The 72,089-nt window shown below is 41.9% G+C and overlaps 1 protein-coding gene across 1 annotated transcript; it reads right to left on the reverse strand.

Moving 5' to 3' along the window:
• Nucleotides 1-21,174: 21,174 nt before the first annotated feature.
• Nucleotides 21,175-36,763, reverse strand: TSPAN8 (tetraspanin 8). Its single transcript, XM_075154818.1, has 8 exons — nucleotides 36,524-36,763; nucleotides 31,696-31,758; nucleotides 28,908-29,036; nucleotides 28,219-28,293; nucleotides 28,026-28,133; nucleotides 26,196-26,333; nucleotides 24,041-24,124; nucleotides 21,175-21,465 (listed from the first exon to the last, which is right to left on the reverse strand). The coding sequence occupies exons 1-8, from the start codon at nucleotides 36,581-36,583 to the stop codon at nucleotides 21,412-21,414; spliced, it is 711 nt and encodes a 236-aa protein (XP_075010919.1). The 5' UTR covers nucleotides 36,584-36,763; the 3' UTR covers nucleotides 21,175-21,411.
• Between the last annotated feature and the right edge of the window lie 35,326 nt (nucleotides 36,764-72,089).

A 72,089-nucleotide genomic window follows, 5' to 3' on the forward strand; every position in this document is an offset into this window, starting at 1 on the left:
CCCTAATCCTCTGAATCGACATGAGTGTGAAAGTTCACCTCCAGTGTTATTGAGTTCACGCTCGGCAAAGGATCAGCTGTGAAATAGATTGCAAAGCCAGGAGTGAGAGAACAATTCAGCTGAGAAATGAAGAGGTGAAAGGGGAAAAATGAGCAGAAGGAACAAAAAGGGGGAGTGGGAAGGGTAGCTGAGTGAGAGAAGCCAGAGAAATAGAGAGGAAAAGCCAAATGGAAAAATAAACAAATAGTTTCTTTTTTGGTTAAGGCTTAGGAATTCCTGCTCCACAGAAAAATTACCATTTCCAGATTTATTTATTTTTTATTTCAAATTGGAAGGAAAATTCAGAAAGACAAAAGAAATCTATAATGGAATTTTGTTAAAAAATTGCTTTTTGTGGTTCTGGCCACCCACCTGCTTACCAGACTGGCTCCCAGCGCAAATTCTGACAGAATCAACACATTCCACCAAAATGTCACTGTCCAGTGGAAAGTAGCTCCACTGGAAATACTCTGTCCAGCTGTATATCCTGTCACTGCTTTTTTAAGCTGTATAGATACCCGAGGGGAGCTTGGCTTCAAGAATAAGAACACAATATGGTCTGCTAGTGCACATAATTTTTCAGTTTAGATTTCAAAAAGGAGGTTACTAATGTGCAGCCCAGCTTTCCAAGAGCAAAAAAAGCAAATCTGTTTTATTGTTGCACCTCTACTGGTGGAGGAAGAGGGGGGAAATGTGGGAGGAAGAGGACAAGACAGACATATGTTCATTTAAATAACGTGTCTGTGTATGTGAGAGGAAATTCACAGAAATGAATTTATTCTGCAGCCCCTCGAAGGACTCATAGCTCCATATTTGGTTCTCCCAACTCCAAGTGTCCTAGGCTTTGTTGTATTTATCTTAAGTTTGGTGAACCACTACTAGCTCTTTGCTGGTGGGTTGGTTAAGTCTCAAGTACTGAACACCCTTGCAACCGGCTCCTACCTCCTGTTCTCCCCCCATGAAACTGGTACCTTGCATATTGGGAGAACACCCAGTTTGTGATCCCAGGCAAAACGCTCTCTCTTTCCCACAGTTTGCACCCTCACGGTGCAGCTCTGGAAGGCTTTTCACAGTTGCAGCCTGTGCCCAGGTTCTTAAAACCTCACTGTTTCTTTAGGGACAATCAGGGCCGGGAGCTGACATGGCCAGGATGGGACAGCAGTGATGGACGGAAGTGGACAGCAGTGGGGATGAAGCCTGGGGGGAGGGGTGGGACATCATCAGCATCATCCTGAAAACAAGCCGAGCTTTAGCAAGGGGACATGCATGGGCAGTGGGAGACCAGGCACAAGGAGGTCTGGAAATACGGATCAGGAGCATTTCCAGATGGAGAGGTGTGGAGGGGCTTGGAGCAAGAAGGAGTCTGGGAGACCTGCAGATTGAAAAATGTTGAAGAAGTGGGGTTGAAAAGGTGAGCAGAAGAGCCTTGGGTGGGAAGAGGATGGGGGCTTGTGTTGAGTAGGACTGAGAGATAACACAGAGCAGTTTACCATCACCTACCATCTCACCACGTAAGACTCTTCATTCCTTTTACTGTGCTTAATTTTCTTGTAATTAAATGGCAATCCAGCTGGTCTGCTTCATCTTAAATCTGCCAAACTGGCTGATCAGGCCTGAGGTGTCCTAGAGAAGGGCAGAAGCTGTGGCCCAATACTGTAACCTGGACCCCGTATTCAGAAACTGCGCTTCGAGGCTGGCATCGTGCCCCCTACCATGTGGCTTGTCAAGACAGATGTGCCTCATCACATAACTCCATGCAGCTGTGGCTGGTCTTGGGGAAATTTGCACCAGTGTATATGAAACTACAGGGAAAAAAAGCATCCAGCTACAAAGAGGGTCACATTACTTTGACTTGAGAGCTTAGATGTCTACATCCCTGCCTCTGAAAGCAATCCAGGATCTGTGAATTCACTTGCACGTATAGATGTTTGGCAGATGCATCAGAGAAAAATATGTGACTCCGCTATACATCATTAATAGGTTAGTTTATCTAAGGTAAGGGACATAATACTGGCTAAGAAGGTCTTTTTCTGCTGTATCAGGTCTTTGAAACTGATTTGGAAGAAGTTCAGTTTTTCATTCAGATTCAATGTTCATTTCCAACAAATTTATTTTCAGTACCCCTTATATTTATGCGTCTTTCAGCCTGTTTTCCTTCCATTTGGCAATCTGCATGTGCAACTTTAGCTGTTAGCTGTTGGGCCTGGTTGCTGCAATGGGAACTGGCTGAGGTCTTAAATTATGTTTGAGAGCTTGATCCCACTTGAATAAAATCAAAGAGAGCTTTCCATTAACTTTAACATGAACAGCAGAGAAATCAGAAACGAGGAATATTTTACTGCTTAAAAATATCCAGGAAGTTCCACAGCCCTAAACTTCAGTAGATGTATACCGCCAGGATGCAAAGATGGGATATAAGGCTGATTTATCAGAATTCAGGCTTTAAAATTAAATTAGTAGATATATTTACCATCAGAAGGACAAATTCTACCCTTACACACATATTCCTCCTTGCAAGTCTACTGCACTCAAATTCTGCACTATCTATATGAACAAGCTACAGTTTGTTTTAGTTTGCCTTCTTATAATATGCTTTCTCACAGTTCCAGAACTTCTTGGGTGCCACCTCCAAAAGCAGCTTTTTTGCACAGATAATAGAGGTGTTTGGGGAAAATACCCTCTTTGTACTAACAGAACAAGTCAGAGACATCCTAAAAGACAGGCTAGTGCAATGCTGTTATGTAGCATCCTGCTGATTTGCACAAAAAACCCCTTGTTGATTCCCCTTGGGATTTTTTGACCTTCAGCTGTGAACTCCCTGGAGGCAGAGACCCTCTCCTTTTAATTGTATGGAAACTCCTTAGCCCAGGAGGAATGCTACTATGAGCAAAGGACAATTTTGAAACTTTGTGAAGCTGCAAATGTTAGGTGGCGAGACCTTTCCCTGTGGTGATGTGGGCTTTCTCACACACATGGTCCCCCCAAAAGTTGGCTGGACTCCTGCTGAGAATAAATGCTTACCATTGCAAATAAAAGCTGCGATCGAGACCTTAAAGCTTTACTCTTAGCCAGCCAGACAATAATTCATTTGTACTTGATTTTTCATTAACTCCTTTTTTGCTGTTTAAGGGAATCTTCCCAGGGCTTTTTCTAGTTGCATTAACCCTAAGATCTTTATCTTGCATGTGCTTTTCTTCTATATGAAGGGAAAAAGTGAAACCACATGAAACTGGGCAATGCACCAGAAAACATTTATGAAATTTCTGGTGAAGTGTTTTGGCATAACTACATAACAATAACATACTATATTCATTAACTTGAACAAACAAACCCAATAGATTATTAAAAAACAAAACAAAGAAGAAAGTACAGATGCGGTGTAACTTTACACTTTGACAATGCAGAGGACAGATTTACCAGCTTGTTTACTGCTTCTCTGGACGAAGGAGAAGAGCTAACCCAAAAGCCATAGGCAGGATCTACAGCAAAGAACATGGGGGAAATTCCAGTCGATCTAGGTCTCACTGGTGCCAGTAAACCGGCGAGATCCACAGCACTGTTAAGGATACAGCATTTGCCATTGTTTAACTGACATCTCGTTAAACTTGATGATGGTAAAGGTAAGGGATGCTCAGCAGAGCACTGAGGTGACAGGAACATATTCCTCATTTATTCTCCTGCAAGCATAGACTAATAATTGGTCTACAAGTATTTGCCTTTTTTTTCTTTCAGAAAATGCATGGTTGCTTAATCAAGAATTATTTTGGTGTCATACAGCACACAAGAGTGTGTGCTCTGTGCAATAGTTGGAGGGAGAAACTCACCTGAGTGACTGATCAGTCCCAGCATTCTCCACTGCTGAGCTGAACTCAAGTTACGCAGACAAACCACTGCCGTACAAACAATCTGCCTCCACCATAAGCAAGCTAGCTTGGACAGTAGAAGCTGTAAAGCTCAATTCATGCGGCAATCCAGGGAGACTATTGTATTGTACTTCTGAGGATAAATTATCTTCGGGTAAAACTGCAGGCTGATTTATTTTGCAAACATCTCTGCTACGTTGCCTGTGCTTGTTAACATGCAGCTTGCTCAGGCCACCTCTTTGCAGGACCACACTGTGGGACATAGACATATTCCAAATGTGCGTGTAAGACCAGTTTCTTTCCTGGAGAAGGGACACAGCAAACAGGAGGTGGGAGGAAGAAGAAACATCAGCTCCACACAGCTCTGGCCCAAAATCACAAAAGAAGAGGAACCAGGAAGAAGGAGAAGGAGCTCAAAACCGTTTAGATGCAGGTTAACGTGCCAAATAAATGAATATCAGACTGTTCAGAGATGGATGCCACAGGTTGTGGATAAGGGGAGGAAAGGACCGCTCAGGGTCACAGCTCCTCTGCTGTTATATAAGGGGGAATGTACCCACCTCAGTCCTCCCAGTAAATCCATCTCGGAGCTTTTGAAGGCATTTATTTATGCTTGCTCAGAATACTGGGTCTCATGAGACAATTAAAAAAGACTGACGGAGCATTTCTAAAAGTCCAACAGCTATTTCAAATATGAAAGAACAAAGAGCAGGCTGGGATTCAGAGATCTCACAGAGCAAGAAAGCATTCGCAGTGAAGGAAGCGCAAGTGGGCTATGTTTCCTACATTAAAGCAGATTAGTTGTGAAAGAGTGATGGGTTTTGTGCATTTTTTATTCCTTCTCATGTGAACTTGTACATCTGTTAGACGTTTGTGTACTAGTTTATAAGTAGTGGAGCTATTTAAGCTGGTAAGACATACAAATACCCCAAAGGGAACAAGTATGTTAACACGTACAGCTGTTATGAAACTGGCATTTTCTGTGCTAGGCCAAAAAATTATTGTTGTGGCATTTCCACTAATTCAGAATGAATATAAATGTTGAAAATATTATTTGATTTCTCATACAATGAAGATCAAATCTGTAAAGTTTCTATTTTTTCCTTTTAAATAGAGATGGTGTTAAGCTTTCCACTGCACTTCATTCCAGCGGTTCCTCCTGAGTTGAATCTCTCATCTTGTGGAATACCCTGATTTGATCTAATTGCAAGGAATAATTTCCCATTCTTATATATGGAGGTATTTTGGAAGAGGGTTTTGTTTTTGTTTTAAATGCAGTCCTGCTGTTCCAGCTCATGTTTGTTTTCACTAAGAGAAACAAAAGATAACTAGAAAATGGTTAAGAATTGCATTATTCCCATCCCTACGCTTTCTTTCTGCCCTTTAATTAATTATCGTGTTGCAGAGTTTGGTGACGCTTCACAAGGAGCTGAAGTGAACTGACCGTTGTGAAGGAAAAAAGGCTGACAACAGGAAAGAGTGGCAAATGGTAAGGCATGAGGGTGAGAGGCAGAAAAAAGCCATAAGCAAATTTAATCACCGAAGTTCAGCATGGTGAGTCCTCTGCCCTCTCCTGTCTAAGCCAAAGTGTATGTACTTTGCTCAATGAACTTTAAGAAAGCCTTGCAATACTGTAAGAGAGTAAAATTTGTCCCTTATAACAGAGGAGTGACTTAGGCTCCTGAGAAGAGCTCTTGGGCTGTGAATCCTATGCAGAAGCGAGGTGGATGCTGCACCCACCCCTGTCCTGGCAGGGTGCCCACCTGCCTGCCCACGGGACATGGGCTGTGGCCATCCGTGTCCTTCTGGCCCCCACGCTCCACTCGGAGGACAGCTTACCTGGACCCCTCCCTTGGGTTTATGAATTCCTCTTCACCCCAGTCCCTAATATGGCAGCGCTGGGCATCACGATGCTCAGCCCCTTGGCATACTTGTCTTAAATCAAATGAAAATAGAAATCAAATGCAGGAAGACCTGCCCAGTGCTTACAAGCTTTATCAGGACATGTGCTGGCTGCGGTGGCCTCCCATCCCAAGGGAGAGCCTGTCAGCTGGTTATAGAGATGTGCAGACATCCCATCCTGCTGAGGATTTTCATGTCTCAGCATTCGTTTTGTCACCAACTCAAAGGAAAGCCCTGAACTCCACAGCAGCCCAGCTGCCTGGCTTTGCTCAGTGCCTGCGTCTGTCCAGGCTGCCTTCCTCATTAATGGGAAAAGACACACACTTCTGCAGAGGGATTTGTCTCACGTGAGGCTGAGATGGATCCGGACCGAGCTGCTGCCAAGGCTCCCAGAGCCCCAGTTTTCCTTCAGCCTCTGCTCCCCACAGCTGGGAGAGGATGGGGAGCAGGGACCCCAGGCCACAGGGTAATTGGCCTCTGCTGAGAAAGTTGAAAGCAAGCTAGACATTTTGTGATGGAAATTTTTCTGCTTCCCATCCATCCCCCAGCAAAGTCAGGCCATCCATGTGGAAAGTTTTGATTGTGATAGTCAACGAAGAAATATGCCATTGAGTAATTTCTGATCTGGCTTTATTTGCAGTTGTTGTCCTGAAACGTAGCGTTTTGAACATTAATGAGAATATAGACTTATGAGTCAGAAGTGGCTAGTGGGAGAGGAGAACTTAACTGTCTGAGCTTACCTTTATTTCTTGTACTTGTAATTCAAGTAAGATATCATGAGCCCCATTTCTTAGTATCCGTCTGCTTATACCATCCCCCATTTCCAGCTGTGGACCAACAGATTGCTGGAAATGGGTGGATGCTCATCTTAACCAAAAAAGAGACATCAGAAAGAAACCGGATTAATGCTGAGAAGGGGAGGTTCGTTTTTGAAAAGATGCTTGTGCTTGTCACAGTGGAATTAAGCAATCTTATTCCTCTCAATTGATATATGGCGCATTCCTACTCCCGTACATCTGTCCGGATACATGCCTAAGCAGCGCACTTTCAAAGTGTCCTTGAGAGTGGCTCATCTTTTGTGCACGAGTTACAGGATGATAAAGTCTCTGTAATAATCATTTATTGTTTCCAATTTCCATCTGTATCCGGGTGTAATGTTCACAGATTCAAAAAGCTGGAACAGGCAGGTATTGGCTAAGTAGCCCACCTGGCTCCACTTATCCCCCTTTCAAATTAGAGGCAATGTAACCCAAAACCTCTATCTTCTGCTTTTTAACATTTCACACAAACTCATTTGGGAAATTTATTGTGGCTTTAAAAAGATCTGACTTTTTTATTTGGTGCGTCACACTGCAAGAACAGTACAGTACCTGTTAGCCAGATGGTACAGGGATAACAGGCCAAAAGGTACCAGATTTCTTATTTAGAGTCTGCTGTGAAACATGCATATCAGATTCAGGTGATATTAATGAAAAAATAATGCTGGAAAAGTTACAAGCCATTATTCCATGCAGAAATGGCATTTTTCCCCTTTTACAAGCACTCTCAAGTTAAATAAGCTTTGAACTTTCAGATCTTTCTGTTTGCGGGGGTTTGCTTATAACAGTCATGTAGCCAATATGACGACAAGTTTGGAAGAGGCCCAGGTATTTTTAATCAGTGAGACCATGCTGCAATGTATGAAACAGATTTAAACTGCTTTTGCCTTTACATGACCAAAATTTTCTCTAACTTAATATAAAATCAGTGTAACCAACTGACCAAATTCCAGGAAAATTTACTGCTCCTTAGCAGGCTAGGCTGCATTATAATCTTAATTGTCAGCCCTAATATGATCTTGCGAGGGTTTTATGAAAATCAATTTCGTTTTAGAGATCGTAAATGGTGTGGCAGCTCTGTCGGCGTGAGCGCTATCAAACTGCTTTACTGTCATATCAAAATTAATATCCAGTTTTCTTTCTTGTTGGTATTAAACCGGACCAGATGTTTGCTCTGAGTTTGTAAACCCCTGGTAACAGTGACAAACAGGATGAAAGTCATAGGGGAAAACAACCCCAGCGCCGGCGCTCGGAGCCAGTCGGTCCCCACCCCGCTCTGCTCCCCGCTGCGCACGAATAAGCCATCCCTCCCACGGGGTTGTTTGCTCGCTCGTTCGGTTGTTTGTTTGTTTGGAGGGAATTGGGTTAGAGGAGCTCAACTTCAAATGAAAAACACATCCTAATCTAGCGGGACCTGCACTGGAAATAATGCATCAGAGCGTCCTGGCCCTTTCTGAGGCCTGATCTGCACTCAAGTTTGGCCGCTGGAGCTGTGCTTCAATTAGGAGTTTCCAGACTTGCTGACGCAGTCACGCCAGCAGAGCCCTAGCGTAGACGGGATCTGCTGGGAAACAGCTTCTTTCGGTCATCTTGTGTAGTTCCTTTGGGGAACGCTGTCTGCTTTTCTCCTAGCAAGGGCTTGTTCCTTTAGACATGCCGTCAGATCCTTCCCAGCCCAGCCAGCACCACAGTTCACCGTGTCCTCACCTCCTGTGACTTTTCCCCTCTTCACATCCACAAGTGACACGGTGGGATGCGTGGCGTCACGTCTTCTAATCACAGGGACACGCTGAACCCAAGTTACAAGGAGGTTTCCTGCCATGATCACAGGGTCGGCGAGGAGAGGTGACGAAGCTGCAGGGAAACTTAAAACTAAGAGGAAGCTTTCAGTAGACCAGCTCCAAGATGTTTGATCCTCCCTCATGTTCCCCCCTCTCAAATAAGCCAGCACACCACTTCATGAGCCAGTACGTCGGTATCTCCAAACCACTGGCATCATTTCTTGCTTCTTTCCTCCTAGGGAGACCTTTGGCGTTCAAACACAGCCCCAGTTCCGTATCACCAGCAGGGACCTGACTCAGCCCCCTCAACGCCTCCTGCCGCTGGGGCTTTCAGCCTCTTCATGGGCAGGTCCTCCTCGCCTCTCAGGCCCTTTCTTTCTCCAGTAAGCTCCCCGCAGACCTTGCCTATCGGTCTTGCGATTCACCACCTAGGGAGCAGCCCGTTGCAAATGAGAGCCACACACGGGGTGGCTCTGGGGTTTTTAGGCCTACCATAACAAATACAAAATTAAATGAATGCATAAACCTACCCAATACCTCACTTAATAAAAAAGTTAACTCTAGCGATGGCAGGGGTATGGAAAATACCTGCAAAACCTAATCACAGCAGGAGGAAGTGTACAACACTCCTCATCTCAGCTACTATTAACATCTGTGTAGGATGTTCTCGTTACGCAATGTGGGAAAAGGTAATTCCCATAATTTTCCTGTTTCATAGAAGCATTATAGTTTACCTGATTTGTGAGATGAGATAATGAGCTGAGGTCTTAAATTAAAGTAATATAGGAAACTGTTAGTTTCAATAAGGACAGAATTATATCTTCAACTGTGAATTTACAGCGTTTTCCAAATTTAAGACAGGCCATTTTAAACATGACCAAGGAAAAAACAAAGGGGTGCCTTTTTAACTTAAAATAATATTGACATAATTTTCTTGGATTTTCACATTATTTTGAAAAGACCTTCAAAGCAGGGCTGTCAAAATGTTATTAATAAGGTGTAAAATGGCTCATATGTTAACTTTCTTCACATTTCATTACAAATTTAAAAAAAAGAAAAAATAAAGAGATATAATTTCTGCAAAGTAAATTTAGTGCATTAAGTGCATTATTATTTTGTCAGCAAAAGGGGTCATTGGCATAAACCTGTGAACATTTTTTGGTTTTCCATGGTTTGATGAAAATTACACATACTCCATTAAACTCATATGATGAATGTGCAAAATCATTTGAAACAGAAAGGAAAAACAACTTTGAACAGGCTTTTTTGCGGCAAGATTTAAACTGCACACGGCTTCAGTCAGAAGACTTGGAAGGCAGCTTAATTTCTTTGAGCTATGAGACAGAAGGCCAAAGCCCTCAGCAGAAGTAAATTGGTGTTGCTCCACCGAACACATTGGAGCCGTGCTAATGGCAAAGGAATCATGCTGATTGACATCAGATGAGGATTTGGCCCCTTTTCGTCTCCTGGGTGAATGAGATTTTCTCTGTTAAAGAGAACATTATTATTCCACAAATGGCACAGCACTGTCGCCCTAACTAACTCACTTTTTAAAACTCTTGATTCCCAAAGATTCCTTAATCTAAATCAGGGTAAATAGGACAAAACAGGTTTTTGTTTCCTAAGATCTGATGTGGCGTTCTTTGTTGCTACTCTGAGCTTGCACAAGGTCACTGTATCTGCGTGAACATGCACTCCTGCCTGTGAATGTCGTCTGGTCACCAGACTAATACTCTTAATAGATAACGTTCCTAAGAAACCGACACTTGCCGTTTTAGCGGTTTAGGTGCTTACAATTAACAAGTACCAACCTCGCAGAGTTCTGCAGCTTCAGAAAAGAATAACAATACATGGTTTAAAAATCTGTGAAATGATGCTGATATCTTATTAGTTCACTGTTGTTCTGCAAATCCATCTTGTCTGCTACCACCTCACCGGCCCCCCAGAGCCCTTAACTCTTAGTGCTGCTCTCTATATATTTGCATATATACACAGAAATGTTAAAATAACAAATTATAAGGTGACTGTAAAGGCTTATTTTCCATGCACAGTGCTAATCCATACTCCCGTGTTGGACGTTTCCTGGCTGTGGTCAGATGCTATGTTTTGAAGCGTGGCTCAAGTGCTGAGCTATGTCTTGTGCTTGACTGCTGACATGTGCAGGCTGCTGACATGGAGGCCACTGTAACCCGTATCTCTAGTGACGACTTGCACATTTTTCAGTGCATCTGGACCCTAATAATTTATAGAATCATAGAATCATTAAGGTTGGAAAAGACCTCAAAGACCATCGAGTCCAACCGTCAACCCAACACCACCATGCCCACTACACCATGTCCCTAAGCGCCTCATCTACACGTCTTTTAAATACTTCCAGGGATGGTGACTCAACCACTTCCCTGGGCAGCCTGTTCCAAGGCCTGACCACTCTTTCAGTAAAGAAATTTCTCCTAATGTCCAGCCTAAACCTCCCTTGGCACAACTTGAGGCCATATTTTTTTTTTCCTTGCGATAGGACAAGGGGAAATGGCCTCAAAATTGTATATCCTTGTTAGAATTTGTCACACTCCAGGCTACAAGCGATCTCCTCAGCTCTACAAAGTGTGTAGCAACACCATTACATTGGTTAGAGTAATAAGGCACATACCACATACAAGATATATGCACGACATATACCCTGGAGAACCAGTTGAAAGTAAAAGCCTGGGGTCACAAGTTTTCCACGTGTCCTATGGCTCTATTGCTGCAGAAAACCATCCTGTGCATATGGACATGCTTCAGGACAACCCATGAACGTTAACTAAGGTAGTCCTTGCTGCCTTGCTTTCTTCTATCACATGGGTTTCAAACTACCCAGCATTTTCCATGCCAAAATAATTTTGCTCACAGGAGCATGACAAAGTCTCAAAATAGAAAGGGTAGCTGAACTGCAGTTTGCAACCTTAAAATATTTTAGTTATTCCCTTCCTTGCAGCCTTCTCTCCCTTTCTGCTGCCTACGAAATTAATTTAGTCATAATGCCTGTGGCTTTGCTGATTCCCTGTCACATCTTCACGTGACCAAGTCACTGAAGTCCACAAGATCCACAAGAGCATTTGTGTCTGTTTCTCAGTCTCACCGTTGGGTCAACTGCTTCGGACCATAGACTATATACTGTGCTTTTATTTCCAGCATGGTGTGAAGCCGCTGTAGCCCTATTAACATTCCTCACAGTACATTACCTGGGTATCTAACTTATAGCAGGGTTTTAACACAATCATTCTGCTGTCAGCATAAACCAAACTTTTCTAAACTTTTAATTATTCTACCTAAGCAGCCTGTTGCAATAACCCAGGTAACTGGTAGTCGAGCGATAACAAATCCTCTTCTAGGGACCAAGAGAGTGAATCAAGAGCCTTAAAGTAAATTGTCTCACTTTAGCTCTGCTAAGGTGAGGAAGAAATCTGTGCAGGGCTGCCAGGTGTGACACAGGACCCAAGGGATACACATGGTCTCATCAAGCAGCAGCTGGAGCCCAGGCAGAAGACCTTAGCAATCTGAAAGGCACTAAATGCTTCCTTAGGTGACTGAATCCCGCTTAATTTATCCAATCTTAATTTGATAAATAGGTCCACTAAAGTCCAGAACAGATCAGGGAACGTCTACATTTTCTCTATTTGGAGACATCAGCATGTTTGTGATGTGATGGTCATGGTTCGTAATATGCAGTAGTACATAAACTGTGTTTCCCTGTGAAAGATTCTCTAAATATTCAGTCTGGTGGCCTGCATTTCTTGAGTAAGTGTCAATATTAATTTCTGTTTTCATCTCTTTGTACATATTTTTAATTTCTGCCTTCCTAGTTCCAGGCTCTCTAATACATTTCTACTCCAATATAACTCAAAGTGATAACCATCAGACAATAGGCATAAATTCAAACCATGGACCTGCACAGGAAGTTTATACCAACTATATCACCTACCGTTTCAAGCTTCAGGAATGGCTGACATATGACCAGAAATACATCAAGTGTCCCTCTTGGAAGATATAAAAACCACTCCACCTGCTCACAAAATTCTCCACACCACCATGAAATCCATGGCAGTTTTTCCTTTTACATAACGTTATTGTGGTTATTGCAGTTAGAGCCACAAATTATTAAAATTTGACTTGCATTATTAACACCAACTTATGGTCCCTGCCATCCAAAAAAAATTAATCTTTCGAGAATATTTGAAGCAGAGCCAATTTCAGCTTCGAAAAACTGCTCCTGAAGTCTTTTGTCCACAACTTTTTGCATCTATAGCACATCTCTTATTCTAAAGCCACAGGCAATTTTTTTTTCTCAGATGGTTTGTGTATTTCTTTGCATATATATTTTAAAAAGTATGCTTAAACAAGTTAGCCACACTGTACTCTAGAATGGCCTCTTTATTCTCTTGATTCAAATCCTTTTTCCATTGGCTGAAAGATGGAGAAATAATAATATGGAAAAGGTAATAGCAGGAAGTTCCCCGTGTCACCCTAAGAGTCCATGTGTAGAGTGAGAGCAGAATCTTAAATCACAGGGAGAAGGTAATTCATCGTAATTGTTTGTGCTATGGTATTAAGCATGTCAGAGATAGCACATCTGGATCCTTTGTACCACGATCACAGTACCCAAAACCATATCTGACAGACAATTTCCTGTACTTAATGTGACGAACTCTTTCAGAATCTGGAATGTCTCTTAGAGCAGAGGACATTTTTGAAATCCAACCACTATAAAACAAGCCCTCATTTCCTTCCCATTTCAGCACACTGTTTTGGGTTCAGTAGTCTGTAATTTCTCATTTGTGCTGACAAACAGTCCCGTCCTTGATCAGTTTGCAAGAGGCTCTGGGGATCCATCAAGCTTCCCATCAGGTTGGGTTGCAAACTTCTGTCTTGCCACTCCGATCGCATTTCGGTTCACGTAATTCACATTCTGGCTCCCTGAATTCCTCTCCCAGTTGCAATTAGGAATGACGTTCTCATTCACTTCCTTTTCTGATGTTCTGGGCCTTGTTGCCACATGATCCTTACTCCCCACCCCATATGTTTGCCTGTCTATAAACATATATGGAACTGCAATAACCCGGGTATGGAGGCAGCAGGCTCCCAACTCCTTTGCTACAGCGATGGGAGAAGTGATTGCAATTAGCTTCCTATGCAGTAATGCAGCGTTGCTATACTTCTTTGGTATATTCATTCCTATTCCTATTCACACCATTACTGTCTACTTTTTATTAAACAATTTCCTCAGTCACTGTTTTTCTTGAAAGAGTTTATTTTAATCCTATGCCAGAGGATCCCAACAGTATTTACAGCAATAGACACTTGTCCAGGCAGGGAACAGAAATAAATATTGGAGGCCCTGATGAACAGCCAACATTCATTTCCATGGCTCCACTTCCTAATATTTGTTACTCTTAATATACTGCTAATCCATGATACAGATATTAAGCCTTAGTCAAAGATGGTTTTGACAAATATTTTTGAACAAAACCCAATACATTCTAAAAGATAATTTTTTAACAGAGACAGTAGTAAGTACGTTCCATTCCTTTCTCATCCCCAACAGAATCAAATTTACAAAAGAACTTTCCTGGTCTGAATTAACTGCAATAATAAAGAACTCGATGTCAAGTTGAGTAATGATAGATTTAATGGTTCTGAGTAGAGCTGCTGCTTTAATTCACGAATATAATAAAGTGGAGTTTAGGAAACATTTGTATTACAGTGAAGTAATATGTTCAGCTGAAACTTTAGCAAGAAAATGCATTACAGCAACAAAACAGTCAGTATTCATGTATCAACCTGGGTTTAGCTGATCTGGCAAATCTTTTAGATAACAAACACCACAAAAGCACAGTTTGAAACAGCTTAGAAACACGTTACATTCATTTAATAGCAGATGTGAAACTACTGACACTTTGGGCCTTTTAATACAATCCCTGGAACCCGCTCCACTAATTAACCTCCTTACGTTAGCAAGATCACAGACTTTCATTGTAAAGAGCTGGTACGCTGAAATGCCTTGAGACTGCTTTATGAAGCTGTCTGAGAGAGCACTTGGGTTTGTCCATATTCAGTGCCTGGTTTTCTTACCAGTTTCCTCCGTAGCCTTGTGTGTGCAAGTCCATTAGCACAGATTAGTTCAGTTTTCATGAAAAAATGGGCCCAACAGCCTTTTCCAATCTTGCACAGGTTAATGTAGACGAAATAACTGGAGTCTCTCTGATGAATTATACTAGCTGAATTTGAGCTCCTCACAGATCGGGAAGGAAGAATATTATATGTCTCTTACCCCTCTTACTGCTCAAGGACCTCTCTTGCCTCTTATTCCTTCATGCCTTTTCCACTTCTCTGGTTCCTGTCTGTTAAAGAATTCTGGACTGCTAGAGCAAATTTTATAAAATCTAGAGGTAAGGGGATATTGCTGTGGAGACTTGTTATTCTCTACAAGGAGAAAGAATTTGTAAGTGGATTTGAGACAGAAAGGGAGAAGCACGATTTTCCCATTCCTCCCCAGTGTCCAAGTTCAGATAGATAAAGGATTCAACCCTATCAAGTGGTGAATGACATCACCCCTCTACCTCCCCAAGAAACCCAAGCAGGCTCAGCATTTTGCAAAATACACCGAGGGTCAGCTTACAGTTCAAAAAGGAAAGACTTGAAAAGAACAAAAAGCAATTTAATCCAAACCACTGCACAAAAAGAGAGCCCTTCAGTGAAAGGATGAGAATATTGCTATTGACAGGGGTGGGGAGAAAACCTGCCAGTTTTCTTGATATATAATTATCAAGAATAATCAAATTGCCATGGATAAAGCCAGAAGAGATCCAAGCCTCCCTTTGGTCCCTGAATGAGGTCCTAATGTAACATTTCCCCACACCGACACAGCCTGGTTCCCTCCTGGAGGGTGGTGTCCAGGCAGCTTCCCCAGCCTGAACTTCTGCAGGGGTAGGTTTTGGTTCTGGCCTGGAGCAGCATTAGGTATTTGCTCTATAACTGGCTGACCCAAACAACCCAAAGTCAAATATCCCCCAGTTGAGGAGGGTTGAATGTGGCCTAAATCAGCTGAGAAAAACCAGAATGCCAGAAAACCTTTGGCGGAGCAGTTAAGACAGGTCTTACAGCAGAGCTAAAAAACTGGCTTTTAATTTTGTGGTTTCAATCCTATTTCAGAATTTAAACTGATAATCCTCCATCTTAATTTAAAAATAAACCCTGCTGCCTCACTTAATCATGTCTCTAAACATACTTGGGTCAGATCTGCAGTGCCCTGGTGTCCTTCCCAGAGGGAAAGCCAGCAGTTCCAGCTCCTCGGGCTCATTCTCCAGGCATCCCTGGGGACCATACAGCTAACAGACCCGTCTCTTGGGGCACCCTTTGGCTACCAGCTCTGCTTTGATGAGCCCCAGCTGCAACACCAGCTTCTTAGGGGCCCTGACAGCCAGCCAAATTTGGGGCAGATTTGGCGTTGCATGAAGAGCAGGTTGAACTGGCTTTCAACATGACAGCCAGGACACAAAGGTGGATTGGGGCCAAATTCCCCTCACGCTGAGCTGAATGCAGCAAACCCTTGGATCTTGATAAGCTCAATATCTTTATTCTTTTTTCTTTCAAATTAACCTGTCCTGTTTTGCTTCGTTCTTCTTTCATTTTTCAAAATCAGATTTCTTTTTTGTTTGTCTATCTGCCTGACTTTTTCTTCATTGTTTTTTTGTTTCCAGTAACAAGACTTATTAACGCTCCCTTCATTGTTTATGGCATTCCTGACATTGCTTTACTGACTCATATTTTACCATAAACTATAACTTCTTTCTTTTTGTATTCATGCTGTATTTTTCCCCCAAATGCAATCCTTTCTGAGAACAACACGTTCCCACGAAATCCCTTAAATGATGTAACAAATCATTCTTTGGAGATAGTTTGACCCAGGTGTGACGTCTTATCTCTTGCCATTAAGTAGTTGTTTGGCTTTGGCATGATAAATCACTAGTTCGTGTTAAATAGACTTGGTTTTAAGTTGGCATTCAGCTCCCCTAGCAAAGGCAGGGACACATTGTCTTTCTTCCTACCACTCTTTTCTTATACTATTTAAGATTATAATGATATCTGTTTTTTCTCCCTTTGCTATTCCAAAGCACTAAGGTCTTGGCCATGTGTCTTTCCTCTGTATGCTTGATTTTATTGGGTAACACTGAGAGGAACATAACCTTGGATGAGATTGTTGTGAAAAAAACAAAAACAATCTTCCCCAACACCCCACAAAAGAAAACCCTCATAGTTTTATTGTTCTATCAAGGATTTATTGTCAAATTCCATTTCAGCGATTCCAGACATCATGATTAAAAAGGAGGATGTAGGCTCAGAAAAATGTCCCATTGTTACTTTGAGTCAATTACTAACTCAGAATGTTCTCTGATAAGAATACCAAGAGGACTCCATGAAGGAGTGGTGCTGGGATCTTTGTTATAGCATCATGGCTCTGAGAGAGACATTCCTGCACAGCAGATGAATCTCATCCTCCAGAGAATAAGCAGGGCTCATTTCCTAGCCGGCTGGATTATGACTGCGCAAAAAGGTCAATTAATCAATGAATAATCAATGCACGGTCATGGAATATTATACTAATGCTTTTTCCTGACTGACCACTGCTTCTGCTGATTTTAAGAAGTTCAGTATTGCAGGGTGGGATTCATTCACTCCAACTTCACCTATTTGCAATGCAAATGATTCATCTAATCTCTTTGGACATCTATTTTAGAATGATACGGCTCAAATCGTAGATGTGCATATTTCTCTTCATTGATTAAAAGGGGAGTCCAAACAGGTAGCTCAGATATGGCAGGGGGGTTGGACTAGATGACCTTTGAAGATCCCTTCCAACCCAAACCATTCAGTGATTCTGTGATTCTATGAGATGAATTTCTACTCTGTAGAGTTCTGCATATGGCCAGATGAATCCCATCCAGACAGATTTCTCTTTGGTTTATGCTTGATATTTTGCTGTTTCCATTGAAAGATGGAGGAGAAATCTTCAGGAGGGTACAGAACATTACAAGTAAATAAGTTTTGCAACATCAAATGCGGCAATGTTTTAGAGGCAAACCCACTTCAGCGGCAAGTTGGTAATATTCTGAATGACTTCGTTGATTCAATCCCATTTAAAGAGTCATGGTAGCGTATAATCATAGTACTTCAGTTTTATTCCTTAGAGCATTAGGAAATAAAGAAAAATTTCCCAAATAAACAGAGGAACTATTCGCCTTGCTCCACATGAACACATGCTTGTGTCAAAGTTCCTTACTGAAGACAACATTTTGCTGTTTTTAATGGCACCACAGTTTTAACCAAAAATTCTGTTGTATCATACATCATTATGTTGACGCAAAAGGAGGATATTTTGAAGGATGTATCCAAAACTTTGAAGTACGATGATTATATGCTACCATGACCGTAGTAAGGGCCACAATCCCTTCAGAGGTATACCTGCTGCGGCACAGACGTAACCATGGCCACAGGTGCTTCCAGATGTACCTGCTCTGATGTGGACTTATTCACAGCCACAGACCCTTCGGGGTGTCCTGCTCCCGTGTGGACTCATCCACAGGTCACAGTCCCTTTGACTCGAGACCACACCGGAGTTCCAGCCTGTCCAGCACAGCAGCACAGAAACAGCAGCCATGCCCTGGCCTTCTGACAGCCCAGGCGCATCCCCATTGCTGTTACCAAAATGTTCCCAGGCACAGCAGAGTCAGATGATCAGCAGTACAGCAGCACAGCAAGCAGCAAAAGCAAAAAGCAGCCTCTAATGAGCACTTGACTCTAACATACAGTGAGGCAAGCAAGCCCCATGGCAAGCACAGAAGCCTGCCAATTAATGGCCAAACAGCAGTAACAGCTATAAATTAAATCTGCCATTATCTCGAACCCTTTGAGCCCCACGTTGGGTGCCAAAAAAAGAATGTTGTGGTTTAGCCCCAGCCGGCAACTAAGGACCACACAGCTGCTTGCTCACTCCCCCCATAGCGGGATGGGGGAAGAGAATTGGAAGAGTAAAAGTGAGAAAACTCGTGGGTTGAGATAAAAACAGTTTAATAATTGAAATAAAATAAAATAAAATAATAATTAAAATAATAATGAGAATAATAATAATAATGAGAATAATAATAATAATAATAATAATAATATGCAATGGAAAGGAAAATAACAAAGAGAGAGGAAAAAAACCCAAGAAAAACAAGTGACGCAAATGAAAACAATTACTCACCACCATCCGCCCGATGCCCAGCCAGTCCCCGAGCAGTGGCCCCCCCGCCAACCTATCCCCAAGTTTTATTGCTGAGCATGACGCCATATGGTATGGAGTATCCCTTTGGTCAGTTGGGGTCAGCTGTCCCAGCTGTGTCCCCTTCCAGCTTCTTGTGCACCCCCAGCCTCCTCACTGGCAGGGTGGTATGAGGAGCAGAAAAGGCCTTGACTCTGTGTGAGCACTGCTCAGCAATAACTAAAACATCCCTGTGTTATCAACACTGTTTCCAGCAGAAATCCAAAACATAGCCCTGTACTAGCTACTGTGAAGAAAATTAACTCCATCCCAGCCCAAACCAGCATACCAGGCTGTAGAGAACCAAAATTTACATGTATGAACACCTTGCTTTTCTACATCTGTCTCCCCCAGAGGAGATACAGATCGGATTGGTGTCCAAGCCAGCGTACATTGTGCCAACCTCGTGTCAATGTTCATCACAAATCTCTCGCAGTAATACTCAAGTTTACAGCTGCCTGAAGCTAACTACTACTGGTAGGAAAGGTGAGCTGTAATTTCCCCTTCATGTCCATCCATTAGGTATCCACAGCTCTGAACCCCCTTTCTATGGGAGACCTTGTCCTTTCTTCAAAGAGGAGAACATTCTTTTTTATGGGAAGGAGTAGAAGGAAGAGGAAGATACAATTCGCTCTGCATTTTGCCCCTCCACTCCCAATTTTTTCTGTAGTGATAATCCAAGAGTCCAGCCGCCATCCCATGATCTGGGTGATTCAGGCTCAGCTCCCAAGATTTCAAATCACGGGTAAGATATGCACAGGAAAAAACAGTCTGGGGAGGAGGAGCAACCAGAAGCCAGCGTTTCTCCTTCCAGTGAGTACGGCTAGGTTATGGAGTCATGCTTTTTCTCTGGTCCAACAAAGTTTGAATTCTTCTGGCACATTTCTGAGGTTCAGCAGAGAAAAGGGCAAGTGCCAGATGACTTTCCTGGGAAACACAAATTTCTGAAAGCAGCTCTCACTGCTTGGCCTAATGGTCTGAGCGCTAGGGAAAGGGAGGGAGACGGGACAGAAATTTTTCCTCTGGGTGTGTTTTACAAGAAAGTGGTTGCTGCAGATGAATTTTACCTGAACCCAATCCTGTCAGTATAAGGCATGGGCAAAGGTCTCTGCTCAAGGAAAGATTTTAATGTATTTACAAGCAACAGTTGCATGGCTCTGTCAAGATGGGAGCAGTCTGGGTGTGCTTTGAGACAGTCGTGGCCACTTGAGGGGTCTTAAAGTAGAAGAGCATGGTACGTGGTTTTCTCTTGAGAGCAGCTGTCTGAAGGTGTTTAAAGTTGCTCCTAAAGATGAAGATGGGGGCCCAGAGGGACTGGTGAAAACAGCTAGCCCCCAACCCACAGCAGTGAGGCCATCGACATGCTGTGGAAAACCTCAGCAGATCCCTTTGGGCATCCTTAGACGTCTTCATACCTTTAAAAAATCTGCTCCCTGATGCCATCTACTTTCTGTCAGGGAGCCGCCCGGGCCAGCAGCTCCCTGGGGGCCGGGACCGTGGGGTGGCAGGGCAGGGCCTGGCAGGCAGGGTCCATCCCCCCGCCCCAGCCAGGAGCCGGGCAGCAGGGGGGCACTGGGGCAGCCCCATCCCCGGGCGTCGCGCACCTCCCTGGGGATGGGGACGGGCTGAAGCCAGGCCAGGCCATGGGCCCATGGGTGGGCCCAGCTCAGTGGGACCCCATGGTCAGGCAGGGCAGGGCTGTGAGGAGCTGGAGACTGGCCCTGCTGCAGCATCACTGGGCAGGAGCCGATGGCCCCAGGGGGCTGACGTGGGGTCCTGGGCCACGGGCAGGGTGGGGGAGCCCCAGGGGGCTGGGCAGGGACAGTCAGGGCTGGCAGTGCCTCAGGACCCCAGCGCTTGCAAGCACTGGTCAATCCAAAGGCAGGTAGCATTACCAGCCGTGCCCATGTTGTCCACCCGCTGCTGGGAAGCCCACTGCTCCCCTTAGCCGCTCTGGATGGAGTCTCACCTGGGTGACTTCTGTGTGCGCCTCGCCTCCGCATGGGCTTGGATTTCACCCTTGACGCATATTTGCAAAACACGTGCCGCTAAATCCAACTCCCATATGCAATCTAAGCATCATTTGGGCCTGGGAGTGACCATCTCAGCTGTCAGGATATTGATTCAAATGTCCCTGAAGGGAAATGCAGCTTTCCTATTTGGATGAAAGTTAGTCCCTGTGCTTTTCACAAGTAACAAAACCATACCGAGTGTCAAACTGACCTGCGGCACTCGTAATGAAAACACCCTGCGCCACAAACAAAGCTGCCTGGGGGCATGTGATTCCCCGGACCAGTCAGCCACCGCAAGATCCTTTGCAGCTGTTTACGGTGATTCTGCTACGGGTGGCGTAACACCCATGTGGACACACCGCGTGGTGAATTCGGAATCTCAACATGACTTAAATGTTATCTTCAGACAAAATAAAGTCCTCAGAAACATAAACAAAGACGTTTATTGCAAATAAAAATTCACATTCACATCGTTAAATCTTATGAAGTATAAGGTCATTTTGCAAATTGCGAAGCATCCATGGGCACAAGGGCTGCCGTTTTCATCAGAACAGCTGCCTGGGACATGCATATATTTGTCTGAATGTGCCAAGCCAAATATCCCTCTATCTACAAAGGTTTTGATTTGGCTGGTGACATCTTTCTGACACTTCCACAGTTTCATTTTCTCTGGATCTGGCAGTAGAGGCTCATAGAAAACCCCAAACCAAGAATCTGGAAAACAAAGATGTTTCTGGTATTACTTGGCAGTCCTGAAAATCCCAGGATACAACTGATACACAGTGGGAACATTTTGTTTGCAAATATCTTGGATTTACGTGCAGGCTAAATCTGCTATGCAGAAGGTCTTTTCCAATGTAATTCTTAAAGGATGTGACTCTAGAATACAGAGTGAAATCAGTATGTACAACAGGTAAGACTGCAGACATGATGGAAAACTTCAATTTGTTTAAAAGATGGATTGCCTCTGTGGATGGGGAAACCTGTAACTCTGGGGGTTTAAAATGCAGTTGCTAGCTACAATGGCGCAGCAAATACTGAGAAGTTCAAGAAATTCAGACAAAAATTCAATCTTTTATTTTCTAAGAAAGTTGGAGGAACTTTCTGATTCCATTGCATATTCTAAGGGTTGTTTCCCTTTGAAATCTCTCTTCCTTTCCACTGTCACTCTCTTTTATATAAATATATGTGTAAAGGCATACATATGTATATGTATACAGGCATACATCTATACATGTACCCCACTGTTTTGAGTGGCAAATGATCATGCAACAAATATTTTATATTCGTTAGTAATAGATTTGGGATAGAAACACTGAGTCCACTAAAGAAGCTGTTGCTTGAAATATAAAATTCACCTTCTGTAGTGGGAATTACTGGGTGAAATTCCACAGCCTGTGACAGACAGCTGGCGAGATGAGAAGATCAGAAAGCTTCCTTCTGGATTTAAAATTAACCAGTCTGTGAAGGTGTTTCACAAAAGTGGAAAGTATCCAAATGACATTTTTGAAGCCATGAACACCAGGATGCTTCGTTTATTTAAGGAAGAGACAGTGGAGAGTGTACAGAACACAGGGGTACAGCTAAGATGAGGGGATGAACTCACAGCTGGAATAAGCTGACAGGGCTTCCCAGATATACCATGCCCGCATTTTCACTTGCGCCCAAGTGAAACTGGGCCCTTCTTCTCAGTATCTTTTCCACTAATAGGGTGAGCTAAAACCATTAACAGCCCACAAGTGGCACAATGGAGCAGGCAGAGGGGGGAACACTAGGGAAGAGCGTTTTCCTTGTCCACTTCTTTTTATCTGGGCTTTTCCAGAGCAGAGAGATGGTTAAGCATGTGGCCTTTGATTTGCAATTACTTGAGAAGTCATAATATGTTAATATCTTTGGAAAGGCTAAATGTTTATCAAGTGTAAATTGCCAGCTGACAATTTGTACCAGCTGAGGCTTATATTGTTTGTTCATGTTGTTTTCTAATCCTTTTATGATTGGGAGAGGCAGCCACCACAGAAAATGCCAACTGGAGAACAGGGAAGAATGATGGCCAATGAACTAAATGCTACAAATCATGTAACAGCAGTAACTAGAGCAAAGTGACTTATAACTTACCTTCGGGATACAAATGCAATTTTACACTTCTATTATATTTTTAAAGGCCTTTTCATATTGGTATATTATTTCACCTGTTTTCCCCCCAAAGTCTACATACAGGCGAGAGACTTGACCCCCCACATATAGCACCTTAAATAACATGAAGCCTGTGCCGAGCAAGAAGTTAGTGGCCTGTCCTCTCCCAGTGCTGCAGCTGCGTAACTCTTCCCCGCTTACTATTATTTTCCTGGAAATGTATTTTTGAGTCGGGGCTCGTGCCCACTCTTCTACCACGAGGAGCAATCCTCTGCCAATGATGTTAAAAAGTTTTCACTCGGAATAACAGACTGAACTCTGCACAGCAATCTTCGTCGTTTCTGCTTTTCCCTCAAACATCCATCGGCAGGGGGCGGGGGAGGAGGGAAACCACAGAGGAATAGTGAAAAGAAAGAAAATGACCGAAGAAAGCAACATGACGAAATCCCCTGTTTCTTTGTCATTTTCTCCTAATCAAAGCCTATCATTCATGAAGTAGCTGACTGGATAACCTCACTGTTTTCCCTCCTCTCTTCGGAGAAAATTTTGCATGTTATTCTTCAGTATATGATGAAGCAATGAAAATAAAGAGTTCACATACTCTGCTTTTTTTACACACAGGAATATATGGAGCAGCACAGGTGTGCACTCAGGCACACTCACGCACCATCCTGATGGCTAAATTATGCCCTCGGAATAATGATTTTGTATCATTATCTGTGATAAGAATATGCATTTTAGTGGCTAAGTTTTCTTATGAGATGACTTTTTCCTCAAGTAAAGGAGAGAAAGAGGAGGAAAAGACCAGCCATTCTGCCTCATGTCTTCCTGGGGCTGGTATCCACACACCCCTCTGTCCACAGGGCTCGCTGTCAAGGCACAGCCTGGCTCCAGGACTGTCAAATCTTTGCAGAAAAAGTGCCATGTGATACACTTATACAGGCAGCAGGGTGGTCTGATCCCACCTCAAGTTCTCAGCTCGGCAGCCATGTACTGTTTATATGAAACAACAGTAAGATTACAGCTAAGGTGAGAGGTGGTTTTCCCTTGTCTATTAATTGAGCAAGCCAGGTGTTTTAATCCCATTCCCAGTGTATTTCTAAGTAGAACATATTGCTTGTCAGCTACTAAATATTTTAATGGTGTATACTGGTACCTCAATAACGGCTAGTCCAAAGGCGATCCCCATAATTATGAGCAGATGGTCTTCCAGGTATTCGATAATCACTTCTCCACAAGGCTGAAAAATAGGACAAAAAGATTAATTTAAGTAAGCAATATTATCCTAAGATTATTAGGAATGCATCCTCTAAAATAACTCCTCTCACTCTCTCTCTCTCTCTCTCTCTGTGCTAAAGAAAGGTTATTTGAATTTACTCTGGCTTGTTGCTAACAAAGAACACAGCTATATGTACCTTGTGCTCTAAGAAAGATATCTAATCTTTGCTTTCCCAAACATGGAAATGAATTTAGTAGCTGACCATAAAATGGTACAATTTCAAATGATAACATGCAGCTGTAATGTCTAATGTTTGCAAGATTTTCAGGTGACAAGGAAAGAAGCATTTATTCTTACTTTCATTTGATAATCATTCGCTGCTAGGAAAGAGCCAATGCAGCAATAACCACATCTGAAAGAGAACTTCAGTTTCCCACTAATCTGATCTTTAGATTTGAAACTTCAAAGCCTATTATTAGAGTTGGGTTCAACTATCAATATTCGGATATAAAACTTAGCTTAAATATTAATTTTGACAAATGTTTGGTGATCTTGGGCTGGGTCTGGGAGGAAGAGAGTGATCATATCTGAAGTTCTATGCAGATCTACTCTCCTTTTTAATAAATGCATACATCTGTTCTTATAATGACTACATCTTCTGCAGGCATTGACGATACTCCTTTTGCAAACTGTAGGGAAAGCCAAATCCATCAAAACTATGGTACTGTTCCAACACTACAACTGCCTTCCCCCCAAATATAGTTATATTCTTTCACTGTATTTCCTCCCTCACAGTAAACACATGGGTCTTCTCCTTCTAGTCCTTCTAAAAAACCTCTCATTTAAGCTGACTCAGAACTGCACTGAATTTCAAATCTTTTTTCCTGGATCACAAGAGCTGAATGTCTTTACTAGCACCTAACACCACCATGAAATCTGTGTGTTCATGTAAGTGATATCTTGCACCTGCAGTAATTTCACTGATGGCTTCTCATGTGTCCTTTGAGAGTTTGCCTGAGGCCAAAAAGACGTTAAAAGGTGGCCAAAACAGCCTCTTTGTATACATCTTATTTCCAGATTGGGTTCTGGCATCCTCTACTTAACCAGACTGTTCCCTTGCTTTAAAACAGTATTTGCTTCTGTGGGACTACACAGGGAGGAAATTACTGTTCAGGCAGGACCCGGCTAAGGAGCTATGCATTTAGAAAAGTATACAGCCAGATTTGGACATTTGATAAAATCTGCTTTGTGCTTGGTGCAGATTGGCAAACTTTGTACCACCAGCATTCTAGAAATGCAGCTATTCTGTGCTAGTTTTCCACTTTTTTTCATGTTTTTCTTTGTATGTATGGAGTCCAAATTTCCATATAAGGAGACAGATAAATCTTGAAATTAATTAATTGAGATCTCTGCTACCCACCTACCAATTTTTGAGTATGCTTTCTTGTTGCCTGTCACCAGACATTTTTGCCTTATTACTATATTAACTGCCCCAAGCTTTTCAAAGGGCTGTAGTTGTAGGAAATTGCACTTTAAATACGCTGCCATGAAGCCTACAGCATGTAAGGTTTCTTTCCAGCAGATCCTGCAAAACAAGTGTGGGGTTTTTTATTAAAGGACTGCAAAACCCCAAAGGTCTTGCATTTAATGTGTTCGTTTTTCAATATCCCTTAGCCCTTTGAAAGCCTCTGAGTCAACGTCTGCCACCAGAATGAGCCTGGGTGGGAACATAACCTTCTGAGGGAGGAATGAGAGCCAAAGGGTAGCTGACGTGCTGCTCTGACCCAGAGGCGTACTCTGACCCCAAAGCCATAATAGTTTTCACCCATAGTAACCATGCAGACTGCTGAGGTCCTAAGGATACTGCACAGCTAAAATAGAGGCATCCCAGGAAGAGGAAGCAGCAGCGCATTTCATGTATGCCCAGTAATTTCATAACAGATGGCACAGGGGCTATTCTGGCTAATGAAAAGAAGGCAAAACTTTGCCTTTTTGGAAAGATACAGAACTGCTGACTGTGCCAGTCACCAAAGACAACCTTGGGTTAAAACCTCTTTTTGGAAAGAAGAGTGGAACATTATGTTTTTCTTACCGTTTTATAAACGTATCTGCCTTGAAAGGTGGTGCATGATGGGTTCTTGGGTTCACACTCACAGATTTTGCTACCAAAAGGACTATTAAAATTTTTTCCCCAGTCTGCAGGTCCATTCAGCAAACCACAGCACTGGTTCTGCAAGAAAGGAGGAAATGGGGAGATGAGGAAAAAAGTGGTGATTTGCAGTTCGAGGAGAGTAGGCAAGGGAGCTGAGAGGAACAACGAAGGAGACATTTCCTTTCATTTTTTCCCATGTGGAATTGTCCCAAATTGGTATGTCTCAAACACCTTTTATATTTCCATACCAGTTATAAGAATGTAAGTGCACAAGTTTAAAAAAAGAAAAAACAAAACAAAACAAAAAAAGCCCAGATTTTCAAAAAACATTATCATACTATAAAGCTAGGAATTGTCAGTGCCAGAATGGAACTGGAACATGGAACAACACTGGGTATAGTATTTTTTGAGAATGAAATCTTCTTTCTGCAGGTTATACTTGCAGAAGTAAAGTAACAGCTCCAGTAACATCCACATTTCACGTCTTGAGAAGCCAGGCTGAAAATGTTAAATTCAGGCACATAAAACTCTGAAATCTAGAAAAATAACCACCTTGAATGATGGTTAGCCCTTTAAATTAGAAATGGACTGAGGCGGCCAGGGCTCCATTTGGGGTTTGTGAAACCTAAACCAGGTGCAGTTTCACTTCATGTTCCACTTTATTCAAGCCACTAAAGCTCAGGGGTACAGACTTGGGTTTGAGGTCCTCCCTCCTTTAAAAAGCAGCTGGAAATGTTCACATAATTTTGTATAAAAGCAAAGGCCGTGGGACATAATAAACCAATCCTGGTCTATTTAAAAATTAATACAGTAATTATGGGATTTTTCATTTTGCTCACCCTTCAATCATCTCTCCAGGGAGCTGCTTATTATATCAGAAGAAATAAGCTGGCTCAGAAGCAGAGGACAGGGCTGAAGGTGGAATGGGGAAGGAGAAGTGGAAGTAATATAAGCCACCCAAATATTGTTTCTTCCTTCCTTTTCTTTCACACCAGCAACCTTTAAAAATACAGGAACTCTTTAAGCCCACCCATCAAAGTCATCACCCATTAGGGACTAAAAAAAAAAACAGGCACTCTGTCAATGTATAGACACAGGTACTAGTGGGAGGGGCAGGGGTCTACATCAATGATATCAGTGAGATTCAAGGGTACAAGATTCTCTGTGTGATACCCAGGAGCAAGCTGGCACTAAGTCTCCACCTTCTGGGGTCCTGCAGTGGGGGAAGCAGGATAGGTATAAGCACAGTGAGAGCAAACCTCCCTTTTATCATATTTTCTTCCCCCTTCTTACATAGTAAAGTATGGCATTTAATGACTTCATAGCAATAGGATATTCCAAATGAAATACACTCCTGAAGTTTTCCTTATCCCTGGGATAGTCTTGCCTTAAGAGTACTGGATAGTTCTTAGCTGGGATACAGTGACAGAGCAATGTCCCTTCGGAAGGGAAAGCTGTAACAAAGGAGCAGGCAGCCTTCTCATGAAAGAGCTTAGCTAGCTGTCAGTCTCACTTGCATGTTGTGTGTCCTTGCTCCACTGCTCTTATAAACACTATTGCACAAAGAAATCATCACAGAAAGCCCATGTCATATCAAGAGAGCAGAAGCCCCTTGCATAGTATTTTAACTTGCATTTAAGTCAGACTCTTCCCCATCCCCAGGGAATGAAATTCAAATCTATGGCAGAGTAGCCATAAAATGAGGCACAGACAAATGCTAGAGATGGAACAGATAGCAACAACCCCTGCCCTTTGTTACATTTTAATTACCATTCTCTCAAACTTCTGGAATTTCTCTTGAAACTTTTTAGATTCTTCTGTAGAGCTTTGCAATGAATTCACACTCTCCCCGAGAGTCTTGTTAAGGGATGTTTCAATCTGCAATTCCAAACATTTTATTAGTTTTCGGGGTAGAAACAAAACTCTAGGAAGACATCAATGAAAATGCAGAATAATACTGTACCTGAGATCTATACACTGCTCCTAAAATACCTCCTGTGATCTGAAGGATCAGGATCAGAAGCAGTCCAATAAAAAACTAGGAAGAAAAAAAAAGGGGGAGAAAACTAGAGTACTTTTGACCAAGATGATATAATTTCTTCTAAGTGAATGTTAAGCTTTCATGTGCTTGAATAACCATGTAGGTAGAACGAACTGAAGTTCCAGTCAGAGCTGCTCCAGTTATTCCTTCTTTGGCGATGAGAAAACGGGGTGCTCGAGACAGAGCGTGCTCAGCTGGTGATCAAAACAAGGTGCACACCAGAGTAGTGACATGATGGGCAGTGTGCAGGTGAGAGGTGTGGGGCAGGAGGACAGGGAGGATGTTCTAGGAGGATCAGCAAAGGGAGTAACTGGGAATTTACGAAATTAAATGGGATAGGTAGTGGGGGAGGACTGGTGGGTGGAAAAAAACTAGTGACATGCTCGGGGCTCTCTGGTCGCTGTCTTCTTGATGAGACCACCCATCGTTTTTTCTGCACTAGAATTCAGAAGGGGCTCAAGCAAAAGGTAAGCAATGAAAACACATGACCATAATCAAGCATTTCATTAAACAAAAAGGCCCCCATCTTCATTTGATACTACTTGCAAGGACCTTATCCATCAAATGTAGCTGTGACCTGTTAAATGTAGCCAAATGTTTTTCTTCCCTACCAACAGCAGCATGCACCGGCTCTCCTTTACGGCACCACAGCACCCCAGAAACCCAAGGACCATAATGATGGAGCCCACGGCTATCAGCAGATCAACGCCTGCAAACAGGCTGCTGTCTATGTCCAACTCCTGAAAAGAGAGGGGAAAAAATCTTTCAGCTACAAGAAGCTCCTCCCCTAAAACAAGACAATTACTTCATAACTGATAAATATACTGATTAGCAACCATGGAGAAATTCTGATCCCTAAATAAACAAACCTCTGATGCCCCCTTCTTGAAAGTTTTGTTGGGGAGCTCGGTGGAACCTAGCTTTTCACTGTCTTTGTGTCTACACAGGATGAAAGTCAACTTTACAGAGTAAATAAAGATCTCTTGCCTTTAAAGTGGCTTTCAGTTAGTTTTCAGTCGATGAATCTTTGCTTTTTACTGGAAGTAGCAAAATTGATTATCTCGAAATCTCTCCTATGTTAACTAAATGTTAAAGAAACAAAACCTCTGTTTGTCATTAGAAGGCCAGGAACACACTCTGTGGTTGTTCCTGAGAGAACACTTCTCAGAGCGATGCTGGATATACTAGAGAAATAGTTGGATGCATTTTCCAAAGCAGCTTTCTTTTTCTTTTTTTTTTTAGGCATGATCTCTAATATTACCCTCAGAGTTGAGGACTGTATTTTGATGTGTGGGACACTCAACTAAACAATTCATATTCCTCAATATTATTAAATATCAAATTATTCAGTTCCCGCAGGACTGACTAAGGCCAAAGGCCAAAATAGAGAAAAATGTTCAAAGAATATTTTCCAGTGTGGCTGGTGCCAAGATTAGGAAAAATGTCTGGAAGTTGTCACATTTATCTTCTGATGGAAATTGCAAAGGTATATAGACAAGTATAATTTGAAGAATGTGTTGTTCTTTCCCCTTCCAAGTTGGACTGAACCTCCTGTTATTTATTCTTAGAAAGCTCTATTCATCTACAGCCAAATCCTTATGGTCTGTTCAATTATTACTCAGGCAAAACATACATTGGTTTTGAATGGGAACTTTGCCTGCCTAGAGGCAAAAATGTGAGAAAATGCTTTCAATTTTGGTCCCTACTCTTAATTCACAGGTTTTGGGGAGTACTAAGTGTCTCTTCAGGAAACCAGTTTGGGACACACTTAAGTATGCTTTTGAACAGGAAATCTCTCAAAAAATAAGAAAGGATAATAGTGGTTGTGGTTTTCCAAGCTCCATTGTACCATCTGAGCCATTATGGTCAACTAGAGATGGTCAACTAGCAAGTAAGGCAATTTTAGCTTCTTGAAAAATGTTGACTGAGGAGTGAAAGTTGTCATTCCTCCTCTTCCACAGCAGAGAACGGCGGAGCTCTCCACCATGACCTAATTTACCCCATGGCACAAGGTCTTCATGAACAGAGTTCTGTTGCATCCGTCCTCTGCCAGACACGAGACATCTGGGACTGGCTAAGGGCAACAGTGTCATCAGCCAAATAGGAGGAAATATATGAAGCTATCTTCTTATCTTCACCATCTTTTTATTTCCAGATGGGAAAATACTGACTTAAAAATTATTGTTCTTAACTGATGGACTGCGGTAGAGCAGCAGAGGAATGACCTGAAGATTTGCAACTTAATCTATACTAAAGGCTCAGTCTGAAAGGTGAAAAAAATGCTTCCATGTCACACCTGGCCATTTTTTCACTTCTGTGGCCAGAAAGCCTTTTTGGAAATAGAAATATGCAAATTAAATTTTCAAATTAATTTACATTTCTATGGCCCAAATTCTCAGGAAGAAATATACTGCTTAAACCTTAGAGTCAGATTGTTCTTCCTGTTCGTACAACAAAGCACCAACATAGAAGATTGCACAATGCCTTTCAGAGAAGCATCTACGAGCTGTGAAATCAGCTTCACTCAAGGGTGGTGGAAAATATGCTGCGAGTCAGAGGCCAGTGCCACTGGGAGCACGCTTGGCAAAAGGTTGGCAGGGCCCACAGGGCCAAAGGGCCTTTGCACCAACAGGACCAGCCTTTGCTGCATGTCTGCAAGATCAAGGGCTCCTCACAATTGTATTTTCCCTACCTTTGCAGAAAAGGAAAGTCATAAAGTCTGAAGTAATTTAATAACCCAGATAAAATCCAGGAGAACTCAGGGACTTTCTTCTGCCCTCCAGGAGGGCTGTTAGGACATTTTAAGTAAAGATTTTTGGGTGTCTAAAACTCTTCCTATATAAATATGAGGGAGAAAGGATAAGGTGTTTTTAAGGAGCCACTGAAAATAGAAGGGAAAAATCCTTGCTCCCTTTCAAGGTTGCAGTTACTTGGGAAATAAGAATTGTGTTATTGAGGATAGTGAGAAAGGTAAAAACGTTCCCTATAAACAATATGGAAGTAACCCTAGGAATATATACGACTATACTATTCTAATAGGGAAAAACATTGAAAAGTCTAGGAACCACATGGCTCCTCATTATTCTCTCTAACGCTGAAATCAATAGCAAAAGCATCATTAGTTTTCATTAGAGGAGAGAGACACATGTTTTCCAACAGAAATCAGTGTGCATCTGCAAGAACCTACATTAATAGCACTAGAAGACACTTCCTGTAGTCACATGTCTGTGCTTACGTCAATCACTTTATCTGACTACGTGCACCATCTTGTTTAATCTTTACCCACACAAACCACCTCCACAAAAACATAACAAATTTGTGGAAATGAAGATGGGAAATGAAAGTGTATGCAGCAGCTTCCACATTTTACGTGGTTCTAGTATGACCACACACATTTACCTGTTGAGCATCTTTGCTAACACGTATCCATATAGAGACTCCCAAAATAATGGAACCACACACCTGCAGGAGAAAATAAAGAATATTTAGAAAGATCAGCAATTTTAGATTAACGTTCAGCATCCAAATTGCACCAGATGCTGGCCAAAATTCTGAAATCATTTGTTTGGCAAAGTGAAAGAAACATGAATTGCTGAGCGTAGAATATTGATTCATATCCAGGAAACTTCATAAGGGTAGTTAAATCTTCAGTTATGCACCAAATCCCTGATGTTTCTACCTCAGAGGACTCCGCATTTCCTTGATGATTTATACATGTGGTTGGGAAGCACACAGAAATTCTGTCCGATGAGAGAGGAATATAAATTGCTATTATAGGTATACAAATGGCTGTAAAGAACATTGTTTCATGTATAATGGAAACACATGAGATTTGATAAGGGATGTTTGTATAAATGTTGTTTCTAGAATTATTCAGGACACACATCTAGAGGCATATTCTCTATGGTAAAACTATCAGGAAAAGTTCTAAATAAAGTCTTTCTGCTGTTTCTATTGCAACAATATCCTATAAAATGCTATAGTTATTATTTCCGTTACATTTTTACAGAAAACAACCATATTCGGTCATGTACATGTGAAAGTTAGACTGGGATGACTTGCTTTAAGATGTTGAAGTCAGGGCAGATGAATCTCAGGTCCAGATACATTCCCTAATCACCAGTTGTGCTCCTGTTTTGTTGACCATTCCACTATGCGCCAATCACTGTATTCCTAACCTTGTCCGTGACGATTCTTACTCGGAATTTCTCTTTATTAAGTGTTGGAGACAGGTAATTAAGAGGCTAATCAGGTGTAAGGACTGTGCCTACCGAGATGACTGGTAGGAAAGAGATATCAGTGAGGACCAGAGACTAGTCAGATTTAGAATTATGTTCCTGTATGTTATTAATACTCAAGTCATAAATGGCCCTGAAATGTTGTTATGAGCTTCCCATGAAGACTGGGACTATTCCTAACCTTTTAAAATTAAAAGAGCTATTTTTATATGTTTTAGATAATTTTTCTTAAGAAATACTTTCCCCGCAAAAGGTTTCATATAATATTCAGCATCAAAGACCATAACGACTTTAGCAGATTATTTAATATGGAACAGAGCCAGTTCTCAGACATGAGTACCACACATTTTCCTGCTCTAAGTTAAGCTCCTATAAGTACATTTTAAACATGAAAAGGAAAGTTGTACAATTGATGACAGCTATATCATGTTATCAAATTTAACTAGAACTCCCCACTGAAACCTTCTGAATCCCACTGAATCTGCCTAGAAACTGATGGTATCATATGACTCTATATTTGGGTCTTGTTCAGCAGTACTATGTGAGCCATGTGGCTATGCACCAGACAACATGGGCTCGCTAATGTGAAAATTTCCACTGAAGCAGCTATTGCTACAAATCCAAACAGAATTTGACCCACTGCCTTATTTGTTACATAGGACCTCCCATAAAAATACAGCACAGTAATAGAAGTAAATATAGCCGAATGTACAGGAACTTACCAATCAGATGGCAATGTTACAATATTTATTTCCTCCATTCAAAAAAGAAACATCATTTATAAATCAGAATTTTCAGTAAGGTGTATATATTTTAGTTATAAAAATAGAGTTGGTTTAGGCTGATGAAAAAATGCTCCATTTCAGTAAAATCTTAATGTTTTGTTTCTGTTTATTTTCATACCATACAAAGTGTACAAGAACACACAAAGAAAAGTTTTGAAATAACACATCAAAATGGTCTGTTCCCAAAGAGTCCAAGTCAAACATTTCAAGTTTGCTGGAATACTCCATCCTAATTATTAAATTTTCTTAAAATAAAGATTCGACTAAAGAAACTTTCATTTCAGGAAATTTCATTTTTAATGAGCCAGTATTTTCCAATGGAATAAAAAGAGCTTCTTTGAAAAGGTCCTCACCCATTTTCCCAAAACTAGACGGCTGTCGTAGTTTTGCCTCAACCCTTGACCAAGAATCAGTGACCTTGTCACCGTCTCATAAACTGACCAGGAACAGGACTGTTGTCCCTCACATTTAATCGGTCCTTCTCTTCTCGAGCCCTTCAGTCTCAGTGTCATGAAGAAATACAGCCTAGTTACATTAATATCACCTCAGATGAGCCCGCCATGACTCTGGACCAGCAGCACATCAAGACTCTGCACTTCTCAGACATGGGAATACCAAACCTATGGGGAATTCCCTCCACTGGCACACACTTTTTAAGCATCCAGTTTAAGGGTATCAGGAGGAGCTTTCTATAAGGTTGCTCCTGTTCAGGAAAACATTTGACTGGAATACTTCCTTGAGACACCTGAAATTAACAGTGCTAGGAAGGTCCTACAGAAAATGCGATCTATGGCTCCCCACACCTGCAAAGTTTGTGTTGCTGCATTCAGGGATCGAGATGTAAGGTACAGGGAAAGGGCCACTTTGGTTGTAGATGGGACTGCAAGTCTGGTGTCAACAACTGATCAAAGATTGCTCTGTCACTAATTAGTTGCCTCAAACTAGGATCAGACACCAATATTTAGTGAAAAAAAATGGTAATTCTGCAATCTTGCATGATGTGGAGTAGCAGAAGCTGACAGAATGAGGGCAGCAGGTGAGACTGGATATCCTGCAAATTCTGAAGAAGGGAAAGAGGAAAAATCTGACCTATGTGTCAGGTTTAATGCACAAAACTGACTTAAGGATTAACTTAAGGACTATTAAAAGCTCCATATAGGCACCCAGCTCCAAAGCACAGGTCTTCAAAAGCCCATGCTCAGCTTTCTTTCACCAAACTGGGAAGATGCAAAACTCCATGGACGCGCTGGAGCCCAGCACGGGGCTGTAGATTCCCAGGGGGCACACATCACGTAGCGAAGCCAGAGCCATTTTGCAGAGCTTCCTTAGACTATTCCAGGGCTTACACACTTAGTGCTATGCTGTAAGAGCTGCTTAGAAAAAGGCATCAGAAGGCTGGAAAGCCCATTCCCAAGTCCCTTAAGAGGGGACACTCCCAGAGAGATTGCAAAAAGCTTAAAGTGAAAAGCTGCCAGTTAAATATACAGCCGTGGCTCTTATCTAGTTAAGGTTAAAGTCACCTTCATTTCTCACTACCAGTTTAATTTTCCACGTGCCAACTGCCTTGTGCACCAGAGAGAGCAGCTGTGGGACCAGTGGCTATAAAGATATCACTGTTCCCTGTACTTTACTACAGCAATTTAATGATTTCCAGGAATCAGAGACAGGAATGTGAATCAAAGAATTCAGCTTTATTGTACTCCGTCAGCCCATATTCCTGTTTGCACCATGTCTGTTCTTCCCTATCTTGGTAGTACTAAACCCCTTCCTTTAAAATAAGTAACTATAGCTGCATTCCTGTCCTCCTCTGTCCCATCCAGGCAGTCACATGCACAGCAAATGCTCTCAGCATATCCTTCCCCAGAATAGAGTACGGATTTTCCTACCTTTGGCATAAAGATAGGTTTGGGAAGTTTGTTCCACACCTGCTCGTTTCCTGAGCTTTCAAGACTCCCCCAGGATTGCATCCTGTGTTTTTTCCTAGGAAACCCATGCTGTCGCTGGAGGCTTAGGTGTGGGCATTATTCACATGTTCGTTCCAGAAGTAGTTTGGAGCTTTTCTAACACTAGTCCGAGACATTTGCCTATGTTTTAGCTTACAGTAAATACAGATGAATGTGAACAGGAAAAACTTCCTGAGGGGTAGGAATTTCAACTCAGAAACTTATGGACTCTTTTAAGGACCATTGCAGAAAAAATATCTTCAATCTGCCTTGATGGAGGTGCAGGAAGAAGAGGGGGGAGGCAGTCCAAAACCATCACTGGCCTGTAAGGAATTTCTTGTGAGGTTCACAAGTGATCAAAGAATTTTACTAATTCTTCTCATTTTGGCTAGCCACAAATTTTCCAAGGCTACTGTTTGTGGTGCCTTTTGAATGGTATCACCTTTTCACTTGAAAAAAAAAACCCTTGAGGCAAAGCCCATAATGTGGCTGGTAGTTCCGCTTCTGGTTTCAGTGAACCTCTGGTGAACCTGACAAATCTCTGTCAGGAAAGCTGACAGTGAGGTTGAACCATGAGAGAAATTTCTTTAACTCAAACCTTTCCAGAGCTTCCAGGACCTGAAATTCTTGCAAACCAGCTGAGATGTGATAAATAGAGAAATACGGTTCAAACGACACCCAGAAACCTGCCTGCTGCCCTGTGCTGTATCTGCCTTGATACAGCTATTGGCAGTACTGCCAGCCCATACCATTTTACAAACGTTTACTGTCCACCATCAGAAACTAATTATGACACTGAACATAAAGCAAAGAACCGCAAAGAAGGATATGAAAACCATTTATCAATTAGGAGGCTAAAAATACAAGTGAATTTTCCGTATCTTCTGTTGCAACTACAGTTTCAGGATTATGCCGTTTGGATGCAAGCAGCAGACAATAAAAGCAAGAGAACAATGGACTGTAAGTGGAGAGCCTGCTATCTTCTGACTGAAATGAGTGATGTCCCTTGACATGAGGGGCACGATATGGGCAGGGAGTCAGACTCATGGCTGGTCTACTTTTGAATGGGGAGGGAAAGCTATTTTGAAGGAAAAAGACAAAGGGAAGGGCAAAAGTTAAACATATTCTCCCCTCCCTGATTTAGAATCGTACTCTGGTTCCACTTATGGTCTATTTTCTTTACAATTCCTTCAACTACAGCATTCAGATAATGTTGAACACATTTCATGCATCACTAATAACAATTTAAACACCAACTTACCCAAAATAAGAAGTTGAAGATGAACATGGAGTACTTCATGCAGCTGCTTACACCCGCCATTTTCAGCAAGCTGAGACAAAAACAAGCACTGCAGAAGAAGCTTTCCTAAGAGTTTGACCTCAATATAAAAGTTGTTCCTGCGTCTTCAGAAAACCTCTCAAACCACGTCAAATACACTGTGCTCTGCTACTGAAAGCAAAAATTGTGACCAAGGCATTGACAGTTATTTAAATAGTTCCTATACCACAGGTAAATATTAACCAGAGCATTGGGGAAGCACTACCAGGTGTTACCACTGAGTCTCCAGACTCTTATTGCGTCTCTGTGTTTTGTACTTTTCTACAGTCCTGCTAGTCTTATTCTACACCTCAAAAGTAAATAGATACTGCAGCAAAAGTCATAGTTTCAAGAGAAAGGGAAGTGAGCATAAAAACATTTTACAGACCTGCCGTTAAGAGGTGGAAATTATTGCATTTCTTAATGCTTTTAAGTTACAGGGTTTGCTCTTTCATTGCCCACTGATCACTGCCAACATTCATTCGGTCGTGTTCACCCTCCCACTCCAGACGTTAAACCGGCATAAAGGGATGGGTCTGCGTTATCCCAGCAGAGGAGGGATAAGGAATCTGCCGCCATTTTCTCCCTCTCGGTGTCTACTTCAGATCCTTTTCCTCTTCCTCACCCAGTCAGGACCCCGGGAACCTGAGCACTGTGGTACACAAAACATCCTGCTGTGCAGGTTTCCACAAGTGTTGTGAACCCCAGCACAGCAATCACGGTTCTGGCGTCAGATGCAGGATACCTCTCAGCAACAGGAGCTGGGTTTGTCCCAGAAGGCAAGGCAATAAACCTGTTCCATTAGTTTTGTTTTATGTCTTGTTTGTTTTCTTTTGTGCGCCTTAAGCTATGAATCCTGAGGGGAAAATAAAGGTATCATTGCTCTGTTTTTGCCATCAGCCCGTTTTCTGGAGAAGCCCCGTATAGCAGTCCTTGGAGGGATGAGGGTCAGACACAGGTTCCCCTGAGTTCGTCGTAAAAAAAGAAGCTTTATTTTGCAGGTGAGCACAAAGGATTTAAATGTGAGACATTAAGGACATGCTGGACTCAACTGATTTATGAAGTCCCCTTGGCCCAAGCCCATTTTTCAGTCTTCACTGTCAGTTCGCATTCTTCAATTCTGCTGTCTGTATTTGAAAAAAAAAAGTGGGAAGTGTTAGTATATAACACACCTGTAGATGGTGACAAAAAGATGTAACTTAGAGCCTGGCTTTTGTAGGATCCACAAAAAAAAAATCTACTCTACATTGAAAACAACATCTTCTAGCTGCTCTCTAAACCAGCTTTTAATGTTGTGATCTTCATTTTCCCTAATTATATTTAAACAGACACAACCGTTCCCATTTTTATGAGGGGCTCTATACCTGTCTTTGCCTTTCTGGGCTCCTTTCTGGAGTAATGCTCTTTTTTCTAACTCTGGGAGATCAGCTGTCTGACTAGTTTATTTCGCAATATCCACCCTGAATCTGAGAATGTTCCTAAAAATAATTGCTCTCATGAAATACAGATTTTGTAAGGATTGGGAGAAACAACTGTGTGGTATGGTTTAGATCTAAAGCACTCAACAAATAAGTAAGTTGAGAAATGTGGGTGTCTTTATGGAGGGATGCCATAGCCACAGATGAATCATGACAAAAGTTTAAAGGGCCATATAAAATTGTATGAAAGGGCCATGAAGGGTAATAAGAGAATCACAGATGACACAGGATTTGAAAAGATAAGTCTGCAATCAGACCATGCAATTGCAGTAAACTAAGTTTATTATAAGTGGAGTTCGGAAACAGCATTTTGTACCAAAAACTACACAGCTACAAATCTTCACACACAGTAGATACTCATTAAAGAAGGTTTGAGCTGTAGCACTGTTGTCTGTGAGATGCTTAGCCCAGGCCTTCAGTCAGAGATGTCTGAGGGAAGCTGTGCTAGGGCAGTAATAATATAGGAAGCAAGCATGAGCATTCACACACTGGCCCTTCGAAAAAAGCTGGTGTGCAAGGACCTTTCACGTGCAAGAGGCCCACTCCCTCTTTGCCTCCCTGCTTTTCCTTCACAGCACTCTTGGATTTTGGGCAGGTAGAGGTCTGCGCCAGCAATGCCCCAGAATGACTCCCAGAGCGGTATGCAGTCCCGGGCTGTCGGAGGACCCCAGGCCAGTCCGGGGACAGAGAGCTCTGCGGCATCTCTGGACCCTTCCCCAGCCTCCATCCTCGGGAGGTGTAAGACCAGCCCAGCTGAGTTTCTCGTTCAGTCTAGGAAATTTAAACAGCTGAAGATAGATATGATTTAGATCTGAAACCCATTTTCATTACAATTTTATACTTATGGCTCTGGATGTTGAAGAAATTTGCCAGAACTTCTGGGATTATTTTTACTTTTTTTTTTTTTTAACATGAACCACAAGCAAGTTCAGGTAAGATCCCAGTTCTTCCTAAAACTTGAAGAATCTACCTGCATTTTATATGTTTACTGACCTCTTTGGAAAAAGCAAAAATAGACTTTCCTAGGACCTGATAGATGCTCCCTTTCTAAGATGGCAAATAGAAAATAAGGTCAATGTTAAATACATTTCCTAGGGGGTTTCCAATGTGCTAAATATGGCTGCTGAATAGAAACTCAGCATCTGTATTTACTACAGTTCCTACATGTTTCATATCTATATTTAATGGTATCCAAAGTGCGTACCAAAGTGTGGGTGCAGCACAGGGTGGGAGCCTCCGACGCAGCACATACAGCACCCCACCGTAACAGGGAAGCTATGACGACATGCTGACTTCACCCGCTGTGTCACACAAGAAACCGGAGAGGGAGAGGCATATTTTGGCAGAAAAAAATGCCAGTACAGCTGTAAGGAACCTGGAGTAAAGCACCTCACCTTTGATGCTTCCCAAGCACCTATAGTTGGTTTTATAATGCTTTTATCTTCCTTCTTCTCCGAGCCTTTCCTCATTTTGAGTCTTTTTCTTCTTTTTTTACAACCTCCATTTCCCCTTGTGAGGTGCCTCTCCATGGTCAGGCTGTGACCAAAGCCCTATATCAGATGATTCACTGTATATAGCCAGTCATACATTCAGGTCTGGACTTGAAAAACTGGTTTGTCCTGGGTAGCAGCGAGGTCTTTGAACAGTGGGGTGTGGATAGTGGATAATAAAAGTTTGTTTGTCATTGGAATTTCTGCTCAGTGCGGTGATAAACGGACAACAGAGAAGGCGGGTAAGAACTATATTCAGCGTGGAGCTTGCAACCTCAAAGAGATCAGTAGATCTCTGGATCTGCTGAATCAGTAGGGATGGCCTATATAAGCTGTGCAGAGACAGATCTCAGGCTGTCACAGCATTCGTCCTTCAGCCGAAGGGATACTTCACCTCTTGCAACCTCACCTGTTGCCCTGGGGTCTCTACTCGATACAAGTTTCTGCATCTCCTGATTCAACTCCTGTCTAAACAGTAACACAAAGTATAGGAGCTTTTTCATGCTTTCACAGTAAGTTGCTCACCCATGATGCCAGGTGAAACAAATGCTGTGTGCCGTCAGCCCTGACACTGATCTTTTTGGTGCTCATCTAAATAGGGAATGCTGCCTAAAGAAGACATATTTGCAGTCCAAACAGTAGGACAAACACCTTCAAACCAGTGGGAAATGAGAACATCTGTTTTTGTCCTTGGAGGTATTTGCAACACTGGGTCTGACTGAGATTGCAGTCAGTCTACTATACCTCATGTCTTGGGTTCAACCTTAGCAAATAGATCTTACTGCAATACCATAATAATTAGTAATACTTCAACTGTAAAACTGAATTATACTTCCATGTCTGACTCTTAGCAAAATACTACAGTGTTCTCACAGATCTTATTTACGGAGAATCATTTTGCGTTGGAATAAATGTGGCACTGACATGGCTGCTGAGTTTATACTCAGCCCCCAGAGTCAAACAATTACAAGATTCCTTGCCCTCATCTTAAAATATCCTTTCATCTAGGCCTTGAGATGAAGGGTAAGAGTGGAAAGCATGACAAAAATATACCTGAAAACTCCAAAGGCTGAATAAAAAGTAGAAGAAAGAAGACAGCAGTATTGTATTTTATCACGAGCCTTACACGCTTTTACACTATTTTGGGTAGCTGACTTGTGATCGACAACACTATAAGCGGATAAACTTTTTGCAAACTTCTGTGCCTCACACGAAAGCATAGAAGACTATGACTGAGTCCAAGGCTGATCTTGCAGTTGACCACTTGAAAAGGAATGAGAGTATTTTCAGCCATGTATATGGCTGGCTGAGTCAGCTGTCTAGGGTGCTTTCACAGCTTCTGCAGAGGAATGGGGACTGCTAGGGAGGGATTTAGCTTATCCTAAAATAGACGTGAAAACGGGCCAGGTGAACTGCGCCCTTAAACTGCCTGTTTCTTTCCACTGACCAAAAAGTCAGCCCAGGAAACTGAAGTCATATGAGAAGGCTCCCACTCAAAAGCCTCTCCAGTGGGACAGCACCTCTGTTTCACAGCAGACCCTTTCTGCTCTTATAGTGCTCTAAAGAAAGAACATGTTTCTTTCCCTTTTAGGACTTCTTTTCTCTGTTAGAGTGATGCAAAAAGTGGGAAAAAATAAAAAGAAATGAGGATCTGGCCTTAGTATTTAACACTGTGGACACGTCTGCATAGTTTTTGCCATGCGATGGCTTTGCCCTGACCCAACCCAAAGCTGGATAGCTGCCTTAGCGTGGTGTGCAGCCGAAAGCAGCAAGCCCAGTCTCTCAGAGGCACTGATTTGTTGCAGCTCAGCAGTGCACTGACCCCAGCACCACCCCAGTTCCACCTCAGAGAGAGCTAGAATCCACCCAGAAAGCTGTCCAGTGTGGTGCCAAATTCCGCTACTGACTTCTCTCCTTTCTTTTCGTCTCTCCTACCGTTCCCTGAACTGTTACAAGGATGAACAAATTTGTGCCTCAGAGCAGGATCTGGAGCCTCTCGGTTTCCTATGGGCTATATGAGTGAACTGGGCTCCTGTTAGTGTCATACTGGGAATTGATTTCTTGCCTGTTAGGGCTTTTACTTTCACTTTGAAATAATAGGTGTTTGTAGCCATTGACAATGTAAACCCTTCTTTCATGATGACTATGTTCCTCTGCACTCCGGCCAATAAAAATGTAAACTATTTATATAAAAGATACAGCCCAACACATGAGTTGGTGAGCAACCCAGCTCAGAAGAGGCAGTGACCTGACCTTTAGAACAAACCTAGATGTCCCAGCCATGTCTATACTTTCAGGAGGAGGCAAATCCTGCTGTGTCCCATGCCAGTCCCAGCTCCGGGCTGAGAAATGTATAGCTGGGTTAACCTGGTGCTTCTCCCTCTTCACGAGGCCTGGAGAAAGGCAGCGCGGATGTATAATACCCCTCGTCCCAGAACAGGCACTCGGAGGGGGACTCCTGTGGCCCAGGTGAGTGTGTTGGCCATTGGGGTGTTGGTCAGAGGCGCGTCATGCCCTCCCTCTGACCTCACTTTTCACGTTAGCACTGGAAATCTTGTCCCTGGGGAGGGAGTTTAAATGGGGATATGTCTCCACAAAAGGTTCCTGTTCTGACAAAAGAGTTTCATCAGAAAATCCCCAGCCAGCTCTGTGCTGAACTCCTATCCAGGCACTCCGTGGCCTGGCGCCAGCATCACTCATATGTTCCTGCTTTAGCAAGGTCTAGTGTCTCGAACACTCTCACTTCCCCTAAAGCAACAACTCTTCCACCAGAAAACAAACCTCGTGCCGCAGGTCTGCCTGTGATCCGCCCTCTCTCCCAAAGGATGCAGGCTCCTCTTCCCATACACCACTGGTTTTCTTCTAAGCCTTTCATCTGAAAACTCTCTGAAATACATTTTTTTAAGCTTTCATTGATATTTGGCTCATATTAAAATAAAAGAAGTCCTTAAGTACGAATAAACTCACATACCTAATCCACATATTTCTCTTTTCACCTTCCCTGCCTCCCCAGACCTTTTCATTTACTGCTAGAAGTCTTGGCTGTTTTACATCCTTTTTGCTCATTTATGTACTTCATGAACTAAGCTGTTCTTTTATGTCAGGGCTTATGTCAGGGATTTCCTATTTCCCACCGCCTGGTCAGGATTCATTTAAACTATATGTCTCTGATTTTAAAATATTTTGTTGGTTTCAAAATGAATTCATCATGGATTAACATGCTAATCCGTTTCAGTAAGGGTTTCACTATCTAGCCTGTAAGTACATTATTAAGCCTAACTTCGTTAAAAAATGCTTGCTAAAGAACCTATACTGAATATGATTCTTGTAGGCTTGTCTTATGTAGGCAGGGCTCAATGTATGGGAGCTGTTACTAACATAAGAGGTGGTATTTTTGACCCCTGGCATTTTCAGAGTATCTTGGAACTGTCTGTGCCATAACGTACAGATTGCAGTGAAGAAAAATGCTTTAAAAGTATAGAGAACAGCCTTTGTCAATGAAGAATCAAAAGGCTTCAGATGCATCTTTAGAATATCACCTTCTTTTTCAAGCAGGGAGGAGCTGATCTAGGAGTGTTTCTCCTGGAAAAGGACATGCATATTTCATATTCAGGTCTAAACACTGGGAACTTGATTCTGATTTTGTTTATGCCTATGTAAATCAAATGAAGTTTATAAGGCAAGTCACTGTCAGTACAGATTAGAAATTATATATCTAACCTTCCTCCCTGCCCTAATTTTTCCAAGGGAAAAAGAATAAACCTGCCAGAAAAATGTGACACTTTCTCTCTGAATTTTCCCTGCTGCCCTCCAGCCGTGGGTGGGAAGTGTCCCAAAAGAGGTGAGGCCCAGACAGGTATACATTTATTTTGTGATCCAAAAATCAGAGATTTACAGGTTAGAAAATGAGAACTAGGTTATTCTGTTTTTGTTTTATAGACATCAGTTATGTAACTATACTTATATTATTCCCTATAAAGATGCTTTCTTAATGCCTTATATGAAAACTCTACATAATACGGGCAGGCAGGCAATGTGGTCACCAGTTATGTTTAGAATTAGTACACGGGAAGTACATAACATCTGTCATGAAATTTTGCTTCAAAAATGCAGATTTGATATTTATTTTGACAAGTGTATTTCTTCTATTTCAGGATAATATGACACTCAATCCCCACTTTCACTGAGGCATACCTCTGTTTGGCAAAGTAAGTAAACATATACAAAAATTAAAAAACAAATATAAGCAAGCAAGCTTTAGCTTTCAACATTATTAATTCCTTAAGTCTCATTTGGGATAAAACATCCATGCTCTGAAAGTTGAATGGGAGCTTCTTTATTTTTCTATGGTTGCTGTAGACAACGTGATGCTATTAAAATAACACTACACAGCAAGTGAGCTACAGGCTTCACGACCCCCTGAAACTCAGAGGTCCTCTGGGACTATTCAACCAGATGTGTATAGTCTTTTCACAGTCCGGAGAGGAGTTTCCATCGACCCTCATCTGCTCACTGACCTTCACAATCCTGCTGACATTAAACTTTGCTGCTCTGCAGCGCTCTGTGGACACTGGGGTCTTTTCTGATTCAGATAGTTGTATTGCTTTTTCAGTTTAATCCCCTCACACACAAACCTTTCATTTCTGCCCCTGAGTGCTGTTTTTTACAAAGCTTGAATATGAAAATTCTATCATTTGCAGACTATAGACATTTGCTGAAAAAGCTCGTATTTTCATTCCCACTCATCTTTGTCCCGCAAGTGCTATTCATTTATCCCCTCTATCCATAAAAAGGCTCTTTTCTTTCCAAGTGTTTTTTCTGTAGCTGAAAGGACAGGAAGAGAACTGAAGAGTATTACTGAAAACTTTATAGTAACTACCAAATAGCAGAGTTAGCAGCTTTACCTACTGGCAAAGATCCAGATTTATAACTTGCACATGTGCAATTCACATTTGTACTAAAAACTAATTTCCTACTGAAGCCATTGAAGAAAGATGCCGTAAAAAGCCTGGTCCTCAGAAAAGCTAAGAAGCCCATGCTGAGGGACTGTCAGCCTCCCAAGACTGTAATCAGAGCTGAGAGTGCTGAGCTGCTTTCAGAGGAATCTCAGTACCATCCAGCGCTAAGCTCCGAATGTTAACCACTACTGTAAAAATACTTCCCCTTTTTTCAGCTTTCACAAGGTTTTCTGGGATTACCTCCCTCTGAACAGACAAGCACATGGAGCTAGGATACTCTTGGCTGTTGCATAAAGATTATTCTCTTCAATACTACAAGAAGTGTCCAAACCCCTCCTTTACTGACGTAGAAAGGAAGACGACGCATACTGGAACAAACCCGGGGCTTTTGTACCTGCAGAAGTTCTTAGAGACCAGCTCAGCCTTTGGGAGACCATGGTGTGCTTCCTCGCTTAGTCCTTCTCAATCTCCTTGACTCACTCTGTGTCAAACAGTACGATATCAGAAGGGATGAGTTTCTGAAGACACACCTCTGTCACATCCATGAAGGATTTCAAAGCTCTGCACACAGTTTGTCTTTGCGCTGACTCTGAAACTTTAAAAACCTCCTCTGCAGGGCCAGGGAAGACAATCTTTATGGAACTACTCTGCCTCAGAGTATCTGCCCTGAGTGGATAGCTGGAATGGCAGAGGCCCCTGTTAACCTTACAGTTAAAGAACTAATGCAACAACTTAAGCCAAAATTAAGTTAGTAAACTTCCTATTTTATGTTATCAGAGTTGCTATGAGAAATACTTGCCTCTGCGAAAGTATTTGGCCAAGCCAAAGCCAAATCTTGAGCAACCATGTTTATATGCATGGCATGAGCCAGAGGAACTTACAGGAAGTGTGAACTAAAATCAATGCAAATGATGAAACTCTAGTTTTAATAGAAAATAGAAACTATATAATAGATAACATTTAAAACAGAGGTGGGAATGCCAAAAGGAAGAAGAGTGAAAACTTCACAGTTAAAAGTGAAACACGTTTTCGTGTCATGCCTCCTTTGAGACAACCTCTGTAGTTCTTAACTGTTAAGATAATAAAAGACACTTTTCCATTAAGCTGTAGGCTCCCCATCAGCATATGGTTAAGCTTTGTGTCTTCTCTTTGCTAAACCATTTACTATCTCAAAGTGAAGAATTTCTTCCTTCGTCATGTCCATAGATGAGATTAACAAGCACACACACTTTATACACTTCATTAATCCTTGTGATGATTCATGTGCATGGGGGTCATACTCTAATCCAAGTCAGACCTCTAAAAATACTTGACCTCCAGATGGCTGTGCTGACTGCTGTAGCTAAGAGCAGAGTTTGGACACATCGTCTTTCTTATCATAGCACCGTAGTACAGATTAAACATATTCAAACTATCCCTATAAAAGACATGCTTAAGAGTGTGCTGACTACACATAAAAAAGGTCATTTGGGCAAGGATTTTGATTAGTCTGAGATTTAGTTCAAAGTCTGGCACCATTGCACTTTGCTCTTGAAAGAGTCTTTCAGTACTAAAAATAAGGCATAACCACAGTGCTGCAAACAATAAGCTTGCTGTCACAAGATGTCATACATAGCGGGAGCATCCTCCGGGATGCACACTGCTGGTTACACAGGACTGCGCTTCAGGGTGCCCGAGATCTTTGAAGGGGTGCCAATGAAATACTACAACCAAAGAGAAATATTGCAAGAGAAGAATAACCATGAATCTAATCACTGTTTAGCTATGCTTGCGTTCAACTCCATACTTGGTTTTTAAGGCTCTTTATGAGGAGTCAAATTTATTCCCAGATCTGAATGGCTTCCTCTCTTGTCCTTTCCCCTCATCACACAGAAATCAGACCTCTGTTTGCATCTGAGTACTGTTGGTTTGGTTTATTTAGTCTTACCACTGCACTATTCCAAATTTATTCTATGACAGCCACCCAGAATTCCCTGTCATGAGGATATTTCTTTTCCAGACTTCATAAATAGGATTCCTTTCACTTAATTGCAGCCACTTAAAAGGTAAGTCTGTAATTTAAGTTAGTTTTCGAACCTGAAAAATATCCATCCCAATTATATAAAACAGGTGAGATAGCGTATTGTTGGCAAGTATTTATCTCTTTTTTTCTCCTAAAGAGAGAACTCAAAGGATTAGTTCAGATTATGTGCCAGATTTAGGAAGCTAATACTGAAGGAAATAGATATTACCCTAAGAGCTTTCTATCTGTGTAAGAAATTAAATGTTGTGCACTGCACACAGCGTAGCATAAACCAAAGTCTGCTGGCTTTACTTAGATATAAGATATATAGCTATTTTCCAGCCTGTTGGATTACTTAGAAAATATTTACTCATCCCAGGAAGTCTGTTAATCATATGCATAAAGGATCAGATTCTTACCTGGTATAAATGGGAATAACTTCACTCATTTCAAAATTGGGCTCAATAGCAGAAAGAACATACCACAGGCCATTAACTCCTCCTGAGACTATTGAAAAGGAATTCATCAGATCAGAATAGATGTAGGAAGTTTAATATCTTCCACAATGATCCGTCTGATGTATTTCCTCATAAAGCCTGTCAACGATGGCAAAAAAGAAAAAAAAATCACGAAGGTCAAAAGCTGTTCTCTCAAACCCCATCTGCATTGCAGTTTCAATAGATGTTGCTATTCAATGTGGTGGATTCTACTTCACTTGAAGCATTTAAATTAAATCTGAATACCTTTCTGAAAAGATATGCTATAGATCAAAGAGATGCATTGAGCCTGGAGCAAAAATGAATGAGTGGGTTTCTATGGGCTGTATTGCATTAGAGTTCAGAATAGATGATCTTAATGCTCTCTCCTCACCTGAACACATGAATCCAGTCTCATTTAGCTAGACAGTGCTTCACTGCCATAGGTATGCTGATTTTGTGAACTATAAAAATACATCTAATTTAAGAAACTGGCCTTTGAGCTCAGTAAATACTCCTGAGTCACATAAACCAGTCTCTTGTTATTGCAGACATCATATTATATCCTTTTTTATCAACTTCCATTTCAGAAGTTTGTTTACTTCACTTCCTCTACTCCCGTTGCTATACTGGTTAGGAAAGTTCTTCTAACTTTCATTCTGAATTTGCACATCGCCAGTTTACATTTATACAGTTTATTTCTGTCTTTTCTGACAACCCCACCTTTTAGCTTAAATAGTTATTTCCTTTCTGTAACACCTTTATGAACTGAAAGACTGCTTTGCTAAAGATATGCCACATTCTTCTAGTTTCTCCTCACAAGATGCTTGCCATTCCCCTGCTGAACCTAACCATGTCTCTCTGTGCCTGTTTCATTTGAGTTCATCTTTCCTGAATAAGGCAGCCCCATGTAGGACACGGAGTTCCAGATGAGGTCTGAAAAACAGCCATCCCTCTTTCTACAGGTAGAAATTGCTAGCACGTAATTGCTTTCCTGTCCATAACTGTCTTTCTTGGTTGTATTAGCAGTAATGCATACTTATCCTGGTAAATAATACACCCGAGTTCACATCCTCAGTTGATTTTACCTGATTAGCTTCTGGTTTATTTTTTTCTCATCCCTGACCAAGCTAAATACTTGACATGTTTTGCAGAAATCCATCCCACTCTAATCCCCCAGTCCTCAGGCCATTCAGTTTTTCTGTATATCTTGATTGTTCATCTCTTGATCATTTCTCAAACCTTTGTGTCGCTAGCATTTCCCATCAGTGCTCCCCCATTCTCCACGCTACAGTGAAAATGGTAAAAAAAAAAAAAAGGTCCCAACTCTGCTCCTTGGCTGCTCCTTTGCTGCCCCTCTATAAACTAACTTCCTTTAATACCAGCATCTTCCCTTTCAACACTACCTGATGACATGTCTATTTTAACCATCTCCTTACCCACCATAGAGCGCTTCCGTTTATCTCCATCTTCACTGGTTTAACAGATAACCCCCTATGTGGCATCCCATCACATGCTTTACAGAGATGGGATAGAGAAGAGCTCCTACATTTCTGCATTTCCATTGTCTGCAGAAGTGGTTGTCTTATTAAGCATATCTCATGTCTTTCAGGACAAGGCCAGTGATGGTGATTTTCTGAATATTAGCTGAAGTACTTTCCCGAGAAGCAGAAGACTTAGGGTCTAAGGAAATCTCAGCCTTGAACGGGGGGAGGGAAGAATCCCCACTATCAGGGGGCAGTGCATTGTGGAGGGATATGAAGGTAGTGTGTGCAAACATAAACTACTTCTCCTGAATTTAGGCCCCTGTGGAGATAAGAAAGCAGAATCCAGGTGGCTAGTAGGAAAATAAGTTTAGTTCTGTATTAGTTAACTCACTAGGGCAGTAAACTAACAATGGATCAGTTGTGGGATTCAACTTCCATAGGTGTTTATGCGTACTGCTTTAAACTGGTTCTTGAATATGTGACAGAAAGAGAAAATCCCTGAGCTTCCACCTTCAAGTATTCACCTCTGCCCAGCACACTGACTTTCAATTTGTTCCAGCAAGGATCTTGCTTTTCAGAGAGGCGAGTGAATCTTCCTTTACTTCCAACAAGATTGATTGCCCTCCACTCCCCCGCCCTGAGTCCTCCTCTCACATCCCTTTTTCAGAGAGACAGCTTTTCTGTGTATTTTTCCTCTTCTTCCCCAGATTGTAGCTGCCGGATATCTCCATTCTTCCTCCTGTCTTTTGTGAAGCTGCTTATTGTCTCCAAATCCCTTCTTTCCCACCTTCTCTTCCTTCCTGTTCTTCATCTCACAGTGCAGAAAACTCATTCCTTAATTAACTCTGTGTCTTTCAGTTGACTCTCTGTTCTTTTACATTTTTCTTATAGACATATTTCCCTGGGTCAACTTATCTAGAAGAACAGCCTTGAGATTGCCTTGTGCAGTAGGTATTTGCAAATTCTGAGTTTCTGTGAAGCTTTTTCTCTACCATATCTTCTATATTCATCTGTACTCCTGCACCAGTTGATTCTACAGACTATTGATCTTTTCTTGGAGCTCTGATATACTTAATGCATGTTCAGCTCTAATCAGATATACATTATAAGTTAATGCATAATATGAAGTGTCTTCCCTGACTAGCTCTACTGATTCTAGAATTCTTTGGATTTCTTCTCCTAGTCATCATTGTCTTCTCTGAGTAGTCCCTGCTTTTAAAGACAAAAATAAATTATGTTTCTAAGAAAAAGAAAAAAACAGAGCTATATAAAGTTAGCCTTTCACTACTTTCTATTTGTTCCTGCAATAACTTAATTTTGATTACTGGAATGTAACATCTCGCTGAGATCTCGTAGCATCAAACTAGATTTTCATAGCCAACTATTGTGTTTCCTGGCAACGTGTTTCCGAAATTATGACAACATACCAATACAGACATAAAATGTGTTTATGAGTCTTCAACTGCTGTGGAGGATGTGAGATCATTGGGCTGAATACTTAATCACATTAGGTTTATTTGGGCGCCATCGCAGCTTTCATGAGAAAACTTTAATAGCAAGTTAAAGTTAAATAGCAAACCGAGTGTCCTCTATGTTCACCAAATTGGTGTAACTATTCCGGCACCAGCTGTGGTTATAGAAACTCTTTTGGGGCATGGCCAAGCAATAGTGACCATAACTGCTGGAACACCACAACACTCAAAGCAGGTGCTTGCAACCCTGACACTTCTCCAAACTCTGCTCCAGCGTCAAGAGTAGGGAAGAGAACAGGAAAACAGAAACAAGGGAGAGAATCGATGACAAAGAAACTACCAGGGAAATCAGGGGAAGGAAGAATACTGTGGGCTACATACGGCAATGGAAATCAAGAAAGACGGGGGCTATACATGGGCAATGCTACACAGTAAACTATTAACAACAGAGATCAGAGACAGACAAATTAAAATGCTCCTGAATTTCTTCATAGTTGAGGCAATAAAGCACAGCTTTACATACACATTTGCACCCCTCAGTTTGTGAGCCATAGAACCTAAGGTTAAGCAAAGGAAACCCTAGTTTGAAACTGCACCCAGCCCTTCTCCTCCCTTATTCTGTTAATAAATAATTTTCGTAGATAATAATAACTGGTATGTGGAACTCAGGTAATGATGGAGACTTCACTCACATTTACATTACACATTATCTACAAACACACCTTGAGAGATGATAAGAATGTGTGTCTGATGATGTGTAACTGTTGGTGCCTGGTACATTACTGATTAAGCTAAAATACGGTGTGTACTGTAGTGCACACGTTTGCTGAAGAAACAGGAAGGAAAAGGAACACCGCAGCAAACAAAATGTGCTTCTACTAAACTGTCCCTCTTTCTTCAGCATGTGCCCTTTACTAGGGTGCAACTGATACAGCACATTTTAGCAAGTTTTAGTAAGATAATATTGTCCCAGAAATTATAAACTAAACATAGGTTTATCATAACGCTTCACACCTTCACCACCTTCTAATTCATTTCTTGGAGGCTTTTTGTCTGTTGATTACTTCTTACTCCACGGGGTGTAAATAACGTCTTTCTACTGCTGGCAGCAGTCTTTACGTTAATTCAGACTTTGGCCCCAAAAGTCTCCTGCACCTGTGCTCTTTCAGAGCCCTGCTGAACCCCCAGTGACCAGCTCTCTGCCCAAAGCATTGCCTGGAAAGGTCCATTGCCCCCTGGGCTGCTTCTGCAGCTAGGCACATTAAACCCCACTTCTTCCTCAGGACTCCACAGAGACTTTCCCTAACCACACAAAAATAGCAAATAATTGATGTACTAAAAATTTGTATTCATGCGCAAGGAAATAAACCTTACAGGTTAAGAATGCCCAAAAAGATTTGGTGGACTAAATTGTTTTCTGTTAAAATAAATTACAGTACAACCACAAAAAAAACAACATTCTCTGTATTTTGAGATCTTAGGCAAGGATTATTTAGCTTGTATTGTCTCCACTTTCATGACAAACTTATTGCGCCAATGTTAATTAGATGTACTTAAGAACACATAAAAGTAACCTCAAGCAGAACTGGAAAAAAAGTCAATTTTTTACTTAACTAAACTTCTGCGGTGAGAGGAATTTTATTGAAAACCTTAGCACTGCAAAATTGCACACACAAATAGGCAATACTCTGTAAAAGTCACAATCATTCATAAAATGAAGTACACAAGGTTGTTGGAAAGAGCTAAGAGAAAGACCTTTCTATTCCAAAACAAATTTACAAAGTCAGAAATGAAACAAAGATGAGTGGAAGGTAAGAGAAAGCAGAACAGAAAGTATTAATTACCTTGTGCAGGGACAAAAATGTAACAAAAGAAGGGAAATGAGAAGCAGCATTTTGCCAGGAAAGCCATCATATGAGCTTTTAGATGCAGTCATTCATAGAAATTGGCAGGAAAGGGACTTCTATGTCCATAACTCCAAGTCAGAGGCGAATGGGGCGACCACTGTTTTAACCTTATACTTCTGGGACAACATTTGTAAACAGACAGGAGAGAGACACATCCAGGGCCAAAATGAGATGAGGAAAAAACATATGAGAAACTATAAATCATCTTCTTAGGAAAAAGCTGGAAAGCTAGAAAATAGCTGGACTCCTTCCACCTTCTCAGGTAGTACTGTAGCTTAGACCCAAATTGCAGGAACAAAAATTGGTAGCTGTCACTGTTATTGTTGTTTAAATGCCAGCAGCAAAAGCCTCACAGAATATATGCGTGTAGATAGCTTGTAGCTGAGGTTTTCTCAAAAGCTGAAAACGTTACTTACTAACTGATATGAAAATAAATGCAGCAGAATGCCAATGCAAATCCTGGATGCTATGAGGTAGCTGGTAGCATGGTGGATGGATACAGCTGGAAGGAAATAACGCCACATTTACACGTGCAAAATATTTCCAAATATTCATACCCAACTCGGCAATGGCAGGGACTAATGTGTACTGAGGTGGGGGCAGGCATATCCAGAAAGCTGCTTGGTTAAGACTAAATGCATCAGCAGCAAAAGCAGAGTGGGACCCCCTTCAGAAGGGACATAGAGCTCCCCCTCCCCCCAACTCTGTCCTCTTTGGGAAGTGTCCATTTAGTAGCCTTCCACCTTACTGAATGACTGTTATCCTTCAGTCTGGAAGTTTAAAAGAAAGAGTCTTTACTTCATCACAACTGATTGGGGATGATAACCATTACTGTGTATAATTCTGATACAATAGACCAAGGAGACAAAAAGAGAGCCAAGGAGAATCTCCATCCTTTATTAGATGCTGGGGCGGGGGGGGGGGGCGACGGGATGGGACATTGCCACCAAGGACGAGGATAAGGCTGAGGTACTTAACGCCTTCTTTGCCTCAGTCTTTAATAGTTAGAGCAGTTATCCTCAGGGTGCTCAGCCCCCTGAGCTGGAAGACAGGGACGGAGAGAAGGATAAACCCCCCCATAATCCAAGAGGAAGCAGTTAACGACCTGCTACGCCACCTGGATGTTCACAAGTCTATGGGGCCAGATGGCATCCACCCAAGGGTACTGAGGGAGCTGGTGCAGGAGCTTGCCAAGCCACTCTCCATCATTTACCAGCAGTCCTGGTTAACTGGGGAGGTCCCGGACGACTGGAGGCTTGCCAATGTGACACCCATCTACAAGAAGGGACGGAAGGAAGATCCGGGGAATTACAGGCCGGTCAGCCTGACCTCGGTGCCGGGGAAGATCATGGAGCGGTTGGTCTTGAGGGTGCTCACAAGCTATGTGCAGGACAACCAGGGGATCAGGCCCAGCCAGCACGGGTTCATGGAAGGCATGTCCTGCTTGATCAACCTGATCTCCTTCTATGACCAGGTGACCTGCCTCGTGGATGAGGGAAAGGCTGTGGATGTGGTCTGCCTGGACTTCAGTAAAGCCTTTGACACTGTCTCCCACAGCATTCTCCTACAGAAGCTGGCAGTTCACGGCTTAGACAGGTACATTCTTCGCTGGGTAAAGAACTGGCTGGACGGCCGAGCCCAGAGACTTGTGGTGAACGGAGTTAAATCCAGTTGGCGGCCGGTCACGAGCGGTGTTCCCCAGGGCTCAGTTTTGGGGCCGGTCCTGTTCAATATCTTTATCAACGATCTGGATGAGGGGATTGAGTGCTCCCTCAGTCAGTTTGCAGATGACACCAAGTTGGGTGGGAGTGTTGATCTGCTCGAGGGTGGGAAGGCTCTGCAGAGGGACCTGGACAGGCTGGATCGATGGGCCGAGGCCAACTGTATGAGGTTCAACAAGGCCAAGTGCTGGGTCCTGCACTTTGGCCACAACAACCCCATGCAACGCTACAGGCTTGGGGAAGAGTGGCTGGAAAGATGCCCAGAGGAAAAGGACCTGGGGGTGCTGGTTGACAGCCGGCTGAACATGAGCCAACAGTGTGCCCAGGTGGCCAAGAAGGCCAATGGCATCCTGGCCTGTATCAGAAATAGTGTGGCCAGGAGGAGTAGGGAGGTGATCGTGCCCCTGTACTCGGCACTGGTGAGGCCGCACCTCGAATACTGTGTTCAGTTTTGGGCCCCTCACTACAAGAAAGACATGGAGGTGCTGGAGCGTGTCCAGAGAAGGGCAATAAAGCTGGTGAAGGGCCTGGAGCACAAGTCTTATGAGGAGCGGCTGAGGGAACTGGGGTTGTTTAGTCTGGAGAAGAGGAGGCTGAGGGGAGACCTTATCGTGCTCTACAACTACCTGAAAGGAGGTTGTAGCGAGGTGGGTGTTGGTCTCTTCTCCCAAGTAACCAGTGATAGGACGAGAGGAAATGGCCTCAACTTGCGCCAAGGGAAGTTTAGATTGGACATTAGGAGAAATTTCTTTACTGAAAGAGTGGTCAGGCCTTGGAACAGGCTGCCCAGGGAAGTGGTTGAGTCACCATCCCCGGAAGTATTTAAAAGACGAGTAGATGAGGTGCTTAGGGACATGGTGTAGTGGGAATGGTGGTGTTGGGTTGACGGTTGGACTCGATGATCTTAGAGGTCTTTTCCAACCTTAATGATTCTATGATTCCATGATTCTATAATTCTTATCTAAAACCCAGGCATAAGGCAGTATTCACTATCACTGTTAGCTGGTCAGAGCAAATTAAAGGGACAACTGTAAGCCAGGCCTGTCAGACAATCAACAATCTCTTGAGACATACATGGTAAAGTTATATGGTACTGGGCACATCTTTGTTAAGAGGAAGCAAAACACTTGAGTACCTATGGGAGCGCGCAGCCATCTAGTATCACTGTGAAGTAGATGGTTCCTTGCTTCCTTCTTTTTCTGCCTTCTTTAATGTCTCGAAGGATGCAACCTGTAGACTTCCTTGCAGAGATGCTGGGCACCTTACCTCGTTGGGGTGGACAAAGCTCCTCCCTCAAAAGGAGGGCAGCGCAGCTAGCAGCACAAGGTCAAAGTGAAAAACCCTCAGGGAAAAAATGGTCTCTTAGCTTTGTCAGTTATTCTCTATCCTCATGCATGTGCTCGGACACCAGATGCTCAGGCAGGGATGCATATAAGCACTTTAGAGCATAATTTCAATAAACATAATTACTATTGTAAACAAGTTATTTTCAATTATTTCGGTGTATGGCAAAAGCCCAGGTCCTGCTGCCGTGGACCAAAGACCTGTGCAGGAGGCTGAAGCGTTTGTTCCCCAGCTCGCAATACTGCAAAGAGGCAGGAGATGGCAGAAGGAAGCCCTGAAATGGCATCCCACCAGCCCAGGTGAGAAAGCCCTGCCCGGAGCTGCTCAGTGCAGAGGAAGAAGTAGCCACATCTGACCTCCGTGTGAGGGTGGCTTTTCATCTCGGCATTTTGGAGTGTTTTCTTTGTCTTGGTGTATTATGTTTCTTTGACACCAGAAGTACCGGAGAATAGCTGAACACTGTGTGGGAATATAGAACGCTTAATCCAGTAATGGGCTGGGTGTGAATTTCTCTTTCCCCCTGTTATTTCGTATTGCTTTTGTAGCCACGGCTATTGCTGAGATCAGATTCTGCTCTTTTGTGGCAACCTTTGGAGAGTCACGTTCCAAAGGACAGCAATCCTGTGAATTTTCAAAAACAGGTGAAACACCAGATTTGGAGCTCTTGTGCAGCTTATTTTGTATGTTTTAGCCTGGTGCTTTGCTTAATAAGACCTTCCTGCACTTTCTGCTTGCAAGGGTTCATTTGCAAACTGGTCCCACCACACCATCAGGAAGAAGAAATAACAGAACAATGCCCGTGCCAGTCCCGCTCACTTTCATTTGGTGTTCAGCAAGCTGTCAAAGGTGATGCTCCTTCCTTTTGAGTGAAACTTTCATCCACGTGGAACTTTAAAGAGGGATTGCTAGATTTTGACAAAGCCTGCAAGGCTGAAGACAGAAACACTCTTTGATCCTTGAACGTCTGTTGCTTTCCCTCTAGCCTCCTCACTTGATCAAATATCTAAAAATGAGAATCAGCAGCTAAACTAATCTGTTCTGGAACAGATCCTGAAGACAATGCCTGAGTGAGCAGTGACCACAGCTAAATCTCCCAAGGCAGCTGGAGGTCCCACAGCAGAGCTATTGCACTGTGGATTGACTAGGAAACTCCCCTTCTCCTGCTTCTCCGCTCTTTCCTATCTCCCCACTTCAATCTATCTGGAAAACCCAGTGCTCAGAATGGCTCCCTACCATCACTGCTTTTCTGGCAAGCTCCTCTTTGCACTCTTCTTCCCCCACATACGGGGAGGGCAAGGAGCAGGGGGCTTTCACTGAGTGTCTCCCACCAGGCTGCTTCTCCTGGTGTGTCTGCTGCCTGCGGCACCATGAGGTGATGGCGAGGACGGGCAGCCTCTGCCCCCAGGGCTCTTCGTGGAGCTCTGCCTCACTGCAAACAGACCCATGCTCATAACAGCAGTAAGAATTGAAAATAGAGGCTCTCACACTTAGTTCCACTAACACCGGGTCTTTTTGCACCGTTGGAAAGGTGTTAACCTGGCTGCACAGACTAGGACGAAGGCCACTGTCGTTTCTTAATTCATCCATTTTGTTCAAGAAAGGGCAGCAAGTGGCTACTCACGTTTTTACAGGAACTGAACCTCTCTAATATGTCTGTCCTCCCTCCCAGGCCCAGGTGACCAAAAGAGGAACTGTGTTGCCTTGGTGTCCCATCAAAAGCCAGTCTAAGCACGGCACCACGAAGCGGCACTCACACGGCGTGCCCAGTCAGCTTACTGTCCACTGACGCTCTCACCCTTGCTCACACTGGCCTCATAAAGTGTGGTACAAATTCAAGTTGTTTGGGCTGTTAAATAAGACCAGCTGTGTTAATTTTATCTCCACTCAAAACAAAGCAAAACAAACACACACAGAAAGGGTTTGACAAGGGGAAAGAGAAGAAGGAAATCAATAGGGAAATAAATGATGTTTTTTAAGCTTCTAAGAGGGTATTAAAATAATGCAGATTAAAGAGCAAACAAAAGCTCTGAAGCAAGCTGACGGTGTCCTTTTAAGTGAACATGTGTGGGTTTACACATTCACATATGCCCTACAGGTGCACTTGCCAGCTATCCAACCAGACTGTATAAAATATATGCGTGATTTTCCCTCCTTTCCCTCCACCCCACCAGACGTGTTTACTATAAAAGAAGCTGAACAAGTTTGGTCTCTTCCTAATAAAAACTGTTAATAATTATTTCAAGTATACAAAGACTTGCTGCTTTTCTTTTTCTCTTAAGCCAAAACGATTGGTAAGATACTCTGTTTATTACTCTCAGCACTTCAGCCATCACCCTGGTTTTTAGACATTGGCTAGAAATTTAGTAGGAAAAAGGAATCACTACCATCTCTTCAAATAGTTTCCTTGGCTTTTGGCTTCGGTTTCTCAGCAGAAATCTGTGAGAATGTTGTTGATACTCTTTGACAGAGTTAAAACCTGTCATGAGATGGGTCCTGGAGCAAGTTTGAAGGCCAGCTCATCCTGGTGTCTCGCAGCAGAGACCAAGTCTGCCACTCTGGGATTGAAGAAGTGAGCAAAAAAGTGCACAGAAGCCCTTACTGACCCTCTCCTCTTGAGACTGGCAGGGAGGGTGTCATGTCCATCAACAAGAATGACGGGGGTTGGGAAGTACAGAAAAGCTGAACCATAGGATGCTGATGGGACTTAATCCAACCTGGCTGCAAAGCTGGTGGTTTTGATAAGAATGATATGTCCATCAAGTATTTCCTGGTCTGTCAATCTGGTAACTGCCATCAGGACTCTCATTTCTCACCAGATAGAAAAGCACAGGATTATCTCACTGTGAAAATTAAAGAAGCCACATAAAGCTGCTTTAAGAATACCCAGGGCCTTGTCATATATCCACATTATTTTATATCAAATCCATAGAAGACTGGGCCCATTGTGCATCCAGTAGATTGTCACATTTTGGGATTGGCCTTGTCATTGCGCTGAAATTATTGTCCTTTTTCATAAAATTCACAAGCTCTATTGTGTCCAGTATTGCCAGTAACTCCTATCAGTATCTGGAATATCTGGAGCTGAGTCAATTGGCTGTGCACCCAGTGCACAACCTATGGTAGAAGTGAGAAAAACATAACAGAATTAAGAAAATGATGCTTTTAGTAAGCAAAGAAAGGAAGAATTGCTATTGGTGATGCCCTGACTTTTCCAGCTGCCTGGACATCAGGAGAAGAGAGCCAGAGAGGCAGAAAGATTTCTTTAAAGATCTCCTAGCTCTATTCCATTTGTAGATGCTCTTCTCCTAAAAATTTATCTCTGCAAATGATTCCCAAATCTCTCACTATCTCTTTCTTTATGTAATTCTCATTCTAACACTTCACTTCCACATCTCTGACAATCCGTAATGGCTAAAACTAAATTTTTTGTCCATCTTCCCTGATTTTTCCACTGCTTTTAACCTCACACTTCCTCCAGCCCATGGTCAGGGAACGTTTTAGATTCTGCTCACTCTTTCAGTCATATGATCCAAGTCTATTTGCCTCCTCCTACATAATAGCTCACAGATTCATCCTTTCTCTCAGCAGCCAGCTAAGGCTCATAGCAGGATCCCATCATTTTGCACTTTGTCTGTAATAATCTGGTCTCCAGCCATGTTCCAGCACTACTGCTGCCTTCACTTCCATTCAAAACACTGAGATTAGAACCACGTTCCTGGCTCCTTGCTTTGGCTGCATCACCACTCTCCTTGTGTCCTTCCAGTGGCTTCGCATTTTCGAACACAAGCATCTTATCTTTGCCCTTAAGATCTTTCACATTTAGCCTCACCCTATCTGTCAAATATATTGGCCTATCAAACTGTCAGTTCGTGCCTGTGATCTGACAAAGATGACAGCCTTGATCACCACGTCTGCTTCTCCCTCAGCCACCTCTACACTTTCATCTGCCTGTCCCCTATGCACAAGGAAAACTGCTATGGAGAATTCTTACTTTAACCTCCCCTGCAGGCTTCTTCATCTGGGGACAGAGAAATAAATTCCATAACCCTCCTCTTGCACTGGCCAAGCAAATGCAAAGCTGTGGTTTCAGCATACCTGCTAAGCCCTGTTCACTTTATACTTGTCTTATCCTTTCATCTGACTCCCACTGAGTTCATCCACCATGACCGACGTGGAGAGGAATTGTGTCCTTTGCTATCTGCCTCCGACCTGCACACCACATGGGCACACTTGCTACTTATAGAAGTGGTAGTAGTGACCGTGAGGAATGTCTCTTTGGAATTGTTACTAAGAAATCCAAATCAACTTTTTTTTGTAAGGATAGGTGGCCAGGTCCATGAAAGGTATTAGATGCCTAACAATGCTTAGATGCCTAACCTCCCATGGAAATCAGTAGCAAGTTAGGTACCTTACCGAAATTAGAGAACCTCCTCCCCCCAGCTCTGCAGGTATGTCTTTGAGGCCTCAAGCCTACTAATGGCTGCAGCAGAGGCTGTGGGTGGTTAGCACCGCCTACGCCCAACTACAAAGTGAGGGTTTCCGTATAACTGCATCTCTTCCCAGCAAGGGAAGCTCAGTTTCTGGGGCAGTCTGCCTTTCACAGAGTTATCCTTTTTCTCTTCTCATTTCTTCTTCTGCCCATCAGTGAATGTCACCCCTAGATAATGGCAGTATCCTGCAGCCATAGTAGTATTCCTGCTTACACTAGTGACATGGTGGCCAGTTCCAGCTCAGCTTGTCACTCGTAAGGTCTTGCTCCCTTGGCCTAGTTACGTGTTATGGAAGAACTGCTTCATGCCCTCTGCATATGAGCTTTTTCCATTATGGTTGCCCAGCTACCACAATCAGGACCTGCCTTTAAGGTAATGACCTGGTCACAGACTCTAGCATTGCAATGATTAATTTTACTGAACAAAGGTGTTTATTCCCAGCTATCATTATTATTCTGCTTGCTTAGGTCTTGGAAACCTCTTTAGGCTGTTGGCTTGATGCACTCCGGGAGGGGTTATAGCACTGGATTGCTCAGGAGTTTGAGACAGCTAATGGATATTAATGACTAGACTCATTGTTATATAATTGCAGAATATGGGGAGGCTGTTATACTCAAGTAGTTTTGGCCACTTCTCTCTCTTTCACAGCGGCCAAAATCTCGTACCTGAACTGTTTTGCCTAACAAAACTGTGGTCTTTCTGGCCATTTTTCATTTGCTGCTTCTACTACTATGAATTCTTGGCAATGAACCTTAGTATAACAAGAGTTATGATATGGAGTTAAATGACAGAGTATGGAAGAAGTTTTAACTTTATTAACTCTTAGCCACCAAAGTGGAACGGTGTTATATTTGGATTTTTTATTCTTTTGATGTTTCTAGAAATCCCACTGAAACACTGCTGACTAAACTTTAGTCACTCATAAAACTTTATAGATCATTAAAATTTCTGTTTATTCCAGCTCTGAGGAAGATGTAGGTTACACTATTTTAGATGTTACTAACTTTTATTCCTTAAGGACCAATAAAAATCAGGCCCGAATTAAATCCCAGAGATTTAGTTTAGAGGTTACTTTTCCCAGCAGACAGCCTGGAAAATTAAATTTTGTCCCAAAGATATCACATTTATTTATGTTTGATTTCATCTCCCTGTGTGTAGAACATGGACCAAGAGTCAGGTAGACAGGAATCTTTGTGGCTTTGGTAAGATCGTTCCCCATCCCTTATAAGAGGTGATACTTCTTAGTTTAAAACACTAAGTTTAATTCACTTACTTCACTTCCCATTTCACTGGGCCTTGTACCCTGACTGCTCACAGTAAGCACACACAAGCTTACTCTGGCCCCATTCTGGATGAACCAAGTCCCTGAAAATCAAAACCTTTGAAATTTCTGAATGACAAGTATTGTTTAAATATATGTGTAAACTGTGTTGTGCTGTTATGGCAAAAAGACCTCTCATGTGCCTTGTGGTTTCTTTGGACAACCCAACCAAGGTTTTTCAGCAGCATGTCCTGAGGAAGAAAATCTGCCTTGGACAAAGGGATCCATCATAAGACAGTGAATTTAATAATTGTGACTTCTCTTCCACTATGTTGTGGTTATTTGCTTTTTTTGCTCCCTATCCATAATTATATGTCTCTCTGTTTGCTCCTGTTTCCCAGTACTGCTCCAATATACTGGCTTCCAAATCTACACAGACCTGCCCCTGGGCAGCACTTAAGCACATGCATAACCTTCAGCATGTGAACTGCCTCAGGAGACTTTAGCTTGTGCTTAACTCTAATGAGTTTTTCTGATCAGGGTGTTTAAATATTGAAATGCTGGCAAATATTCAGATAGGAGCATCAGGTAATTTTCTTCAGGCTCCCTCCGTCTCAGTACAAGTTTTGCAGGGGAGTTATTTTTAGGTGCTATCTGTGTGCAAGGCTGAAAAGCGCCAATGATTTTCCCATGTTAAATCATCTTCCTGGTCAGTGTGTTCCCTTGCTGTTTCAGGTTTCAGTGATGACTAAAATCATAGAGAAATCTTCAGCTACTCTGAGGTCAAAAAGATCTCCACTGGAATCTCTAACATTTAACATGCCCTGTTGATGCTGCTCTTCTCTATAGAAACTTTTTAATAGCTTTGCATAGTAAATGCCTGATTCACATGCAGTCCATAACTCACCAGTTTCAAAGGATCTGATTTTCTGTCCAAGAGCTGCATAAATACATCATGTTTTTCCTTTTTATAGGATTACTTCAGAACAAACACATTGTGTTATGATCGGTAATTAAATCAATAAATCTCTGAAACAATTCACAGCTTTCTGATTTATTTGAATGGTCAGTGCAACATCTTGTGTTCACATTGTGCTCTTTGAAAATTATATATGGCTATGTTGACAAGTTAATTTTTTCCATGCCATCTCTTTCTCACTTCCTAATGAGACTGAAGACTGCATATAGCTCAACAATTTTTCATAATGTACTTTCTGGAGTACTTAGCACTTATGTTTTATATCAACTTTTATTTCCAGTAATGAATTAGCACTTCAGCCCAGAAACCCCTCTGACAAGAGTCTAAATGTACACGTATTTTCCCAAGATTCACAAATAACACATGCAAATACGCGCACAATATACATGTGTGTTTGTCAAGGAGAGGAAAGAGGGCGTATCAAAACATTTGGATCTTCAGTTCAGACAAGCATGCAGAAGTTTGGATGTTTGTTCAAAGCCTATCCAAACGTATCTGAATCTTTTGGCTCTGGAAATCAATCGGAAATCTTGCAAGGTCAAACTTTCTCATGAGATTACCTCTAATACCTCTTTAGCTTCAGTCAGGCCAGTAAAAATACCACAAAATACTCTCTTGTCCACTTTTTCTCCCAGCTGAAAATGGAAAAGATGAGGAATGTGAAAATTAAACAATTAATCAAATTTTTTCCAACCCTCAGGAAAAGGCTTGGTTCAGTTCAAGTTTTTTTTCACCAGGTTTCAGGTTTGCTCTTGTTTTATGCAAACTTGTTCACTGAGCTCAAGTCCGTATGTGAACTGCACTCGTTCTCGTGGTCAGAACTGCTCCTGTTAACTTTAATGGGCTTAATAACAGGTCCGTAGTCTTTCAGTCTCAGAGTACAGTGTTTACTAGGGGTTTCTATCTTTACATGCAACCACATTCCCACTTTATTCCCACTTCCTGCTATTATGGGGTACTTTTTTCAACAAGTCTTCTGACAAGAAGTAAAGAAAACACTGCTCTATAAATCTATTTTAACTGTGCAGAGGCCTACTCAAGCCTATACATCCCACAAATTATACTGGGCTAATGTGGGATTTAATGTGATGCAGAGGTATTGTGCAGGAATTTTGTGTATCAATGTACCATGCACAGTTTTTCCCCAGTGATGATTCCCTGAAACATTATCTACTGCTGAGAAGGAATTCCAGGAACACTTTTGCTCTAATCCCGATCTTGCACAGGTCTTCTTCAGAACAGGTGACTTCCTGAAGTTCTTTTCATTTCCTAAAGCCTAGGTCTCATGCAGATTAGGAACAGGTTTAGATTATTTATCAAACAACATTTCTTAAAATCACTGTGAACTGTTACCTCAAACTTGCATGTAAACAAACCACACTGTAATAAACAAAATAAAATAAAATAAAATAAAATATCTATTAACATGCAAATACCATTCACTGGTTGTAACTGATGGGGGTTTTGAATAGCTGCTGATTGCCACAGAATAAGTGGTAGCACCAAATGGGAAGATTCCAGATGGAAATTCCTTTTTCTCCTTCTTCATTCTCCTTTACACTGGTAAGTCAAATGTCAAGGAAATTATTCCAAAATTAAGTTTTTGCCAAAATGCTCTGTAACCAAAATAGAATAAACACACTCTTTTTGACCACTTCACAAGAAAGGAAATTAGAGCCATGAAATTGCACAAATTATATTATTGGATTGTTTGTTTTTCTCTGTAAAGAAGTTCATGATACAATAGATGAAAGGTCTGGAATAATTAAGGAAAAAATAATACAGTTGCAAATACAGATTTGTATTTTCTCTTTGCTTCAACAAATGTGAAAATGCCAAGTTTTCATTTCTGACAGTGTCCATGTAGCAATATGCAAAACATAATTAGTTTTTCTTTTAGATTTTAACGCCTTCTCTGTTTATTTTCCCACTTGGACTGAAAAGGAATCATAAAGGGTTGTATGTTTGCAAGTCATCTTGCTTTGTTCTGAACACCACTGTTAATTTTGTCTGCAGTTTGATGATTCAGTTCTTTATAGTCCTCTATACATCTCATAGACAAACATACAAGCACTGCAACAAGGAAATAAATAAAAAGGACTTATCCTAACAAGAAGCCTTCACTTTTCCAAGAGGTCAATGAAACAGAAGGTGTTTTGGACACTCATGATGCAATTAAAATGACTCATTGTACTGAAGTCATTGGCTGGCATGAGGCAAATAACTTTACTGGGATTAGTCCCAGTTGCATTTCATTTCAGCTCCCGAATTTCAGCTGCACTGAATTATTCCTGGTTAGAAAAGGGAATAAAGTTATGGAAAAAAATGGAGGGATATTGTTATTTTAGCAGTCTAGAGAGATGCCCATCATTTGTTTTAAAATTTACATAGATACGTTTATTCGACATTTTCAAAGGCTTGAGTTTATTTCTTAATGGTGTGCTTACTTGTCTTCAGCATTTTTCCTGTGTTCCCAAATTACCACTAAATGGCAATATTCAGTGAGACTTCAATTTAAGTCAGAAAGACCAATGAGAACTCATAACACTAAAATATTTGCTTCCTGTGCAAACCAATTCAAGCTTACTCCTTAGTGTTGCAGGTTTAATGGGGTGGATTTTAGGTATTTTGGACTATGTATACGCTAGTAAAAAGGTTACAGTCAGGACAGCAGTGTGAACAAGTTCCCAGGATCATCTGTTAAATATAATTGTTAGAATACTTCCCCGTTTTGACATGAGACAATTAATACTCTCCCAGATAATGCGAAGGTATGATACAGGGGTTAGCACAGGGCAAAGACTTTTCCCAGGAGGAGCACGGACAAGATTGTCCTGTTCTGAGGAGGAAACAATCACAAGGTTAGCAATCACAAGGTCTGCTATGGCACTTGTCCCTGAGATTGAGATCTGTCCCATTTTCCCTAGTGTAGGGGTCAACTGTCCATTTGCAGGGCAGGAAGTCAGATGTGCCTGCTGGGGATGCAGTGGTCAATGCAGCCGAAGATGGAACCTGAGCGAGTTGCTATGAAGAGAGCCAGATCTTGAACAACTGCGTTCTTCACCAACAAAGACCAAGATATATCTGAATTGGACGTGTTTGGAAGAGTAGTGGCAGGTCCTTTACATGTCATTTGTTTGACAAATGAGCTACATATCTTGCCTCATGCACAAGAAAACAAATTCAATCATAGCAGATGAATCTTGAACTGATGGAAATAGGATTTCTTGCATACGAAAAATAAATCTGATAGTAGTTTTATACTTAGAACTAAATAGCATCTGCACAGATGAGAATGCAATTACATGAGACAGCAAGTAAGAAGCTGAATTCCTCATGAGATTTTCTTTATCCTGAAGACTGGCATAAGCGCTCTGTTATGTTGTGTTAAGCAGTTATAAAATTCTTCTTCCAGTAGTTTGTGCATTTCTTGGCCACAACAAAATAATTCATTTTCTCTCTTTCTTATTTTTCTTTAAGAGGATTTAATCATTATGAGTGGTGCCAGATTTGTAGCACTGGAAAAGGAAGACCTCAGCTTTATGGAAGGTAAGAGAGTGAGTGGCAAGCATGCAAATACATTCATGATGCACTTCCACTTCTTAGCTTTACAAGGAAAAACAAGGAAAGACCTTTACAAGGTCTTGGTGACATTCTGTTTTTCACACCTTCTTTGTTAAGAGCTCCTACTGTGCTCTAAATGCATCTTTCTATGTGTATGAGTGTGTGACAGAGTAGATGATGGAAACATTTGTGTACCCTTTTCATAGGGTTTCCTTTTCTTTCTTCAGAATGAGTGGTTGCTGTCACCATGAGGGAACAGCAGAGGAATTGTCTCCCAAAACCAATGGCTCTCTCAAGATCTGGTGTTCAGGAGGTTGCACCAAAATCAAAAGATCACAGGTAGAGAAACCATGGGAACCCAACATTGGTTCCTGGGTCAGATTGCAGGCAGGCTTTCCGCCACCAGAAGATAACCTGCCTTGTCTTCCCCGGAACTTCCCTTCCTTACCCCTCCTAGGAACCTGCACCACAAAGGTGGGAAGCAGCTCTATTACCCGTGACAATCTTGGCATCCATCAGCTACCAAGGTTTTAAACTATGGCCAGGATGGATCAACTACCAGCCCTTATTTCATGCTCATCTATCCTCAAACCAGGTGCACAGAAGGACAGGCATCCTGGGGTCATAGGAGAGAGGGTTGGAGGTAGAGAGAAAGGACAAGACAGCAGAGTTGACACTCTTGTCTCTGCACCTCCAGTACAGCATGCATGGCAAGCTGGATTTTACACTGAGAACTGTACCAAATTGCATCAGGAACACTGAAATTTCCGTGATGGGAACAAAATAGGCAAATTTAGGAACTGGACTAAAACCGGTTACATATTTCACTGGGTAATGTCAATGATAAATTACCAAATTTGGTAACTAGATTTTACAGAAGTATGAATCTTGTATGCGTCCAGAAGAGAAGATTTAAAGTGAAATGGGATACAGTGTGGTAGGAAAGAATTCCACATGGCTGCCACTAGTAAAAACACAGTTTGAATCTGTTGTCTAAGCAGAAACATGCAGTTTTCCAGGGTATAAATAGAGTTGGTGAAGTTCTGTGTCAACAAAAGGGCAAAAATGGTTTAAGGTAAGTTAATAGAAAGGCCATAGTTCAGTGCCAATCATTTCAAATCAGCCTCTTCTGACTGCATATCAAACGTATGCAGACTCCTCTTGTTTCAAGCTTATTGGTTTGGGATTTTCCAGTGCTCTTTGCTGCTTGATCAGGAACACATGAGACCATAGAAGTGTCAAAGGATATCATTGGCAATATCCCAGTAGCAAATCTTTCCTCTTTTCTTGCACGGTCCATTTAATTGAACACTCGTATCAGTGGCAGATTCATTGCAAAACACATTTTTCATTTTTATGCCCTTTTTATGAAAGCTGTAAAGTTATATGCTTAAAAGACTTTGGCTAAAAAAATTATGTGAAAACGGATAACTTTTCCTAAGCTTGGGGTGGAGTAAGCAGTTCACATTGTGAATATCCCTGAATATGATGCATTTTTATTAACATTTCTATTTACAAGCTATTACCAGATGTCTGATTTTAAAAGCATTTTTGAAAGATTAAATTCAAAATACCTGCTATCCGTATGCATCTGAGGGGGTCCAACTATTCATACAAGATACGTTTGGGAATACTGAAAAAAAGCTGGCCGATGAGTTGTTTTTCCTTATTTTTACCTTTTTATGCCAACCTGAGGATATCTTAAATACATTACAGAAGCTTTCTGCCCACCAATGGCTGTTCAGAATACTGGCACCATCTGTGCCAGTAGCCCAAGCTGACAAAAAAAATCAAGGCCAAACCTGAGTCCCCATTTTTTATGGAAAGAAAATTCCCATTGACGTCAATGGGAGTTTTGCCTGACTACAAAATAAAGAAATTGGCCCCAAATGATATCTCCAAAGGGGGCTTTACTCACTGCACACAGCTGTATCTCATGAGCCAGATCTCCAGGATTCCATTATTCTTCTCCCGCCCCTTAGTGAACTTACTAAGTGAGCCAAAGTAAGAATAATACCTCTGCTCCGGGAAGTGAGGTTAAAATGTGCGCCACACATTCTGCATATACATGCGCAGCTTACAGTCATGTCATTGTTCTCAGAAGGAAAGCTATAGTAACAGGCCACCATGCTTGCTACAGTAAAACGAAGGGAATTCACAACAGGGTCATCAAAGCAATATAGCGCCATAAAAGTTAGCAATGAAAGGATCTATGGTTAGATACAAAAAGACTTAGGCCCCTGAAAAGGGTTTGTTTTGGGTTTTTTTCAATTCAGTTATTTTATCCAGTGACTTCTTGATGTAATATACAGGAACAGTTCTCTGAAAGTAAAGATCAAGAGTCCAGGACTCCCTTCCTTCAGGAAAGTTTCCCAGATCTCCCTCTTTTTCTCTGGCCCAATGAATCTTGGCTCCATTTTTGCATTTACTTTGACAAAATGGACTAAGATCACTTCCCTGTGCTCCCCCACAGCCAAGGTTTAAGGCATTCTAGTGGCAGGTCTGAATCTGCATGTCCTTAAAATGAAGAAGGCCTGAATCCAGATTTCCTACGCCTCCAGGCTGAAGGCTCACACCATTAGATTATTATATAGAGGAGGATGGGGAGGGTGTCTTTATGCTCTAGCTTTACAGTGAAGGTGGCACCCACAGACAAATTTTGTGAGGAATGCCTTTGTCAGTACATTTTGAGTAGGTCCTGCTCTCCAGATGAAGCCCCTCAGTGTGTTTTGGTGAGGAGGTGTCTAAGTTCTGAACCCCACATGAGCTTATGCACAACATCTGGCCAAGGCTACTTAGTTTACTGGGGCAGTCTTCTCTCACGTGCTCCATTTTTGTCCCTCACCATTCCTGACCCATGAGCCAATGGAGTGCCAGGTGGCTCTCAGCAGCAGCCCAATAACAAAATTCACAGAGGGGTCCTTTGTCACCAGTAAAGCCATGAAACCTTGGTCCTTCTGTTGCCTCTAGACACCGGCAGATATGATGGGAAGAAAACCAGGTGAATGAGCCCATGCGTATATATTCTCTCTTTTTAATAAATTTAGCTCCACAAATGGGAAGTGCTAAGCCACCATGCCCTGTGCAGTGAGTGTCACATGAGGTCTTCTTTTCCAATACCACCCTGACACAGATCCTATAATGCAATGTGGGTTCTGGGCTATGCAATCTGCACACTGGTGTTTCAGTGAGCAAAGCACTGAATGCAGGTTATGGAGAAGGCAGCCTGGTTGAGCAATGAGACTGCTGAGTAATGACATATGTTTTTCTTTCCGATCTTCACTTCTTCTGGCATCACCAGCTAGAATATTATTAAAATAAAAGTATGGGTCAAAAATATGAACGGAATGGAAAAGCAAAAGTTCTTTTCAAAGATCATTGAAAATTCACCTCAAAAATGTCAGGGCTTGAATACCAGGATGTGCATCAGAAATAGCTTATCACCGTGAGTCAGAAATCCTGTACGGAACAGAACCTTAGCAATCCCTATTTATGTTCCTTTACTGTCTGAAGCGGTCAGTGTTGATATTTGCTGGACTGTTATCAAGTTGTGTGTGATAAAGGTCTGACAGTCCAGTGACATGCTTACTACATGGTCCATCCAAACGCCAGTCAGCTACGTGGGAGCTACCACTCTGAGGGCCTCTGACTCTCCTTTTTAGTGATCAAGATATGTCATTATGGATTAAAGCATGGCACTTCATTCATTTCAGCAGTCGAATGGGCTGCTGCCACAGTAATGCTAGCATCTTCCAGGTCAGGAAGTGGGCCATATTGGCACAGTCCAAAGAGGGAACACACATCTCTCACATAAACATGCTCAGCATCACTGTCAGGCCATTCTTGTAGAGAAGTCCAGTAAGACTCTCTGGTGTATCAGCCATTCCTCCCAGTTTTATGTCATCAGCAAACTTAGTGAAGGTACACTCTGCCCCATCATCCAGATCTTTAATGAAGATGTTAAACCCTTCTTTTCATAGAGTGAAAAAACCTTGCAGTTTTTCAAACTGTGACCTGATTTTCATGATCTATTGATGAGTTCTCAACAAGGGCACAGGTTTCAAATTAGTTCCTAGTTAAAGTTACATATCTGCCAAAGAGAAAAAGCAATTAGTAAATAGAGTTATGTTTTGAAAATTGATGCAGAAATTTCCCTGACATTGAAACGAACACCAGAAGTGCTGCCAGCTAATGTGATCAAATTGGTCTCCTAAAGCTGAAGTAACAACAAGTGTCTCACCTTCACCAGGTTTCTTTCACAACATACCTCTTGCAGGAAAAAAACTCTGTCAACCTTCTGGAGTCAGTGAGCCTACACTGCAGCGGGCCTGGGTGACAGCCAGAAAACGATTGTCTTGAGAGGATTATGGGTAATGCCTTGCTAATTAACTATAATGGTAACCTGGTAATGGTTAATAGTGGGTTAGGCATTGCTTTCCCGTCTGTCAGATGTTATCCGTTCAAGGAGAAAAATATTTGTAAGGTGATTTCACTTATGGTTTCAACATATTCTAAATGAACAATCTTTGTTCTCCCACAAATGGTATTGTGTTGGATAATACAGTTGACAAGGTTTCATAAATCCTTTTCCAAGTTCAGTTTAATTGCAGTTCAATATTCTTTTGTTTCTGTTAACCCAGGTAAATAAATAGAGTGAACTGGCAATTTTGAACTGTGATCTATGGCATGGTCCCCAATGTACTGGCACACATAGAATTCTTGCAGATCACAAATCTGCAAGAAACATGTTTGTGTCTTCCAACAAAATGTCATCAAACCTTTGAAGAAATCCATATTTATACTTTGCATGGTGCGCTACAGCTTCACGTTAGAAGCAGGCAGACTTTAAAGCAGCAGGCTTGAAACAGAGGGAGAGGGAAGATTCCTCCTTTGAATCTTATTCCTTCCAAGTACTAGAATTGCAACCTATTTAAACTAATCTATTGTACGATGAAAGCAATTATCTTTCTTTTCCCATTCTTTCCCTTTTCCACAGAATTCCTTTGTTATTTATTATAAAATGTTCTTCCGTGCTTTTCCTCCACTACCTAATACCCCAGTTCTCTGCTAATACAATGTATATTTCACAATTCACTTTCTCTCTCTGTGGTGAAAACCCCTTTTAATCTCTAACTGGCAAAGACTCACCATAAAATTTAACAGATTTTGGTGAGATTCTCTATCAAAGAAACTAAAAAATCTAAGCTGCTGTAGGATAAACAACTGCTTAAAATACACAAAGCAAAGATTGAGGCTAAGAGGTCGCTTTTTATAGGAGTATATCTCTGTTGTCCTACATTAATCTATCCCGGAATCTGTTCTGTTTAACACATTTAGACAGGAACTGGATGAACAAGAAGGCAGCAATACTTGCAGATCATATAAAATAAAACAGAGTAGCCATAATCAAGATAAATGCAAAGAATTTCAGAATACTCTAGGGCTAAGAGAGAAAATGGAATTTGAAGTTTACTATTGACAAGTGTAAATCAATGCACACAGGAAAAAGTACTTTAGGGTTCATTAATTTATTAAGTCTCACTGTTAAGGAAACCAGTACTGGAGTGATGGTGAATAATTACCTACAAAAATAGCGTAATGCTCAGTAGTGATCAAAAAGACAGCTAGAACGTTAGGAAATATTAGGAAGGTAATTGAGAACAAAATACATCAATATGATTCATGCAGTACATATGTGTTGACTACAATAAGATATAATAGAAATAGAGAGAGTATAGAAAAAAGTATCAGTGTGATTAGATGGACAGATTAGGAATAGTAGGACCTTCTTAATCCTGGACAAGAATCCTGAAGCCTCAGAGAAGAGTATGATGGGGAGGGTTAGTGGGGTACATTAATTCACTGGCCTAGGCAAATGCATAGAAGATATCACTAATAGCTACAACAAGCAATGATCGGGGAAAACCTCTGGCGCACGGAAGCTGTAATCTGCTGACTACCAGAAGCTGGGAGAGTATAACGAGGAAAGATAATACTTGCCTTGGTCTTGCATTATTCTTTAAGTATGTTGCCTCAAGCGTCAGTCATTGGTGATACTAAGCTAGATGGTCTGGCCTTATGTGGTAGTTTATCTGTTCTTAGGATCTCATTAGGTGAGATTCATCTCCATTTAGATAAGGGTTTCTAAAGCAAAGAAACCTACACCTGAAGTTGTCACCAGCGGCTCTTATTATGTAGAGAATCAGGCATTTTTAGGACATGATTCATCCAAACTAGTTTAGACACCTACCTCGGAATGAGATGAATCATACTCTACAAATGTTTGTTTCTCTCCATTGACTACAAAGGGAGCCAAAAGTGATTATTTTTATTGTAGGTGTTTATATTTAGTCAGATGAATTTCATCCACTTTCTCTATTCTTTTTCTCCACTACTATTGGAATAAAAATGGTTAGGAGTGCAGCAGAGCAGAAACAAGGCCAATTAAGCACTGTAGATGCACATTCATGACGAGTACCCAAACCACATTCTGAACTATGATTTCCAGGGATTCAGAAGAGAGGAAGATGGGCTTATGTGGCAGTTCAAATCTTGCCATGGTTTAACCTCGGTAGGCAGCTAAGCACCATACAGCTGCTCGCTCACTCCTCTCCAGTGAGGTTGGGGTAAGAATCAGAAGGGTAAAAGTGAGAAAACTCATGGGTTGAGATAAAGACAGTTTAATTATTTTTAAAAATGGAGGGGAAAAATTGACAACCAAGAAAAACAAGTGATGCAAAAGAAAACAATTGCTCACCACCAAATGACTGATGGCTAGCCAGTCCCCGAGCAAAGTCAGCCCCTGCAAATCTCCACCCCCCCAGCTTTTATTGCTGAGCATGATGTCATATGGTATGGAATATCCCTTTGGTCACTTGGG

The sequence above is a fragment of the Calonectris borealis genome, chromosome 1, assembly GCF_964195595.1.
Source record: "Calonectris borealis chromosome 1, bCalBor7.hap1.2, whole genome shotgun sequence".
Classification (NCBI taxonomy): domain Eukaryota; kingdom Metazoa; phylum Chordata; class Aves; order Procellariiformes; family Procellariidae; genus Calonectris; species Calonectris borealis.

Coding starts and splice junctions, on each gene's coding strand:
- TSPAN8 (XM_075154818.1), bottom strand. CDS start 36,583: ATGGCGGGTGTAAGCAGCTGCATGAAGTACTCCATGTTCATCTTCAAC. Junction 31,759..36,523: donor TCTTCAACTTCTTATTTTGG/GTAAGTTGGTGT, acceptor TTTCTCCTGCAG/GTGTGTGGTTCCATTATTTT. Junction 24,125..26,195: donor GCAGATACGTTTATAAAACG/GTAAGAAAAACA, acceptor CCTATTTTTCAG/CCTTGTGGAGAAGTGATTAT.